The sequence below is a fragment of the Helicoverpa armigera genome, chromosome 28 (genome assembly GCF_030705265.1).
Source record: "Helicoverpa armigera isolate CAAS_96S chromosome 28, ASM3070526v1, whole genome shotgun sequence".
Classification (NCBI taxonomy): domain Eukaryota; kingdom Metazoa; phylum Arthropoda; class Insecta; order Lepidoptera; family Noctuidae; genus Helicoverpa; species Helicoverpa armigera.
Genome location: NC_087147.1, coordinates 252,616 through 316,069, shown reverse-complemented (window position 1 = coordinate 316,069; position 63,454 = coordinate 252,616). Strand labels below are relative to the sequence as shown.

The following is a 63,454-nucleotide window of genomic DNA, read 5'->3' as shown; positions in this document are numbered from 1 at the left end:
GTACGCTACTGACGTCACCAGTGTCGAGGACCTTAGGGCTCGGATATGTACAGCGTTTGATAGATTAAAAACTTTAGCTGCGAATGAAAACATCTTAAGCAAAGTACGGCAAAATATTTTACGACGCTATCAGCGTTGTATTGATGTCAACGGCGGACATGTTGAAAATCTGCCTATTTAAAATTAATTTCGATAATACGTGAGTGCTATGTTGATTAGAAACAATTTAAATCAAAGTGAATTTAAATCAAGTGATGTGTGATTAAAATAAAAGTGATGTGATGTGATTGTAAGATTATTGAGATGTTAAGTTTGCCGCCTTTGATTCGCCGCCATATGCGACGACGATGCGACGTTGCCGCTCTTACAACACAGGTCAGTGAATTATGAAATGTACTTGCTAAAATGGTGTTCTGATTCTCGCACATTCGAAACAATAATTTTTTTATTTCTGCGTTTTTTTCTTTTTTCTTTGTGTTAATATATAAACCAGTATATTAACGCATTTCATTTAATGTGATTATGAACGACACACTTTGTATACTTACTACACAATAAAATATAGGATAGCAGTATTTTTCTCTGACATTTTTTATAATATAATTGTTTGAATTACATTTCTATATAAAAGCAGTATATTATAATATTTTATGGGAAACTCGGTACGTAGTTCATAACAATGCTGATATGAGAATCTCGACTTTCAGGTAGAAAGTAAGTTCGTATTATTTTAGGCGGAAATAAGAACAAAAACTTACTATCAATTAGCAAGTAATACTTTGCTAATTGATAGTAAGTTTTGGTGACAATATTACAATATATGTATAAGGTGTGTCATACACAGTCACATTAAATTGTATAACAAATACTTTAATAAAAAAAATATATATAATCCAGTGGTTTAGCCACAGGAATTATTTTTCGTTGTCATAATTTAGAACATCATGCGTAGAGCAGAGAATATAAAGTTCGCAAGTGTCAATGACCCCGGCTAGCTAAACGGAAAAAATCAGATGAAAAGTACTAACGAGAGTTTTTGCTAATAGATGTCGTGCCGTGCGCCTGTTTCTCTCTCTCATAGAAAGCCAGTTATTTAATTTCGTGTTTAATTTCTACATACTAAATAATAAAAGGAGGAATTTCGTTCCACCCGGGAGTCCCTTGATCCCTCTCAAGTTTTTTCTTCATTTTAATCGACATGTGTACGAGTATGTTAATTAACGTATTTAATTTAATGTGATTAGGCATGACAATTGACGCACTTTGTACACCTATTTATAGAATATATCGTCAACGGATATTAATAAATCAACTTTCGATTACTATGCATAAACAATATCGTATTCATTTACAAACTAATTCAAATTACAATTCTATTACATTCTTTGAAATAATACGAAATTCATAAGTACCCATAAAAATGTACCCAGTTCTGTATTTATGAGGAAATATTTAGAAATGATATCATAACTTTTAATATTATTGATGATATAATATTTTCCTGTGGAATTAGGTTATAAATACAGCGCATTATAAAAGGGAAATAAATAAAACTACACAATACAATAAGGTAATCAATTTATTCTAACTACCATATACTTAACTAGCCAATCAAGGAATCCACTCTGTCTGTACCAAATATTACAAAAACCTACATTTTAATTAAATACTATCTGCATAATGACAAAAAAGTATATTATATACTTGTAAACAATGACGGTAAGAATATCATGCAACCAGCAATTGATAGCAGTTGTTTTTACATTGACAATCGGTTGTTCACTTTTTTAACAATCTTTCATTGACATATAATTTGTGCATCATTATCGAAAGATGGTCAATATGATACCAGTCTTACGTAGAGGTATTGAGTTTCCCGGGAAGCTGGGTTGAGGAGGTCAGATAGGCAGTCGCCCCTTGAAAAGCACTAGTACTCAGCTGCATCCGGCTAGACTGGTAGTCGATCCCGACATAGTAAGAAAAAGGCTAGGTAGATGATGAATATTGATGGCTTGCTCATCAAAACAGTTAATACATTTAGGCAGAGAAACTGTGCAATTGCTGTCTATTGCTATTTGCATGATAATGCTATGAATTATAAATAATTATTCCAAAGCTGTAAGCAGCTTGTGTATTTATATAAAAAGGGTAATTTCTACCTTTGTGTGTGTAATATAACACAGGTATATATCGACGCGTTTTAGATAATGTTTACAATCTATTCCTGTGTGTTGGGCAGAAAGAATTTGGCTTTGAATCCGTTTTATATGAATTGCATGAATTCGGGTTCGTTTTAATATAATTATGTATGCTAATTGACCTACAGTGAATAATTTTATCTCATTTTAATAATTTTCTGGATTATTGATCTATAACGAATTCAACAATAATATGTGATTTTTAATTTTATTCAATTTTAAACATTTACAGCTATACTTATAATTATACTATGAAATGATAGTCGTTTTCGAATCTTGATCTGCATTTATTTGATAAATTTCTTAATTCACAATACCATTTCTAACTTTGTACCTAACACATAGAATATTATATATCGTAAAGAAAAAATATATATTTGATACTGTAGAATATGCTTAGACCAAATGAATCCCATCCATAATATTGTATTTGTATATTTATATATGTTATGGGTATACCTACTATATACTATTACTATGTACGCTTACATATAGGCCAATTTGTATGATAACGCTTCTCTGTATCCAGTTGTATGTATATTTAATTGCAATAAACAAATGTAAGAAATCATCTTCTTTTCAATCTAAACTTTCCTATAAAACAAATCTGTCTTGTACACTCTGAATTTCATATTGCTGCACATACTAAAGAAGATAGCCTGATCTCTCTCCGGTAGTGTCGGATTGCCGTCCCATCGGGCTATGAGAGTGAAGGACTATAACATGTCCTGCGCAGCTGGCTGATCTCCTTATATGAGAACAGCCGCCGTGGTCGATGATGCGACCTGAAGTATGATATGATTAGGTAGGTATACCTACCTCATGTGTATCCATAGCAATATGTCCATATTTAGGAACAGAAACTGCTCAACAAACGTCATAAAAATTGGTACGCAGATCACTCACGTCACTATAAATGATTTTCCTCGTGTAATTAGGTATGGTTTTGTTTAAACTGTGCTCTCCCGCTCGTGGGAATAACTCATACCCCTATTTTAACTTATGTAACTACATATGTATCAGGGTTCGATTCCAGATCAGGCAAGTACCTACCAATGCTACTTTTATAAGTTTGTATGTACTTTCTAAGTATATCTTGGACACCAATGACTGTGTTTCGGAGGGCACGTCAAACTGTATCGGTCATTGGTCATCGGTCCCGGCTGTCATTGAACATCCTTGGCAGTCGTTACGGTTAGCCAGAAGTCTGACAACTCTGGGTTGCCGGGTAACTAGGCTGAGGAGGTCAGATAGGCAGTCGCTCCTTGTGGCACACTGGCATTGCTGCATCCGGTTAGGCTGGTAGCCTACCCAAACATAGTTGGGAAAAGGCTCGGGAGTTGATAATATCTAAATAAGTATCGGAAAGTCACGCTGAGACTAATATAGGTAAGTATGAACATATGTAGGTACATACCTACGTATCTATCGACCACTTTCATAATTATCAGGATTGTTAGTAAAGTTGTAAAGCCTAATTTGGATATAAAGAAAGTAAAACAAATCAACAGGTTTTTAATTTTTTTATTGTATTCTCATTATTACTATCTACTTAATAAAACAATTACCTACTACATAATCACAATCTAAATTCTTTATTCATTCTTCTTTTTTTTCAATACTAAGGTAAGTAAAAGTACATAATATGGCTATTTAAGTACATTAATATAAACTAAGTATAAAACATGAATCGTGAATTGGCAATTTTGATAGTTTTCAGTTCTCCTTAACGATTGTATTATTATTGTATTAAGGCACAATATTGTTCAGACCATGCTGACTACAATTTCTTCAATAGGTACCCAATCCATTTAATAGTCATTATAGTCGAAATACGTTTCCATAAAACTGAAACAAAAAGATTAAAACTTGTTATAGGTAAATTAATTTTTTTTAGGCAAGAATTGAATTTTCTCTGAGTCCCACGCACTGTGAATAAATCATCAGACACCTAATGACCGGTGCCTAGAGTTCTCTACTATTTTATGCATGTATTATACACATAAAACGTCCTCTTGAAACACTCTATCTGATAAAAAAAAAACCGCATGAAAATCGGTTAGAGCTACTTTGTTTTATACTCTGTAGGGATGATGAGGTATTATAAGGTAAATACTCACTATTGTTCTCGCGATACACATCTTCGCACCAGCATACTGTACGCCAAGTTGGGTGGACATTCTTGGGAACGTACCACACCAGCAGCAGGGCGATAATAACCAGTTATAATGCCTGCCCACGACACTCCCACCAACCCTAATACAATGAGTACCTTCAACATAACCACTACTTTACTGAACAACAATTAAATAGGTAATATATTAAACTCAGTGAACGAACGCACTTATATTAGAAGGGACACTGAACCAATGATATTTAACTGTGTAAATAATTAAAGCTATATAAAGGAAGGAATAATTTTAAATATTTACTCATGCTAATTGCCCTTTGATACGCGTTTTGCTATTTATAGTAAAATGAGTTGTTATTCCCATAAATATTGAAAATGGTCCTCACTTCTATATTTTGTTGGTTTATCGTCATTTAAAACCGCAATGGAATAATTATTGTAATCATACTTAGTTCGATCAGTTCAGTAAATAAGGATCTATGCCTTATGCCTTATATTATATAAGCACCTTATAAGCTGGTTTACGGGCTAAAGGTAGGTAGAAGCCAGTAAGTCTGACACCAGTCTTACCAAGGGGTATTGGGTTGCCCGGGTAACTGGGTTGAGGAGGTCAGATAGGCAGTCGCTCCTTGTAAAACTCTAGTACTCAGCTGAATCCGGCAAGACTGGAAGCCGACCCCAACATAGTGGGAAAAGGCTCGGGACATGATGATTTATTCTTATTAATCAAAATAAAAAAATAACATATGTAAGTTGCTGAAAAAGTCGTGATGGCGTTGCTTAAAAACGTCTTGTGTCTTTTGTCCCTCCAAACTTGATACAAGGTGACGAGTTTCGTCACACAATTAGGCAAAGATTGGAATACGCGCCTTTTCCCAGTAGATAATGCATTCGCGAATAGTAAGACTTACGTTTTCATTCACAATTAAATTAATTTCCCGAATATTACTACATAGGTAGTATACAACAAAGTCGCTTTTTCTGTCCCCGTGTCCCGTTGTAAGCTTACCTAATTCTTCAAAACTACGCAACCGATTTTCATGCGGTTTTCTCTAATAGATAGAGTGATTAAAGAGGAAGGTTTGACATGTATAATAACTAACATTAAATAGTGGAGAAATACTGTTATTCCGTGCGAAGCCGGAGCGGGTCGCTAGTTGTACAATGAAACTGGAAGAAATTGTCCATTAGACGGAAGTTTTGAGCCCGTCATTTGATGCTTTAGGTCCCCTAATTAAAAATATACCCTTTTTATAACTGCGTAAGTCTAGTGACATGTTGGCTGTTTGAAAAAAATGATTCGATCACTAAATAACAAGAAATCACAAGCACATCGACGCGTTAGATCGCGTTAGTCTTAGAGAGCAAGTATGACATACTTACAAATGTAAGTCGGCACGGGTTACCGTGGTCCTACCATCATAAAATTTTATTTATAATAGTTTTGGACCAAAAGGAAAAAAATAGGAGGGTATGCGTTAAAAAAAAATGATTTTGATTTTTTTGGGACACCCTAATATGGGTATATAAAGAAAAAAAAAACATTTATTATTAAATTATAGTAATAATCCACACAATAACGGTTTTTTAAAGTTCCGTTTATTTAACAGGGCAAACGGTCAAATTATGCTTATTCAGCAATGAACAGGAATAATGTTACTCACAATACTAAGTAATATGAGTGGATATTCCTCAAAATAAGCCTATTCTTAAACAGTCATAACATTAGTCATTTTAAATTGGTAGGTTACTATTTTTTTATTGACGATATGTTCCCTAAGCCCATAGCAACTAAGTTATTATTCACTAAATAAACTAAATTGAACTCTGACACAGCTTAGTCACTAAATGTACCCTTCCTAGTATTGAAATGTTATAAACTTGTTATTTGAATATGACCCTTAAATCGTGGGTATCTCATATTAAACATATAACGTCGATATAAAAAGCCAACGCCAAGGTGATCAAATAATAAGACAAATAACAGAGCGAGATTCTCAAAGAATTCTAGATGATAACCTGTTTCAGACTTTTTCTTTGGGACGCAAGTTTCTCGACTGCAAAAAAGCCACTGACTAAACTTATAAAGGCGTCCTATCCGATTGTCTAACATAGCTGCTGTCCTTATCTAAAGATATCTGCCAGCTGCGCAAGATATATTATAGTGCACAAGCATTTGCTTGGACACAAGTGCACTCACTATTCCTTCACTCTCTGCGCCCGATGGGACGGCAATCCGACACCACCGGAGAGAGATCAGGCGCAGGACCGACATTTACGTGCTCTCCGATGCAAGGGCCAACTTCCAGACTCCGGGTTGCTTTGTGAGTTCTTTTCAAGTGTGGTTTGAGTGACGACAATTTAGAACTTTGGACAAAAAAGCAGCACTGTCCCTTAACTTAGTAATGTAGCCAGCATTTGCGCATGATACCCATTAATCGCGGCAACGAGATTAATTTTATCATATTATTTCCTTTTATTATAATTATTCTGTTTGTACTATGTATCTGTAAATAATATACTTTTTTGAGGTAAAACATACTCAAATAGAATCGCTAGACGAAATGGCCAAGTGCGAGTAGAGTCATTAGAACATGGTTCCGTACATCTATGTATGTCTATGAATATTTCAGAAAAAGCTTAAACATTGCCGTTTGAAACGTTTGATTCTGATGTTCTTTCTAACTATATCCTAGATACCTATCTACCAATGACTATGTTTCAGAGGGCTCGTTAAACTGTAGGTCCCGGCTTTCACTAACATCCTTGGCAGTCGTTACGGGTACTCAGAAGCTAATAAGTCTGACACGAGTCTTATCAATGGGTGTTGCCCGGGTAACTGGGTTAAAGTCAGATAAGCAGTCGTCTCTTGTAAAACACCGGTACTTATCTGCATACGGTGAGACTGGAAGCCGACCCAACATAGTTGGGAAAAGGCTGCGAACATGATGAAGATATCCAACACGGTACAATAATTATTGCATTGATTATAATCAATACTATAAAAGGGTTACATGCTTATAGCGTTGCGAGGAAAAGGAACCCTTTTATATACTAAAACTGTACACGTCATTTACACAGTGACAATAAATGTATAAATAAAGCAACAAATTGTGGTGTTGTTTAGTGTTCAAAGTTGAAGCGTGTCGTCATGTGGTCCAAGGTTTACTTCGCGTTCCTGCTTCTCATTTTAGGAGTAGCCTTTACTGCTGCAAATTCTATCAGAGCGAATATTAAATGTCCAGGTGGGAGGGAACCAACGCTTTCGGGAAGATGTCCATTTGAACCGTGAGTACAACAAAATAATATCCAAGTAATCGTGCTAACACAACTTTGGGGTAACACAAGGTTGTTTTAGTAAATAATTTATTTCCCTATATGTAAGTATATATTTTTTTGGGAATTTGTTTTGTCACAACCATTACCTACTTTGGTTGACTAACAATTTGGTATCTGTTAGATTTTAAATTCGCAACATTGATTCTGTAACTTTATAAAGTTTTTCTAACTATGACTCGTGTTTTTATCAATATTTTTCCTAAAGGAAAATTGTTAATATCCTGTTTTGAAATATTAATGTTAGCAACCATCGTAACACTGAATATTGTTTGTAAATCTTCCTTAGTAAGTCTTACTTACCTATACAATGTATCTTGTTAGTAATAAATAACCATTGAGTTATAATGTACAAATAACCATTTAATTTATTTTCAGTGAAAGCTTTGATGATGATTACTACTAAGGGATGAAAATCACACAAGACACGTGGTACCCGCTGATAGTTATATGTCAATGGCTGAAGACAACGGCAGTGGAACTATACAATAACTTGTAAACATGTGTCATTACCAAATTGTCAATAAAAAGGCATGTCGCAGTAAAACAGCATTTTCATTTTGTTCGAAACCTGTAAGTCCTTTCACAACTATTAGTAGCTTTCACTAGTGACTTCCCATATGAGCTACTTCGCAATTTCGGATAAAAAATAGCCTATAGCTTTCCTCGATAAATACACCATTGGGTCTTCTTCTTCCAAGCCTTTTCCCAACTATGTTGGGGTCGGCTTCAAGTCTAATCGGATATGGCAGAGTACCAGTTTTCTATAAGGAGCGGCTGCCCTATCTGACCTCCTCAACACAGTTACCCGGGCAACCCAATTCCACTTGGTAAGACGGGTGTCAGACTTACTGGCTTCTGATTACCCGAAACGACTGTCAAGGATATTCAATGACAGCCGCGACCTACAGTTTAACGAGCCATCCGAAACACACACAATCATTGATGTCTAAGATATACTTAGAAAGTACATACAAACTTAGAAATGTTGCATTGGTACTTGACTTGCAATCTAACCCACACACTCATACTTGAGGATGGCTTTTTACCCACTGGGCCATCATAATATACTATTAGAAACAGATATTATCTTTGAAATCGTTCTTTAGTTCCTGAGATTATCGCGTTCGAACAAACAAAGAAACAAATTCTACAGTTTTATACTTAGTAAATATTTCAGCTATCGATGTTTCTATTTATTGTCGATATTATTCAAATTGAAATTGGAGCAAAACTAACGATCATATAACTTTACAAAATATATAGTACATATGTTATTGAATAGGAAAGAATAGGAAACAACTGAAAATGAATTTTCGATACCTTAAACTTAATCATAAAAATGTATTTAATGTAAGAGCCGGTGTAAAAAAACTCGAATAAGTGGGTACCTGAGATACATAATAATATAGAAATTGAATGCAGTTGCTTACAAGAAATATTTTTTGAGCAGATTAGAGCAGGTTTTTGAGTAGGTTCGGATAAAAATGAAAATGCACTTGTACCGCAACATAACAATTTATTGACAGATAGGCGTGACGACAGGGTTAAAAGACAGTGATTTTTATTAATCTGCATTCAAGATTGGTCAAAAATATTGGGCACGTATTTTTTACTTTAAAAAAATTCATCAAATATTTGCTAAAATGTTTTTCAACTTATTTACTTGCTTTACTGCTGTTGTCAGGATATGTATCATATATCATCATAATATTCGTCGCTGAAAAGAAAAGAAAACAGAAATAAATATTCATTGTGATAATTTTAGTTATACGATTGCTTCACACTTAATTTTATGTACTTGCATAGGTACGCAGTTCGCGCAAGATAAAGTCAGAATAATTATATTGCCTCGTGCAAAATTAACGATTGCTGTCATATAAAATGCTTATCTGCCAGCATTTTCACAAAACAGTAGTCTTGGTAACTTTAAAAATATTTTGGACAACAATTTCGAAAAAAAAGTATTTTTTCGCCATAGACGCCTGCGTCGAAAGTATAACTTTATTATAACTTATAGAAAGTTTAGCTGTACTTACGGGTCAGGCATTGGACAGCGGCCGTTACTAAGGGGTGGTTTTCCACCAGGACACACGTACGGTAGTATTACCGTATCAGCCCACGTCAGACTCACAGCAAACAACAGAAATACGAAGAATAACCTTGACCACATCCTTATGTCAAAAAAAGAAAGATGCGTACTTAATGCCTTAGCTTTGAATACTGAAGTTCAGTTAGGTGACAGCTCTTTATATATCCGAATTCAGTATGATGTAGTATGTAATATGATGATAATAACGATGCCTGAAACGCAGTAACTTTAGAGTTCCGTAGGTGTCAGAAGGAAACGCAATCGTTTCTGGGCTACTCTTGTTTTAACGGTTATGTTGTGGAAGTTAGTAAGTAAGACCATTTATCCACACGTTTTTCTGCCGTAAAAATCTACTTTAATACATAAAATACATACAGCGGAATGGCTACAGGAAAGCACATAAGTTTGATATAAGGTTTTTCTTAGTAGAATTAGAGCAGGTTTTTGAGTAGGTTCGGATAAAAATAAAAATGCACTTGCACCGCAACATGACAATTTATTGACAAATATTCGTGACGACAGGGTAAAGAAAATGTGATTCTAATTAGACAGCATTTTTAAATGGCAAAAAATAATAAACACATATTTTAAATTAATATTTACAAGATATAACAATAAAGAGGTAGTCTGTGACGTCACGTCTATGTATTGTACTTTAAATTGACGAAACGCAAAATTCAAGCTTATTGTATGTTTGTTGTTCTTTGTGAAAGAAAAGAAAAAAATACGTATCATTATTTTATTGTTATCTGTTTACTTTTTCACGATTTATGATGACGCTTTTACAACTTATTCCGTTGTTTTTCTGCTGTTGTCAGGATATTCATCATAATAATCATCGCTAAAAAGAAAGAAAAGACATGATTAAGTGAACGGTGTGATAATTTTTACACAATTGCTTATACGTAACCTGCACCATCATTTGCTAGCATTTTCCTAAAAAGGTGCTCTTCGTAGCTCTAAAATAAGTGCGGTTAAAATTTCAGAAAACATATTTTAATGGGTTAGGTTAACTTTTTATGTTTTTGGAACATATATCGGCTCATGGCTTAGTAAAAGCTCCTCCGGTAGATCAAGCACATTAAGTCCGTGGATGGGTGCCCAAAGGCTCCATCTGATTGCCTGCGTAATTGGATTGAAGAGTAAGTAAGATAGGCAGTCGCGCTGATACTCAGCTGAATTTGGTTAGACTGGAAGCCGACCCCAGCATATTTAGTTGGAAAAGCTAATCAAGATGATAACGCCTGCTTTAAAGGGTACCTTCATCTACTTATTGAAAAACTTAGAAGTACTTACGGGAAAGGTGTTGTTGGTGGACAGCGGACGCTTCTCACGGATACAACTCCATCACGACACATGGGTTTTGCTATCATATCAGCCCACGTCAGACTCACAGCAAACAATAGAAGCACGAAGAATAGCCTTAACCACATGATGTCAAAGAGAGAAAGATGCGAACTTAATGCCTTAGCTTTGAATAGGTACTGAAGTTCAGCTAATTTACTGGTCTTTATATACCCAAAATGCAGAACATTTAATTTGATGATAATAGCGATGCCTAAAACGCAGTATGTTTAGGGTTCCGTAGATATAACGGGGAAACGAAATCATTTTGGAGCCACTCGTGCTTAACTTCGTGCACAAGTTATGTTGTGTACTTGTGTAAGTTAAGTAGTGAGTAAAGCCACTTATCTAAACCCTAGTATCGTATCTCATATAAAAGATCAATATAAACTCTTATGAGAATGGAAACCGACCCCAACATAGTTGGGAAAAAGCTCGGGAGGTGATTGTGACCTATTTAAAAAAAACCGGCCAAGTGCGAGTCGGACTCGTGCACGAAGGGTTCCGTAAATTACAGTTAAATCAACCTATCTCAAAAACTATAAGAGATACTTTGATCAAACCAAAAATCGTTGAAAGAGTTAATTAGCATGCATCACCTCTATTTTTTTTTAGAATTTTATACCCCGTAGTTATAAAAATAGAGGGGGGGGGACATACTTTTTACGACTTTGAGAGCTGATATCTCAAAAACCGTTCACTTTAAGAAAAATGTTTTTAGAAAACTTTATATCATTTTAAAAGACCTTTCCATTGATACCCCACACGGGTATGTACATCGAAAAAAAAAATTTCATCCCTCAGTTACATGTATGGGGGGCCCCACCCCCAATTCTTTTTTTTACTATTTAGTGTCATATTTTTGTAGCGGTTCATACAACACATATTCCCATCAAATTTCATCACTGTAGTACTTATAGTTTCCGAGTAAATCGGCTGTGACAGACGGACAGACGGACAGACGGACAGACGGACAGACGGACAGACGGACATGACGAAACTATAAGGGTTCCGTTTTTGCCATTTTGGCTACGGAACCCTAAAAACTTGAATAAGTAGGTACCTGCGATACATATAGCAATTGAACGCAGTTGCTGACAAAAAAAATCCTTGTTTTTAGTGGAATTAGAGCAGGTTTATTCAGATAAAAATAACAACACAGTTGCACCACAACATGACAATTTATTTACAAATAGGCAGGGTTAAAAATGGTAATTCTAACTAGTCCACATAACAGATTTTTTACTTTAACAGAACATTAAATATTTACTAAAATATAACGCAACAAAGATTGAGAGTGGCAGTTTGTGACGTCTCATCAATTTGTACTTTAAAGTGATGTAACACAAAGTTCAATCCTGTTATATCTGTCATGTATGACGCTTTCACAACTTATTCTGTTGCTTTACTGCTGTTGTCAGAATATTCATCTAAATATTCATCGCTGGAAAGAAAAAAAGACATGATTTAATATAGGTATGGTGTGATAATTTTGATTATACAATTGCTTGACGTTATACGTTACTTGCATACTTGCTTTAAAGGGTACCTTTATCTACTTATTGAAAAACATAGAAGTACTTACATCAAAGGTGTTGTTGGACAATGGCCGCTCCTAGAGGGTGGTTTTCCATCAGGACACTCGAGCGTTATTACCCTACCAGCCCACGTCAGACTCACAGCAAACAATAGAAACACGAAGAATAGCCTTAACCACATCATGATGTCAAAGAAAGAAAGAAAGATACGTACTTTATGCCTTAAATTAGCTTTGAATACTGAAGTTCAGTTAGTCGACGGCTGTTTATATACCCGAAATGCAGTATGATGCATGTAATATGATGATAATAACGATGACTAAAATGCAGTAACTTCAGGGTTCCGTACATATAATAAGGAAACGGAATCATTTTTGAGCCACTGTCAGCACTGCGATCAGTTTCATCTCATTTTGAGTGCACGATAAATGCGCGGTTTAATAAAAAATACTCAACAAAAATGTGCCGTTAACAAGAGTTGCTCTTAGTGCTGAGAAATATGAGAAACCGTTTTTAAAATTGCAGGAAGAAAGACATTATAAGCACTTCTAACTACGGAACTCTGTTCTAGCGACGTCTGCGCACACTTGACCTATTTAATTAATACCTGGATCTAATTTTAGTAACCAAATGTTATTTTCCTCAAAATAATAAATTCTTAATTAAGGAAAACTTTAATCAGTTATTTACTGCGACTTGTATGTATATTTATTATTAAATAGGTTGTTATTTTAAACTTATAATAATTTCTGTGTCCTGTAGGTACACATGAACGGTAGAATATAGTCTTCAGCGTTAGTTCCTGAGATTAGCAAATTCAAACAAACTGATTTTCAGCAATATCATAGCAAAAGTTTCGATTCTCGAAGTATTTTTTTGAGAATTTAATGTGATTTTTCGGGATTAATAACTTCAGAAGTACCTGAAATATAATAATTTAAAACAGCTGTTTTCGAATAGCACTTAAAATTTTATAGAATCTTTGTTTTGGATAGAATCAGAGCAGGTGTTTGGGCAGGTTCGAATAAAAATGAAAATGCACTTGTACCGCAACATGACAATTTATTGACAAGTTGAGATGACACGTTTTTACAAGTTATTGAGTTATTCTTCGTGGCTGTCAGGATATCGGTTGTTGTCAGCGTTTATTTATCATCTTCGTCAAAATAGTCGTCATAAATTTTGCTGAAAATAAGAAAATAACATAATTATTATTACAAGTTACTTTACTTGTACACAAAGTTTTCTAGCACAACAGTTACGATACTCAATAATATTTTCGTGTGTGAACGATGCTGTCATACATATTAACTTTTAAAATAGGGGCAGCTGTAGTTTAGAAAAGGTATTTGAATGGGTTAGATTGTGGGACGAGATCCGACACCACCGGAGAGAGATCAGGCGTAGGACATGCTCTCATCATGTGTGTCAATCAACCAACTTCCAGATTACGGGCTACTTTGTGACAGAACCCGAGACCTCGTGCCAAACAGCAGTAGCGACTGCTAGACAAACGAGGCAGAAAAATTAATTTACGTTTTTTTTTATTTATTATAAAACAACCAGACTGGCCACGAGGTTGCCCGGGTAACTCGGGTCAGAAGGTCGGATAGGCAGTCACTCCTTATAAAACACTGATACCCAGCTGCATATGGTTAGACTGGAAGCCGAGCCTAACATTGGGACAAGGCTAGACAGATGGCGCCTGAGTCGAAAAGGTATCTTAAAGCCCCGGTGGTAAACATCTCTTTAGCAATGTTGATGCTTTTCGAGCGAGAGCTTGTCAACATACTGTTATCAACTCTGTAACACACAATGTTGACAGCAACTCCACAACACGTTGATTCAACTTTGTTGCGGAGATAGAAAGACTCAGAACAGAGAACCTCAAGCGGCGCAAATAAAGTACCCTGGTGGGTAACTATACCTTTGAGGTGTTTGGGGTTCAAAAGTGCTCATCTGCTTTATGAAAATCTGGCTAAGTGACTTCAAATGACCCAAAGGCTGGTTTTTGTTTTGGTAAAATATATTTCTTAAACTTATTGCTGCTAAACAAATGTTTACTATCGGGGCTTTAAGATGACATTCAAAATCTTAGCAGTACTTACGGGAAAGGTGTTGTCGGTGGACAAACGCCTGCTGCAGTTGGAGGTTTTCCACCAGGGCACAATTTGTCATCTGATATTTGTCCCGGAGCCGCCCAAGTCAGACCCACAGCCAACATCAGAAATACAAAGAATAGTCTCGACCACAGCATGGTGTCAAAGATAGAAAGAAAGAAAGATGCGTACTTAATGCCTTAGCTTTGAATACTGAAGTTAAGCTAAGTTACTGGTCTTTATATACCCGGAATAAAGTACTTACATATAATGTGATAACGATAATGTAGCTTAAAACGCAATAGCTTTAGGGTTTCGTGGGTATAATAAGAAAACGGAATCATTTAAGTACAAGCGATGAGACACCCTATTACTAACCTATTGTAGCTGTTTGGTTTAATTTAGTTTTACGGTCAAAAATATAAAAATCGCCTAGAAGCCAATCTTTGGTTCCAAAAAGATCTATAAGAGCTCTTTCGAAACGTCAAGGTAGGTGCACGGTTCCAGGGTGTGGGTCACATGTAGAAGAACCGCCAAGAAACTCCCTTAGACACTTTTTTTTTTTTAGAGAGGTAAAAAGTGAGTTACAGTTAATTTTGAGGATTTACTTAAATAAACATTTTAAGAAATTGTATAAAGATGGGAATAATAAATACCTACTCCTAAGTGGTACAGAACTCTGTTTAAGAGACGGTTGCACACACTTAACCAATTCAATTAATATTATTGTAAGACCTGGATCTAATTTTAGGCAAATGTTATTTCCTCAAAATATTGAAGTCTTAATTAACGAATATTTTTATCAGTTGTTTACTACAAATTGCATGTTCGATATTAAATAGATTGTTATTCTAAACTTTGCCTAATCGAGGTTACTAATAATGTTTTTAAATCTTAAGTTTGTATAGTAAGTTCAACTCAGTTGTGCGCGCGGCCTTTTGTGTGGGTAATCCTTGTACATATACAGTGACTTTGTGTGCGTGACAAGAGGTACAGTCAGGTACAAATACAGTTATTTCGGGGTTGTATACAGGTGTTTAAGAAAAATAGTTATAACCTAATTTAGTGTTAATCTTTTTATAACGATTCTGAATCGCTACTTGAAAAATCAAATGATGAATTTTTGGATTCGCTACTTTCCAAGGTGAATTATAAATTCTGACTCCATGTCAAAATGTCTATAGTATTCTTCTTTATTCTTTTGTACATGTCGACAAGTATTACCCCACATCCCTTAATCTATTTGATTTAAACGTTCATTTATGCATTTCATTATTTCCGTCTTATTTTGGTCGACATTATGCGAAGCAATATAATTTTTTAAAATTCCCCACACATTTTGTTTACATTATTATACACGTTTACGTTTTTTTTTACATTCTTAGTCCACACTTTTATTTATTGTCCGCGTACCTCGAGCTAGAAAATATGTAAGGAGTATTTAATTCATCTTAGATATTTCACGTCATTTATTTCTCAGACACTGTCAATGTCAATTTGAAAAGACGTATGAGAAAATAATGAAAAACTGTAAAATGTTATAATAAAAAGCTTTGAATGTTTCATTTTTTGAAACGCTACCCTTAAACAATATTTTCTCCGTGAAGAACTAGACATTTTCGTAAACGACTGTACCCATAACAAAAAGCGATAAGAACACGTCATCCTCAGACGACGTCACTGTCACACGAATGAAAGTTGTATATTTACAAGCCGACGCACACATAGGGCCGCGCGCAAATCTAAGTTGAACTATCTATATGTTTGTGTATACCTACTAATCTTAGGAACGATCTACTCAGATTGGAAAACTTAATTTACCTCTCAGAGTCCCACTCGGAATGTCATACAAATCCTTCACTAAGGAATGGCTTAAGTAACCATTAAATGTCTCTGAGTGAGGAGGTTAGTGTTAGATAACCTATTTATTGAAGAAAGCTTGTTTTATCTAGGTGCACGAAGTAGGTCCCACGGTACGCTGTCGACCGCATAAGTAAGGCCAACGAGTTTGTTTTGTTATACACATTAATCCTTGGAACATATATTATGAAGAAAAAAAAACATATTTTGTAGTATTTTAGTAGAGAAAAACTTCCGGTAGTATCAATACTAATGCTGCAAGTTGCCCATTTTCATTTGTTTAAATACGTACGTAATTAGACGAAAACCCTTAGATCTGTAAGGAATTATTACGTCTTGTGATCTAAAGGAGCTACCTCAAAAGTAGTTCCATGATGACCAAGATCTAACTAATAGGATTTTTACATAACTTACGAACGTGGACGAATATAGTGGGAGAGGAAGACCAAAGAAACGATGGATGGACTGTGTGAAAGTAGATATGGTAAGAAAGAATGTTACTTGTGAGATGACCGTAGATAGAAGAGTATGGAAGGAGAAAACATGCTGCGCCGACCCCAAATAAAATTGCGATAAGCAAAAATTATGCAGTTGATTTCTGTACTAAGATAAAAAAATAACGTGTGCCACCAGGGCATAATGTAGCTTGGAACAAAGAAAGATTTTTAAAATTGGTTCAGCATTTTCCGTGCCTAAGGTCCGTACAAAAACATTTTTTTTTGTTTAGATATTTAGACGATTGTACTACGAAGTTTTATCTCAAGGTATATTATAAAAAAAGCTATGGACAAAATGTCTGAAATAAAGATAATTTAATTTTATATTTATTTTCGACTAACTTATAATTCCACGTGCCACTATATTTTTCTTTGTTTTTTACCTGATCAGTACGAAACCGTTGGTCGAAACATAATCTTATTAGCCAAGTCTTAATTAACACTAACTGATATTAATGTTGTTTTGCTCAAAAGCCAAATATGTATTTAATTAACTCCATTAAAATAGATAGAAGATAAATGGTAGAACGCACATTACAAAGATCAGGTCTTAGCCGATATCAGACCGACTGAAAACATTTTGGCAACCATGGGGTCAACTGTCGGCCAACTGTTTAATCTGTAATGTGTGGGTATTCTAAGGAGAAGGTTTTAGGAATATTATTGAAGACGGTTGAATTTCCTTGTAAAAAGATTTTTATTTAAAAAAAAGTTTACCGTGAATACAGGGTTAATTTTTCAGACATATTATTATATGTAAGAAAACATTATTATATATAATATTGTTAACATTTAACTTCTTTAAAAAAGAAGTGAAAAAAAAAGTTTATCAATAAAAGGAAAAAAAACATTTTCCTTTAATTTAAGTTAGATTATAATTAGTTAAAGTATTGTTTTAAAGTTCTAGTAAGACACGATTTTTCGCCCAAAAAGCTCTAATTTTTCTTCCGTAGCCGTCTCTACGATACCGCTCCATAGTTTTTCAAATTTCAAAGATTTCACGATATTGGTGTTCCCTGAAAAAATAACAAAATTATTATCTATGTATAGACTATCTTCTGCCAGCGGATTCACCCGCATCCCGTTGGGACCTCTGCATGAACCCCGATAAAAAGTAGCCTATAGCCTTTCTCAATAAATGTGATATCTAACACTGGCATATTTTTTTCAAACCCGGCCAGTAGTTCCTGAGATTAGCGCGTCCAAGCAAACAAATAAACAAACTTTAGCTTTATAATGTTAGTATAGAGATGAAAGTAAAAGACTTACGGAATACACATTCCAAGAACATAGAATAATCCATTTGGACAACCACTGTTCTTTATATATAGTGCTAGGCAATCTTGGCCCACTGTACAGATCAACAACAAAAATAATACAATTTTCCACATTTTGAAAACCTTTCACAGTTCAAGTATCTTGTATGAATAATAAGCTGGACTTTAAGCGCACCTTTATATATTAACAATAACTGAGTCACATAAAATGTATTGTATCAATAATTACTAACTATCACTAAAGTAATGACGTACTTTGTCTGACCTGTTACGAGAGCCCTGTTTACGCTTTACTTTTCAATTTAATTAACATACCTTTACTCGATATTTACCTGGATGCTAATTAACAGCAATCATTTTGGGAGTAATTTCCGTAAAAATTGTTTTCAAATCCCACATAGGGAAAAACTTAATAGAAAGGTTAATAAGAAAATATTTTAAGTACCTATGTACTCGTATGTGTATGTATATGTAGCAGCTAATTTCCTGTACTAAGGAATGTAGGTATGTATCTGTCATTATTAAAATGCGTCATATTGCTAGAAATAACTCTGTTGGCAGCCTGTAGCATCGACACTGCTACCAAATACGGATACTTTCTGACGTGACTATAATAGGTTTAGGATCTCACTACCGTTTCTTACATATGACCTACATTATTACCACATTTCATGAAAATCCTTTCACTAGTTTTTGCGTAAAGTAATGACAATCATAGCCCAACTTTTACGTCATTAATATTACTGGGATGTGGCAATACAGTAACTCTTAAATAAAGATAATAATTCATCATCAGCATTTTACCTACATTATGCACATACTATAGGTATTTACTGCAGAGAGAGAGAGAGATTCGATTCTCATTTTTATTAACATTCAGAAGGAACAATGAAAAACAGAACCATATAAAAAAATACTATTTATTTATTTCAATCACCAATTTCTCACTAAAGCCACCGCAGCAGTAAGTAGGAGCGCCAAGTTGGCTCCGATATCGGTGGCCGATGAGATCGGACGGTCTACCGGTCCGATAGCGAACTCGTACATATGGTCCAACACAGCCTTCTTAACAGTTTCTAGCTCGGCGGTGTCGCTGCTACCTGTTGACCTGAAATTTTAGCAGAATATGTAAGTTTTTGAAAGTGGACGTAGCATCCAGGAGAAGGGTAATACACTTTATTTTCAAAACAGGCTTATAAGATAAATACAGTTCGTGCCAAACGCCAAACTTAACGGTATTTTGAAACGAATTTTGAGTAGGTAGGTACATGGTACATAGGGAGGTACATAGGTACATGCAAGTTCCTTTCGTGCACCTGGTTTCTACTCATCGATTTCCGTCATTAAGTTGGGTTCGCAGTATTTTAAAGTCAACATAATTCTACTGTTTTCATGATCTCATCTTTTTCCAATTTAATTTCAATTAACTCAGCCGTTAACCGTAAAATTGCAACAAACCAACGAAAAATTGCCAATAATATTGATTAATGCCATATTGAAAACCATGTTAAAATCGGTTCAGGCAAACAAGATGAGATAATCTTGAACAAACATACATACAAGCCAAACTGCAAACTCAGAACCTCCTTTTTTAAATCGGCTAAAAATATAAAAAAATTCATACTAACTGCATAGCCCTACAATGTGATACTCCAGGCACGACATAGACGGGGGCCTTTTGGTGAGCATGTGTCGAGTTGGGGCCCATCGGGGACCAGGGATCGTGGCCCCCGGCTACCGACACCACGCGGTCAGGTAAATGTGTTAGGCCCCCGAAGAATATGTTCGTTCGCTTGATGCCTGAACGAAGTCTTGCTTCGTCGAAACTGGAAAGAAAATCAATTGTTTAAAATAACTAAAAAAAAGCGCTAGTCATGTATTGTTATCAGAACTCAGTGTGTGCAAAAGTTCATCCTATTCGAAGACCGGGAATTGGAAATAAGGTTCCAAGATTTTCTTACATACAGGGGAAGCTAGTAAGTGTGTTACTCTTCCTATGTAATATTTATCCTATGAAGCTTATATGTCAAAAAACTATCGTTCATTATGAAAACGAATGATATAGGAACCAAAAATATGTAAAACATAGTATGAAAGCATTTCAGTCACCACGAAAGAATGTAAAACGGTAAATTGATTCAAGAACTATTTGAGGAAAATTGCCATTGTAATTAAGTAGACCAATCATTTTAACGTAAACAAATTAATAATTCGTGGCCGAAGAAAGTCCATTCGGAAATCCGTTACTAACTGGTAATATGCGTAATTTTCCACATAAACGCTAATCAGACTTGTTAAATAGGAAAAATGTAATAAAATTACGTAGATACATTTTTAATGCGTCAGACCGTGCGGTTAGGATCTGTCATCAATCAAATCAATAACGTCCAATAATATGGCGTTTCCCATATTCGATTCATACGTGGTTTTGGTTACTAGAGATAAGCATTTGACGTATCTGGTATGGGGAATTAAATATTATGTGAAATCCTTATCCCTTCTTTTTTCGAGCCTTCTTCCCAACTGTTGGGGTCGGCTTCCAGTCTAACCGGATGCAGCTGGGTACCAGTGCTTTACAAGAAGCGACTGCCCAGTGCCCTATCTGACCCCCTCATCCCCAATATCCCTTAGTTAGACTGGTGTCAGACTCACGGGTTCTGACTACCCGTAACGACTGTCAAGGATATTCAATGACAGCCGGGACCTACAGTTTAACGTGCCATCCGAAACACCGTTTTTGGTGTCCAAGATAAAGATACAAACTTAGAAAAGTTGCAATGATACAGTCAACTTCAGGTCAGTGGTAAAAGTTTTATAGGAAAATCGTACTTATTACTATTGAGTTAAGGTGCATGACAGTTACCACTGATGTGTAACTTGTCTACCGTACTTGCCTGACCTGGAATCGAACCCACGATCTCATACTTGAGAGGTTGGTTCTTTACCCACTAGGCCACCAAGACATTTTTTTTTTTCAAAATTCCTATCTCTAGTACGCGAGTCGACATTCGATAGATAGATTATCGGGACCGGCGGCAAATCAATAAACAAATAAGTGAAAACATGATTGGTATTTATGATTTGGTTCTGCGCATTTGTGGTTAACGCTTTGTAATTATGGTTTTACAATCATACCAGGATATTTACGTCGATATAAAATAGGCCAGAATGCTGAGTTGATTATTTTAATTTTAGGTAAATACACATAAATATTATATACTGTAAAAGCTATTTTTACTACACGTGAATATTGTCGTAAGTGCGACTGCCAGGCACGAGTATCGGGTTTGATTCTCGGATCGGACAAAATAGCTTTGTTACTTTTAAGAAACTTTCACTAAACAACCCGGAGTTTGGAAGTCGGTGATTATTGCACCCATGCATACCTGTCAGGCGGATCTGAGAAAATTTACCATGGCTTGCTAGGTAATTGAAAACCTGCAGCTTACTCGAAGGTAGCTCCTCAGTCTCATTATCGGAGCCTTTTTTCCCTACTATGATAGGGTCGGCTTCCAGTCTAACCGGATGTAGCTGAGTACCAGTGCTTTACAAGGAGCGACTGCCCTATCTGACCCCCTCAACCCAGTTACCCGGGCAACCCAATACCCCTGGGTTAGACTGGTGTCACACTTACTGGAAGAAGTTCATCAGTCTGTAGGACATCAATTTCCATGACTGAGGATCGTACTAAGATTATTAGAATTAAACCAAACTACTTACTAGCTAGAGTAGAAGTCTCTACAGATTTGGTGGAAGTATTCCAACGGTACGGTGGAGAGGAACGGCTGCTTCGAGCTGGTGGTGGTCTGGTACCAGCCGAATTCAGCACAGGTCTGGTACAGCCAAAGACGCACTGGAAATTTACAAAAATGTTACAGAATAGTTATGATATGGGTAGCTTTTTCCCTAATGTGTTGGGGTCGGCTTCCAGTCTAACGGGTACCTACGAGTACCAGAATTTTACATGGAGCGACTGCCGATTTAACCTTTTTAACCTAGTTACCCGGACGATCCGATATTTATCCTTTGGTAAGACTGTTGGTTGTCAGACTTTCTTCAATTGAACATCTTTGGCAGTCGTCACAAATAGATGCCAGAAAGTCTGACAGCCAGTTTTGCCAAGGGGAATTGGTTACCCAGGTTACTAGGTTGAGGAGGTCCAATAGGCAATCGAATTGGGTCTGACTAGGAAACGACCTCAACGTACATATTTAGAAAAAGGCTAGGCAGATGATTGCATAGATATTCCGTTTGCGAAATAGATACATAAAAAAAAAAAACAAGAAAATCTACAGCTAAAAATGTTCTCCTCTTTTCATAAAATCCTTGTAAAAACAATTTAAAAAATCAGCAGAAGTAAGGTTAGCAAAAAACTCTACCGTGGGACTGCAGTTAGCACAAGTTTAAATGTTACCCGTAGGTTCAATTCCCGGGAGAGGCAAACTTTTAACAGTTCTCAAACATTCGCAGTTATAGGAATTTAAAAGGATTTTTTTGCGATTACTCTGAAAATCTAACATTTACGACTAAAGGATTTTAACCTGAAAAGATGTGAGCTTTTATTTTACGCTCGTTTTAGGGATCCATACTTCTTCCTGCTTCTAGAAAAAAAGTAGTAGTAGATAAATATATATTATTCTGTTCAAGATGTAAGCTTTATTTTACACTTTTCATTGATTCTACTTAACGCACATGGATAAAAGGTAGCCTATATATCTTAATCTTATGTATAAGCTATACTATTTCCAAGTAGACGTATTGTATGCGTCTTCAATTACGCAATTAAACTTATTTTCTTTCCTTCCTTCTAAATATCCATACATACAAAGTTTCACGTTTAGTTATAATATTAGTAGTATTGTAGATATTCGTGGTAGAGTTATGAGTTGCAAAGTAATGCAGGCGGCGCCGCGGCGCGAGGTAACATCTGCAAATCAAACGCGGCGACGACACGACATGCCGACGACTGACGGAATACACACGGACGTAGAGAGTGACCAACAGACAATGAAATGATTTTGACTTTTTGATAAAAGCGTTTAGGGTAAAGGCGGGATAGATGCCGCAGTGGGATAGATGCCCCATTTTCAAAAAACCTAACTTCCCGTGCTCGCGATTAAGAAACAACCGTTTAACTAGAAGCCACAAGCACCCCGCACCTAAATTAGCCACGCGCCATAGAGGGGTGAGGTCGCGTTTCGCTCGTGTGTGAATTCATCTCCGCGGCGAACTTACAGCGAGCGTAAAATTTTTAAAGGTGAGTATTTGCTGTTGTATAACTTTATAAGTAGATATTAATTCCATCAATTTTTTTATTACGTATGTATATTGTTTCATGAAGTATACATTTTGATGTAAATAGTTGCTCTATTGTATTTATTTATTTAAAAAAATACTAGGGCATCTAACCCTGTCAAAAAGGATAGTTGCCCTGATTTTTTACGGTATAGGTGCCCCTAAGGGCATCTATCCCTCCATATACCACGTGTACCCTGAATGTATTATAAGTGCTTTGAATATATATTTATCATGTGTTTATGTATAGGTATTTACACTTTTTATTGATTACGAATGATTTTACAGTTCAAACAGTAAAGATGAAGACAATTCACCTAAGAACAAAGTTAAGGAATAGAAATCTAAAGGTTTGCCGGTGAAGAAGACTAAAAGAGATGGACAGGATGAGCCTAAAGACACAAATAAAAATAACTGCATAAAATGCTTTGAAAACTATGAACAAACAAAGTCTAAATCCGACTGGATTCAATGTGTAATGTGTCAGTGCTGGTTACATTTAACCTGTACACTTTTCAGAAATTTTTGCTCGAGATGTAGAAAACGAAAACAAAGCACTGTCCGGTTAAATATTATGATGCTAAGTATATTGTGTTATTTTAGTTTTTAAGAAAGAATGATTTTTATGAGTTTGCATGTTGAAACTAAATAATTAATATTTTATAATAAGGGTTTAAAATATAAAATACATTATTTTTGTTGAACAAATATTTTTAAAATTTTATTGTGTTAATTTTAATTAATCTGATAATGAATATAAAAATATTTAAAAAACTGCAAAATACTTTTCATTCCAAATAAATTAAAGTCAAAAAGTATATAAATATTAGTAATATAATATACTTAAACAGTATGAAGGGCATCTATCCCGCACCGTAGGCATCTATCCTCGCTAGTATTTTCACGGTGGGGCAACTATCCATAGGGGTAGGCATCTATCCCCAAAAATTGAGGTCTACAAAAAGCTAAAATCTGCAAAACGTGTAGTATATAGGTCCAAAAAGACAAATCACAAATAAACATAAAGGATTAAACTAGTTACATTCATAAGTGTTATTAATGTAGAACCAATATTTATTAAATTATAAGCATATTTCAAAAAGTGGGGCATCTATCCCGCCTTTACCCTACTGTTTTCGTGAAATAACTTTGCAATTACGTGATGTGACATCAGTCATTTGATGATTGATTGATTTGATGATTTTTGTCGACTACTTTCGCATAGTTTTGTACGTATATTGCCGAGAAGCGTTGCTTGTCCGAAGTTTGCTACGTCTAACTTCACATAATCACTTTTTTTACAAGATCATACGCCGTATGTACTTCAATATTTTTAGTTTTTAAACATGACGACTATTCCAAATATTTTCTAGGGACCCAATGGACAATTTATTTGCCTCAATGCAGATTAAAAACAAAACTGATTGTACCTACCTAATATTTCTTAAGTACATGGTAAACGAACGGTCAAAAGGATAATTCATAAAAAAATAACAATCAGGAAAAAATAACATAATTTGCTTTCTAACCACTTTTAACGTAACATTTTCTACCAACACTCAAATTCAAAATCTGTAAAAAAGTAGGTACTTTTTGAACGTCAAAAATTTACAAAATACAGTCGCCTAAACGTCCACCCTTTGCCAAATTCCTGTGTACTCACGAATAAGTCGACCATTCTTGACGACAGTATGTGTCTCGTCTGGCGCATAATCTACGTGAGCGACAATTAGCATCGCATCTACATTGCAGATGCACGTCTTACAACAATAACCTATTCATGGAGGCTACGAAAACTACGGTGTTCCTTGTGTTCTACGATAATTATACTGATAGGTTTGTGACTATAGAGGAAACGTGAAATTAGTGTTTACTTGTGTTTTTTTTTTTAATTTGTGAGTAGGTATGTGCCCTTAAGGACATTAAAATTGGGTCAGTCGCTTTTTTTATCGTCTGGCAGTAGTTACAGGATAATTATTTTGTTTTGAGCTTTAGTATCAATTTGCATGTTTTGTATTTTTTCCTTGAAATAATATTGTTACTATTCAAATATTAAAACTTACTATTCGAAGATGTCAGTGTTGTGCTAAAGAAAATGGGCATTTGGAGAATTTTAAATATCACTTTTGAATATTATTTTAATTTTTAATAATTGCCTTAAAACTGACCAGGCAAAATTATCTAATGTTACTTTAAATAACATCCACATCACCTACATATGTTAATAATAACATACCAGCAAAAGCCCTACCATTTTAGTTGCAAAACCTTTTATGACCCAAACACAGGTGACGCCATAAACCGTGACTAGTATACAGGAAGCTTTCATGGCTCCAACAAATCTATTTATTATGTAAATCTGAAAACTCTCGGAGCTAGATAATGACCATTTCCTACAAACTGATTAGAGATTTTACTTTTTCTACTTATTTTGCATTTCTGCGGATTAACTGCTTAATCGAGTAATTGTAAGTGAAGCCTGTAGGAAGATGATAAGGAGATAGTTAGTGAGTGAGAAATTAGGTTTAAATGCAAGTCTATTTTTTTGTAATGAAGTTATTTAGATGTATTTAATGAAGATTCAAAGTTAGTTAATTCAAAGTAAGTATAAGCAAGTGTTCGTTAAATGTAAGTCCTGAAACAGGTTTGTTTGTTAAAAATATGAACTAAATATCTGTAAACTTGTGAAAGCTTGTCATTAGCAATTATTTTAAATACTTTGTTAAATAATTGGTGTAATTAGTCTGTAATCTTTTTTTAAAACAAAATAAATAAATATTGTTGAACATGGAATTAGGGAATATCAGGAAAAACTAAAAAAAAAAACACCGACTTCAATAATAAATACTTACCTAAAACCTTCTCCTTAGTCTGACTAGTGATAAGTAGTATTGAAAACCGCATCAAATTCAGAAAACATGTGATAATCGCGCACAAACAAACAGATCAATCCTAAAACCTCTTATTTATGAAGTCGATTAAAAACAAATCACAATTTAAATATTTTCCCACTGCCCCAATATTTTTGCCGACAAGTGTAATGTTCCAAAAGTGCACTCACTTTGAGACTCAGGCGCATCGAAGCTTGTGTTCCTTGAGTTGGCGACCACCTGTGTGTAGCGGGTTTCAAGGCAGGGCTCCCACAGGGGCTCCGAAGTCACGTAGTTTGCTAGACGTTGGACTGGGTCAGCTGGAAGAGAGAATATAATTGTAGAACTGTGATTTACTTGTAAATAGGCATCGGCCTAGGTTTGACGAAAGTTTGGCTTTAGTTGTTTGATGTTTTGATGAAGTCCGTTCGGAAATTATCAAATGACCTCTGCCGCTGTGGGTACAGGGGGAGAGTGTGTCAGACTTCGCGGAGGACCACCAGGATATATCTCAAGATATGTAACAATGTGCAAATATCTTATAGCTCCTAACAGTTGTTCTTGTCTTTCTTCATTAATATTGTTGTTATAAATTCTGCATGGTCTTCCTTTCTGTTACTATTTGTTAAAGGCTTATTATATTCCTGGTGACTAATAACTTAAAAGTCGACAAATGTTGGCAACAAATAAAATAACTTGCCAGCGATTAAATATTTTCGCGACTATTATAATATGTAAGGTTCAAAATTAAGGGTGTTATAAAAACTAAAAACTAGCAGCTGCGTTTGGGTAGCAAATAAACTATACCAGTCAATTGAAATATTAGGTGAGGAGCTATTTATAATCACTTGGCGACTAATAATGTTAGTTGGGTGGCAAAGACAATATGTTACCAACTATTTCGTGCCGACTAAACACCCAGTTTCAGGCTTCGCTTTGTGGATAGCTCTAAATATTAAAAGGAGTACAGTAAAAAGGAATAAGAGTTAATTATTAATATTGTGTATCATAATTTCATGAAAACGGCGGAAGGTGCGGTGGTATTATCTCACTTGGCGCACTCTGAAGATGGTAGAATTTAATTTGGATTCATTTTATTTAGCATATTGCCATTTATAACCTTCAATTAAAAAAACATTGTATTAAAAATTGAAGTTAGTGACGAAAACGAATCGCTACAAAACCGACTCCACGTAGTCTTGTCTGCCCTACCCCTAGAGTGCAATTCAAAACCGCGTAGGCGCGGAGGGGCGAGGCGGCCTGCGAGCTGAGGCGCAGAGGCCAGCAAGCCGAAGCTGCGGTGGTGAGCGTGAAAACCATCTGCAACTATAAGCTCGCATGGGACCGCCGGAGCCCGCAGCGCCGGAGCCGTGACAGAAGTCATGCTTGCTGCATGTTGCATGCTTACTTCCATGCTATTCACCTATAATTTTGAAAATAACAGCCGCAAAATATTTTTTCTTCATGCCATTTTAGACTTTATTTAAAGCTATTAAAAAGTCGCACAATATATTTATAATATGAGCTAGTTTATATTTATTCTTCATCCAAACAATTTTAAATAGAACCTGATTTGTATTATTTATGAATGCCCATTTTCTATTTTATTGTCATCATTAAGTTTTCGCTTAGATATTAATTCAGTCGCCAAAAGAAAAACTTGATGCTAGTTTAAATTAAAACGGACCTCATAAGTGATATATTAATATGCTACCTTTGACTTATTACGATACTCGTTTTTAGCTGCCAACCCATTATAAATGGTACCCACTCTATTATTTTTTAAAACCTATATTCGTTTTACTTAGTCGCCGCGTTAAATACATGCCTTTGTTAAAATTAAAAAGCACTGTTTCTTGCAGTCTCCACTGCGTCTCGTGGAAACTATGAGCCTATGTGACTCAGGGATAGTGTATCTTACTAACTGTGATAGCATTTTTCTTATAGTTCTGTAGATTTTTGATGCCTTTATATCACAATCAGAGAAAGTTTTCTCTTTATAACGTAAAAAATACTTACAAACATTAGCAGCAGTAAGCACAGCACATGCTTGGGTGATGTCTCCCGGCGTGGCGTACTGCACCAGGACTGCGAGCGACGAGATGATGCCGAACATGAAGAACGTCGCCACGTCCAATGGAGTGGTTGCCTGGATCACTGTGCACGTGCTGTAATGGAGTCAGTTAGACAGGTGTTTGGAGATGGTTCTGATTTAGATGGTGGTTGAGAACTGATATGTGTAAGGGGAGGGATGTTTTTATAGTTAGATACGCGTTGTTTGTTGACAAGGGATGGCGCAAGAACAAGAAATGTCTCAGGGAAGATCAGTTCTACTTATAAGAAAACTTAGGTAATTGACATAGACGTTATAAACAGGTTTCTTTAGATCAATGGCAAAGAGAGAGAGATTCATTAAATATGAGGATCAAAAATCCAAGATCGTGTTACAAAATAAAAATTAAAGTGATCCAGGCATGATAACCCTGAGATCTTTGTCCTTTTGAATGGGACCTCATTTACATCTTTAAAAAAAAACTAACAGTTGATTTGAGAACCCCCTCCTTCTTTTGGAAGTCTGTTAAAAAGAGTCTGTTGGGTCCGAAAGGACCTATAAGCTTACCCGAACATCTCAGACACCAGCGTAGGTCCAGCGGGTGTGGCCAGCAAGTTCACCAGTGCCTGCACAGACTCCTCGACGCTGTTCAGGCAGTTGGAACCTCCTTGTTCCTTAATTGCTTCAGCTACCACTTCTAGGTACTCTGGAAAATTTATTTAAGGAAAGTTTTGATAATGGCTCAATATTTATTGTAGGTTACTGGCTTTTTCCTTTATGATAATTTGTTCTTATATCCGGATAAAAAAATCCAAGTAGGTACAATCGTTTCTATACCCATATTAAAAGTCACTTTTTAATCGTATCAGATTTTAGAAACATTCTCTTGCTAATATCAAAAAGACAGTGTTTTTAAATTTGAACTAACGTAGGTACTTTTATGTTTCCGAATAACATCGAATTTTTTCGGGTTAAATTGGCCTTTTTTAAGCAGTGAAGGCCATACCTAAGTATACCCCGGAAAGGAATATATCTAAATAGCTTTACATCGATTTTCTAACACACATTCTTTTTAATCTATTAACTGGTTTATGGTATTATTTAACTGGTTGGACTGGTGTCCAACCTGGGAAGTTTTCCTGGGCATGCAGAGGTCCACTGTCGGAGAAGGCAGCGTCCACCAGGTGAGGGTATGCCAGTCGCATCCAGGTCGCCATGGTGCCCGCATACGAACAGCCCACCAGGGCTACCGTCGCGTTCCTGAGGATAAGGATACATTGTTGTCATGCGAATTCATTAAACTTGACATTATTTGGCAAAAAGAAAAGTTATGTCAATTGCCTTGCAAGTTTACTGATTTGAATTTGGGTACCTACTGGTTGGCTCACCTCATGATAGTCAAAATAAACGAAAAAAAGTTGCAGCTTTCGTCAAATTACTTTGCTGTTACATCTGGTTAACAAAACAGGTTATAACTATCTACTTTCAGCAAAAATTGAGCTACAAAATTACAAAGGGTACAGAGGGTACATTGTACAATTCCTGGATTAGACAGTTTGGACAACACAATAGGTAGATTCGTTAAAACAAGACTATCAGTGAGTTGCATCATTTGACTATAACGGCAACCGCACCATTTTCTGTTTCGCCGATTTTACCAATGGGGATATTCACAGCTGGTTATGGTTTAGTTAAATGTTGCAACTCATCTTTAATGTGATCAACAATAGTCACTCTTGGCCCTATATTTGATAGCCAACTTCGGACAGCTCTAAAAAGCTGGCAGTACAAAGAGGGCAAAAATTAAAAAAAAAGAAGCTCAAAATTTGTTGCTAATTAGTTGCCAAATAATCGATTTTTTTGCTTTTGCCGATTTCGAGAAATCGTCAACAATGCTAGCTTCACCATAAGCTGGCATGGATTTATAAGATAAAAGTAAAGGTAAAATAAACAAAATCACTACAAATTTGTTGCTAATTTGTTGCTGTATAACCAAAATAAATTTGAGGTGCAAAAATATTTTTTTTTTTCAAATAGAAAATTTTTATTTGCTTTGCGCGCTTGAATGTCAATTGTTTCATGAAAAAAATATGAAATAAATTTGTTGCTCGTCACAGAACTGTTCCTTGTCACTTAGAGAACCAGCAACTAAATAGACACCCGACGATCGGGTGTCTTGAACTTCGGTGACTAACAAACCGGCCATGCTAGCTTGAATGTCGATTTTTCCGGTGAAAATCGTTGAAATGGAATTGTTGCTCGTCACAGAGGTGATTAATGTCTCTCAGAGAACCAGCAACTAAAAAGACACCCGATCGTCGGGTGTCTATTTAGTTGCTGGTTCTCTAAGTGACAAGAAACAGTTCTGTGACGAGCAACAAATTTATTTCATATTTTTTCATGAAACAATTGACATTCAAGCGCGCAAATTTTCTATTTGAAAAAATATATTTTGCACCTCAAATTTATTTTGTTATACAGCAACAAATTAGCAACAAATTTGTAGTGATTTTGTTTATTTTACCTTTACTTTTATCTTATAATCCATGCCAGCTTATGGTGAATAGCAACTCATCGGCAAAACAAAAATGAATTATTTGGCAACTAATTAGCAACAAATTTTGAGCTTTTTTTTTTTAATTTTTGCCCTCTTTGTACTGCCAGCTTTTTAGAGCTACTTCGGACAAGCAAAGCTTCTCGACATACGTCATCATCCTCCTCCGAGCCTTTTCCCAATCATGTTGGGGTCGGCTTCCAGTCTAACCGGATTCAGCTGAGTACCAGTGCTTTACAAGAAGCGACTGCCTATCTGACCTCCTCAACCCAGTTACCCGGGCAATCCGATACCCCTTGGTTAGACTGGTGTCAGACTTACTGGCTTCTGACTACCCGTAACGACTGCCAAGGATGTTCAATGACAGCTGGAACCTACAGTTTAAGGTGCCATCCGAAACACAGTCACAATGGTATCTAAGATATACTTCGAAAGTACATACAAACTTAGAAAAGTTGCATACGACATACTTCTCGACATACGTATGAACAAATTAATATGAATTACCTACACAGTGATTTGCCGCGAACTGTATATTGGAGTCCTGAAAACATCATCGCAATGACGAGGATAGTAAAATACGTATTAAAATTGATGTCACCAGGAAAACTAAAAATAATGATTACGGATGATAGTACATATGTTCTAACAATAGGTAAACCATAATAATAGTTTAATGCGCAAATTGTCATGTTAGGTAGGTACTAGCTGTTCCCAGCAGTTCTAGGGAGGTAACTACTTGCTGCACGTGGATAAAAAGTTACCTATGTCGATTCTTAGGTTTATGGTTATCAGTGTAGGCGTGTACTTTTCAATTAACCGGTGGAGCATTTTAGCGCGACAAACAAAATTCAGTTAATTAAAAGTGCTCAGACTTGAAAATCGTCATTTATCAATAATAATACCTATTACTTATCTACAGAAGTTAATAAAGTGGTGGTTCTTTGTATTATTAATTCTAGATTAAGTTTGACGTGCTGCTTGACTTAATTAAAGCTATTTTCGTAACTAAGTAGAATACCTGCTTATTATATTCTAAATATTAAATTGATTAACAGAAATCACATCACCTGGGTATGAATAATAATTGTGAGCAATATTGTTTAGTATGAATCTTAGCTATGAGAATTTGATCAGGCGCTTTTATATACCTATATTTTCTCGAAATATTTTATAAAATGGTTATGTCTTTATTTCCTTTAACGGCACTGATAAGAGTACTTATCTAAGGATTGATAACACACAAGCTTCCTTCCTTTAGCGGTTTCCGCTTCCTGAGATAATACCCTAAATTGTACATAGTAGTTACTATAAAGTAATCTGTGCCTAAATGCTATTCTGATAGATAAGAAAAGTATATTACCTACAGGCAAGTTCCATCAAAATACGTATAGCTGTTTGAGCTTGAAGAAGTGACAAACATACAGTACATATAGTGTATATGACTATACACAAATTTTGATATCTAAATAGGGTCTCATTTTTCCCTTTGAGTACGAGACCCTGAAAATCTGTTCTTTCACAGTTTAAAATAAACCTTTATATTTACCTAATAGGAAGTTTGTATCTGTCATTTGCGTCAAAGCATTTCGTCATTCGTCTCATCATAATATTATTATCAGCAATGACTTTGTTAATAATATTCCATTTAATTAACAAAGCGTTTAATTACGTTTTTTCAAAGAAACAACGATTATCACGTTTGTTGTTACAAATGAACTTTAGATCTTCATTCATTCATGTTTTTGTGGGATTTTCCTGAAACTTGCAGTATTCAGTTTAAAATGATATTTCGAGGAATTGTAGGTATCTAGGAATCACAGTTTATAATATTCTGAATTGAAATAGCTTTAAGCGAGGAGTGAATGAAGTCTGTATTGAATTTATCTTGCTTGTTCTGAAAGTATTAAATATCTGAAATCTTAGAAACTAACTCAAAGTAGATACAATATTTTCGGTAGTACTTAACGATCAGTATGTACCTAAGTATAACATCTGAAACTACACTCCAGGACATAAAAAACGACGCATCTTTACCTTCAATTTTTTTTTTTTTAATAACACGTATTCTTACTTGTGATAGGGAAAGAAAAGAAAAGATTGCCCAGCAGTGGGACAGTACAGACTTAAATAATAAAAAAAGATCTTACTTGTATCGTCCGTCTTCAAAGAGATCGCTCTTGACATGTTGTATGAACTGCGCCAGATCTGCCAGCGCCTGGTCTATCGACAGGAATGATAGGTTCTCCAAACTTGAGTCACTGGAACAAATAGATATAACATTAATATACATAGAAATAATTCATAGTAGTTTAGTCGTGAAATGCCATTGAGTTTGGTGAGAATTTCTCTACAAACTGTGTCTAACTAAAGTTAACATAGTAGATCACTGCTGTCGTTTTTTATGACACATTTTAAAACCTAGTTTACAGATTAAGACGATATGTTTAGCTCACACTCATTACTATTTATAACCTGGAAAAATAAGAAGGATGTTTTCTTTCACCGGTTTTTGATTCGAAAAATAGAAGAAGATAAAGTATTTGTTCTTATGTGCTAGTAAAAATATTACAATAAGCATAATTCGTTTGATCTAACTAAGTTATTTATGATATCACATAAGAAAAAAGATAGATCCCTAAAATTTATTTTCAAACTAAAGATAGGTACTTAAGATGTTAAACGAAAAACATCCTTTTGCAAACAGTCCCCATAATTGGTGGTTTTCTTACCCTCTAATTGGCGGTAATTACTAATTGTATGTATTACAGTGTCGTGCAATCATAGCGACAGGTGTTTGTAAGCTCATCGGCCACAATATCCTGCTTCCGTCAGCTGTTCCCTGTAATTTGCTCGGCAGTGTAATATGTGATGTTGAGGAGCTCCTTGACTGTATTAACTAAGATTGCTTTGAGTGTATGAATTATTTTGGTGTACTGTGTTGCAAGGAAAACTTATAATATTAGCGAGGCCCAAGACATCGACAGCATAAAAGTTAGTTGTCTTACGAAATATGAATGTACTCGGTTAATTTAAAAAAATACAAACACATTTGATTATTTTACATGGTTACGGTAAAGAACACAAAATATCAAGATTACAAAATATAACGATGAAGTTCTCACAGGGTGATTTTTGTCACCTAATATCCAATCCAATTGGATTAAAAATGACACCAAGCAATAACCTAGTCGATTGTTTTACAAATATTTTTTTTTAAATTGAGATGAAAACATCAAGAATTACACACATTTATGTACATGTTAAATGTTGTCTGACACGAAAATAACTACTTACATAAAAAAGGATTCTAATTAGAATGCATTGAAATGCTCTTCTTGTAATGGCCGACTGTAAATCTCTGGGTCTCCGGAGTACTCACGTACAATTTATCTTTTCTAGATAACTTTAAAAAAATATCTAGCTAAGAGTAAAAATCCATTGCATACAAATAACATAATTTATTATTTACGAAATAAGAGAACAAAAAAGTAGCCAGCCCTTTTAAATTATGAAAATAGTTAAATATTTGTTTGGATTTTATTTTTGTACTAGTTTTTTCCCTCGCTTTTACTCGTATCTCTATTTCAAATGTCATTCAGGTATATAAGCTACATATATCTATTACTGTCAAGTTTCATCAAGACCTGAGTAATTTAAGAAAGAAAGACTCACAATCTTTCACATTGTTAAGGTTTTGGAAACTGCGGAACCCTACACTGAATGTGGCCCAACACGCTCTTGGCCGATTTTTAATATTTTAGTTATGTTTTTTTGATATTAAATAATCCTGAAGTAATTTATAATACCTACACCCAATTATAACTTATAAAAAAAAAATTTTGCAAATATTTTTGACTTTGTTCTAGATAATCTAGGCAAATTCTAGCCTACTCCTATCCCTGGATATTACACTCAAAGCCAAATTAACAGACCCCAGCATATCTCACAAATCTGTGAAGTGACTTCACGAGCCAGCTCATGTTTGACCCCAGAGCGGGGGTCATTAGGGCAATGGCCAATTGACCCCCGTATATTCGTCACCCCGGGTACTAAAGGGATTTACTTTTATATGCCCAATTGGATTCATTGCTCGTGTGAACTTTGAGTATTTGGTTAAAGAAAGGATCAGATCTTATAGGTGCCTAGTTTTTTTGCCTTTGTTTGTAACTAGAGGTATGTTAGTGATTGGCGTGTTAAGCTGTTTTGAACTTAATGATGTTGGTGGTAAGGTTGAAAAGTTGTTGAAACTTTTGTGTATATGAAAAGTAAATTAAAATTCCTGTAAAAGAATGAGTGCTGGGTTTTGTTAATCATGTAAATTAATGAGAGTGATCCTGTCATGTTTGAAAACTAATACTTTGGATATTATTGTCTACCGTGGGGTGACCATACAATACCTATGTATTAATTGTATGTAGGTAAGCATTCATCTCCCAATGTTGAATGTTTGGATATGATATCCTAATTCCAATCATTAAATCAGGCAAAATGTTTACATGAATTTCGCTCAATTCTCGGTAGTAACATAAATTGCGTAACCCGAGTCATAATATACGTTATGTCTATGTAAATTACGTCCAATTTTCACAAAATTTTCCACCAAAATAATAGGCTTTCCACACAAACCAATATCTTTCGTTATTAAAACCAGTCTCTGAGGAACAAACCGTTTTCTTTTCACGCAAAACTGACTTTAATTCGCGGAAAATATTACTATAGAGTCCCTCTCTATGCATACTAAGTGCTTTATTACCAACTTAACTTTACATGTTACTTGAACCTTAAGTACTAAAACATAAGGGTGATTTTTGATTGTGTTGTGACGTTGATAAGTTGGTACAGACTTAAAAAGGTGATTAGTAAGGATAGATATTAGGCACTTTTTAGCATATTTTCTTGTTAGTAGGTTTGTAATCATTACATTTACAGTATTAATAGGAATGTGATTAACATGTTAATTAGATGTAAGTTGGGCTTTTTAACGAAGTTTTGAATAGAATAATTAAGTTGATGTTAGGTAAGAAACTTTAAAGAGTCTTGCACATGGGAAATTCTTATTTGTTTGCCACTTAAAACTGATCTTTGATCTTGATATGGCTATAAGAAAAATGTACATGAAACTACGTGATTTAATGTAACGTTATTTCGATTCACAGTTATGAATCATTGGAATTTCTTTGCGAAAACCCCGAACTACTTTCAAACTAGTTATCCAGAAAACCTAAATATTTCGGTTTTGACAGCAAAATAAATACGAGGAAAACGAAAAGTTTATGAGCTTACTATGTTATCTTAGAGTCACTTCTTTAAGTTAATATAAAGAAAGATATGTAGGTATTTATCTATCTTTTCATTCATTTATGACTAGCTTCCTGCTGGCAGTTTCACCCGCAACCCTTAGGAACTATTCTGCGCACCCAGAAATCTTTCTACCTTCTTTCTTCCTTGATAATCAGGCTATCTAACACTACAAGAATATTTCAAATTGCTCCAGCAGTTCCTTGGATTAGCCAGACCAAACCAACTTTTCAGCTTTATGATACGATATGAGTATAGTTAGTATTAGTTAGTTAGTTCCCATAATAACACTTTCATAGCTAACCTTCAATACAGGCTGTCAGTACCACGGATTTATGGGGCTGCACGTAATGCAGTGGCCTGGCTGCGAGCCAAGCCACGTGGCCCGTCGCTCATATATCATGCACCATTGTGAACGGCTGTGTTCCGATAACTCTTAGCTGGGTATGGGCGCCTAGTACTTTTTGCCAGGGGGGCTGTTAGAATTATTTTAGGTTTTCTTCGGACTATATTAGAAAATTGGTTAGTAAAGGATAATATTTAAAAGGTTTTTGTATTGTAGTAGCTACCAGTCTTACCAGTCTTACCCGGCTAACTGAGTTGAGGAGGTCAGATAGACAGTCGCTCCTTGTAAAACACAGATACTTAGCTGCATCCGATTAGACTGAAAGTCGTACCCTCAACATACTCGTAGATCGGAAAAGGCTCGGGAGATGATGATGTGTGACAATAGCTATGGTTTGCTAGAATACGCATAGTATTAGTTAACTTCTTCAATCTGTGTACTTTTAACCTTATACAAGGAAGGTGTAAAGTTAAGATCAGCTTGCAACCGACTTCAAATAAAGGAGACTGAGGAAACTTCAAACATAATTAGCTGAAAATTAGCAGAGCTACCAAATTGTTTTAATAGATGCAGGGTAACAATAGATTACTGATTAATTACTCAAGGTTCAAAAGAAGTCAAGAGTCAGAAATGGATTTAACTTAACATTCCAGCATTTGACAGACTCTCTATTATTTCGATACCCCCACATACAATAATCCCACCTACAGTTTACTGCAGTTAACTATACTAACCAAACGGTTAGTTTAACTAAATCCTTTAATATCGATTTAGCTGTCGGCAAGCGCACGGTGCAGCGATTACACCGACAGTATCGCTCCAGCTACTGGGCTTAGCTGCATTTGCACCGAATTGTAAGATTATAGTTTAGTGGTGTTACATTTTTATAGTTAAGTGCGTTACTCATACATGAGACTATTTGTTACTGAGATCATTTGAAAGTATCGTATCTATACTAATAATTATTATGAAGCTGAATATTTTGTTTGTTTCTAAACTCAGGAACTACAGTTTTGAAAAAAATATTAAGCTGATTTATTGAGGAAGGCAGGAAGGAAGGGTATTATTTAACCTGATGTGCGAAGGAGCTGCTTGTGAGTTTCTTTCTATGTTTGTAGCGCTCTTTAACGGCTAAGCCGCTGGACGAATCAAAGTAATATTTTGGTGATCAAATGTACGAATTCCAAGCACAGATACATACTATTATTATGACACTTATTCTGGTCCGGTAAAACAGTCCTTAATACATGTATGCGTATAGAAACTGCGGCAACAACAACTTATTGTGCTAAATCAAAAATGTACATTTTCTTTGCTCAATAATTCATCATTATTACATAGGACACCCAGAAAAAAATCCACAACCACATCCCTCATACAAAAACGCCAAAAATAACCACAGCATTAGGTTTCCATTTAGATTCGCAGAATCTACATAAAATGCTAATTATGACCGAGCGTGGCGTGTTATCTCGGAAATACACGCGCTATGATAATATCTGACGCCGGCTGTCAACTCGACTGTGGTATATTGTTAGAATTGATATAAAGGGACTTGCCAATAGTATAGGGAAATTATTTGTTAGAGACTAGTGTCTGCCCGCGGTTTTATTATCTAGTGTCACGACGGAAACCAATATTCACGCGTTGATATAAAGTAAGTGAACGGGCTTATAGATATTATGGTATGCAAATAAATAAATATTATGCTGAATACCTAGTCGCCTAGTTGTTTTGCGTGAAACGAATCCAGTGTATATTGATGTATAAACTTAAAACTCAAACGATCAGCGAAACAAACAAATAAACCCAAGTCTGAAAGAATCTATCGGAGAGTAAGAGGTTAAAAAGCAAAGTAAAATTGGCATAGCAATAACGCATCTATGTATGCATCATTTCCTTATTCATTCCTGCAACAACAGGAGAACGTGCACAAAAAATTGCAGTTTCTTTACTAAATTCATTCATAATTTAAAAAAAAATGTTGTATTAATAATTTAGGGGAACTTTTGAGTATACATTTTTTAAGTACAATTGTGACGCGACTGTGTAAAAGACATCCAAGTTGGCAGACGCATGGTTCCATGCAGTTTCGCTACGGGTAGTTGGCGAGGGTATGGAGTTCAAAGCTCGCATGTTACATACGCTTGTAGTACATGCGTATGTCAGTACGTAGGCAATGTAGCTACTATTTTAGATAATAAAGCTTATAAGGTTGAATGAGATCCAAAAGTAAATAAGTTTATGCTGTTTAACCTATTGTATGCCGGATGCGCGGATCTACGCGATACACAATTCATTTTCTATAGTTCTCTTATTAGCAGCATACAATCAGTTAATCACAATATTCAAAAATCTAAATTTCTTTTTTTTTTGACTTGCAGGTACGCTTCATCATCGTATCAGCTATTTACCGTCCAAGTAAGTTTGTCGTACGTAAAATTCATTTTACTTTAGGAAAGCCGCTTATTAATATTTATTCTGTATTTAACTGTCAAAACAAAGTGTGAACGATATTTGGTATCTCCATTCTAGGTGTTAGTTACTAAGTCGAAATTATCTGTTTTGAACAATGGTTAATCTCTATACCTATATGTATTTGTAGTCTCGTAGAAACTCGAGTGAATTTTTGATGTTACATCAATCCATAACAACACATACTACTCTACGAAATACTTATCGTTTAACAAACAGAAGTGTAGCTAAGAAGTTTGTTTCGATAATTCCCAGTAAAAACGCACATAGTCTGTTTGGTCTTTTATCAATTTTCAAGTTCATAAAGTGCTGTTTTGCACCTAATCTCACATAAAAATTAATTGCTGTTCTATAGTCTTTAGTCTTATCTACAAAATCTCGAGATGGCTGGACTGATTTGCATTATTTTGGTTTTGGATGGTTTAAACGATACGAAGGTCGGGGGGTCAGCTTGTTTTGAATAAATTATTTTGACTATACATAACCAGATATTCCACGTACCTAAACGGCCTGGTCTTGCCATAAAACCGGTGCTCAGTATAGAACAGTCCCGCGTTCATCTGCTCGGCCATCTCATGGGCCAGGCCGCCCTGCAGCCAGTCGGGAGAGATCGCCCATTCTCCTCCCACTAGGATGACGAGGTTCTCACCGGCGAACTCGCTGTTGTAGTAGTAACGCTGGAAGATGGGGTTTTATAATTACTATGTGAAAGTACTTTGGATGGGTCTGAGGAGAAATGGCTGAGCTCATTAAGATGAGCTACGGGGGTAGGTAGTACGCTGGGAGCGGAGATAGTCTTACTTTTTACCCTAGTGCGAAGTTTTGATTTAATGTAGGTAATTATTATTTGACACAGTAAATTTGATTTGCAAATCATTCGTTTACTTATCGCAAGACACAGGCCTCTTCTCATACAAACTGAATAAGCGCTAATAACTAGGTGCCCTCAATGCTAGTTGACGTTTTCAGACTCCATAGTAATCAAGATGTATTTGTTCACCTTTTACTCAGTCATTGGTGCCTAAGATTGGTAACTAAGATAATATCATAAAAAAAATGACCAAATTAATATCACCGCTGAATAAAAAAAATATATCATACAACACACAAAATTTATCTGCAAATAAATTATTTCTATTTCTATTTCTAACTGCACATACCATGGGAAAAGTCCTAGTATCATACGCCATGAAGTGATTCAGCCTGACTTGCACGAACCCCTCGACGGGGGTGGTTCGTGTTCTGCGCATGCTCAGCACGGGCTCCCGATCTACCAGCGCTAAGCATGGTGAGACGAGGAAGATCAGCCACCCTGGAATTTAAAGATTTTAAAAGATTAATGGGATTTGTGAAGTTGGTAGAAGGGACTTCAGTAATGGGTGTCTTTTCATGTTGCTTGCGTAATATTATGTGCGTTGTTCTCAGCTATATTGGGATCGAGTTTTAGTCTAATCGGCCGCAGCTGAGCACAAGTGTTTTACACGGGGCGACTGCCTATCTTACCCCCTCAACCCATGGAGTTACCTGGGCAACAAAATACCTCTTGGTAGTAGACTGGTTTTTAGACTTACTGGCTTCTGACTACCCGTAACGACTGTCAAAGATGTTTCAAATGACAGTTGGGACTCATCAATTTAATAATAAACAAGTTGTGCACTATAACAAAGGTTAAAATTAAGTCTAAGCAATTCACAGTAAGGTTAACACATTTGACACAAAAACCTAATAAGTATTAAAAATTCCTGATCCTGAAGCCTTGAAGAGTCACTATAAATGCACAAAAACAAAATGGAACTTACACATTTCAAAAACTATGTTCTATATGTAAAATAATAAACGTTTGTCCGTCGCGTGGCCGATGATGATTATGATAATTGTCCCATTTACTTACATATCTATAGATAACAGAATAATCTCAAATACTCAGATAATAGCAGATATTATAATATTCTACGTGTACTGATAAGGAACTGGTAAGTGGATTAAAATATTTTTCCCACTAAAAGTGAAATAGTTATATATTTAAACATCACGAGCCTTTTCCCAACTATGCAGGGGTTGGCTTCCAGTTTATTTGGTGAAAAGACTTTGTACATGAAAATACTATGTGTTAGCTTACTTTACGATTTCATCTCAATAAAAACATAAACATTCGAAACATTAACATTCTCATGACTTTTTTTTTATACCGGAAAAGGAACTGTCTTCTATTTCTGGAAATAAGTTTCTGACAGATAATTACTCGTAATAAGGAAGACCTTACCTTAAGACCGGAGGGCCAGCTTTGACCAGAGTCTTCTTACAGCTATCACTTAGCCACGAGCTGCTCTACTTATCATCATCCGCCTAGGCATTTCTTTACTTTGTCGGGATGGGTTTTCAGTCTGACTGGACTGGACTGGACTTTTTCTTGAAGCGGCTGTTTTTCTAACTCTTCAATCCCTTTTCCTGTTTTATTCGGCAAACGGATGAAACTGCGGTAAAGAGCTTGTTTATCACAAACCTTCGTCAATTTAATATGATGGCTTATTTATTCATATAAATAAGTTTTAGGTAGGTATTATCGGAAACTCATACAGTTAGAACCCGTCTCCGTAATATTTTACTTTTCTTATTACAAATGACATTTTATTTGTATTGAAGTAGGAAAATATCAAAAGTTATGTTATTATTCGGTCTCCGTAACTTGACCGATGATTATTATCTTAGTAAAGTATGGTAGGCGACTAAACCCGGTGTCTTTAGTTACTGATAAAATGTCAGTTAGTTATCTGATTCTTATCTAAAAATCTACCTGGTAAAGGTATTTTATAAATCTAAGAGCTGTGAAACCAAATGTTACAATTTAACTGTCAGATTATCTGTTCCTGATAGTCTATCAGAGACTTTATCAGTAACCGGTGAAATTAGCCGTAAGATTTCTGACACAATTTAGCTTTTGTTATTCAGAAATTGAAGTAATTATTGTTTTATTTAAATTTGAATGATTGCTAGTTACCACGTTTTATTCTTATTGAACAGAATAATCGCGTAATCGCGGCTCAACAAGATAAACAAAACATTAATTTGATAAATATTTCTAATTTATAATTATGATAGTCAAAGAAATATTCAAATTACGATAAAGGGATGGATCGAAACTAGTAGGTACATACAACATTATTTTAATTGATAATAATTGGTGGATAATAATTCTCTTTAATAAGTTACAATAGTCAAAGGAAATTAGATTTTGAAATATAGTCGATAAGTGATTTCCGAATTGATACAATTCACTCTGAACATGTTTGAAAACCACACTCACATCGGCGTCTATAGTTTTATATTTAACACTGTCTGTTTCTCATGATTTCACTCACGACCCAGAGAAACTTCTTACCCTACTCGGATAAAATATAGCCAGTGCCATCCGAGGATAGTAGGTATAGCTTCCGAACAGTCAAACTTTTTTTCAAATCGATTGAATAGTTTCGTAGCCTTTAATGTAAACAAACAAACTTGATTTTTTCTCTTTATAATAAAATAGTTTAGATAACAAATTAACTACACTAAACGCTAAACTGAAAATTAATTTAACTTTGATATCACTAAACTGTAGTAGGATTTATGTTAGTTTTTCACCGTCGAGTTAAACCAGTAAAGCCGGCTAATCTCCTCTTTATTTTAGCAGCAATTTATTTTTAACTGCTCGGATTATGTTAAACTGGAGTCTATTAATATTTTTTAGCGATGCTGAAACTAGACAGATTAGTGCTTGTAGAGATTTTTAATGTTAAATGTTGCTTGGTTGAGGTAGATTAAATATTGTCGAAGGAAAGTTTGTTGAAACATACTAAGGTAATTACTTTTTAGGGTTCCGTACCCAAAGGGTAGAACGGGACCCTATTGTTTTCGCTCCTCTGTCCATCCGTCCGTCTGTCACCAGGCTGTATCTCATGAACCGTGATAGTCAGAGAGTTGAAATTTTCACAGATGATGTATTTCTGTTGCCGCTATAACAACAAATACTGTAAAATAGAAAAAAAAAATAGTTTGGGGGGCTCCCATACAACAAACGTGGTTTTTTGTCCGTTTTATAAATAATGGTACGGAACCCTTTTTTCTGTTCCTTATTATATTTGTAGTTTTGCGGTAAAGGTGAAAGCACTTTATATGCATTAGTAGCACGTTTTGACTTTGACATATACAGCTTCTTATAATAATAATGACGCTTCTCGTGACCAAAAGGCTGGCTATTACCTCGGACAAAGGATCAGCATGGCCATCCAACGAGGTAATGCTGCCAGCCTCCTGGGTACCTGGGATGGGGATGAATTTTTTGACGCCTTTTAATTATAGTGCTTTTTTTACTAGGATAGTTTTTTATACGTATTGTAAATATCTATGTGAATAAAAATTGAATGCATTCTGAACAAAAAAAAATACGTAGAAAAATATTTTGCCTACCCATCCAATACCAGCCTTGGAATTCACAACTTAACCCCTCCCGCCACAAACCTTACATAACTAACTTACCTAAAGAAAGTCGTACATTCCTTACTACACTTGGTATACTTGCCCGCACCTGTCAAGTAAGTAAGCTGATGTTAAGTATTGTTTGTCGCGCATGCGTCGTCACGTGCGCGTGAGTCACTCTGCAGTGGTGGGTCACGGAGTTAGAGGTGCTAGATGTGGTTGGGTGTAGTTGTGGGGTATTTAGATCAGAGTTGGAAATATATGTTACCTATACACTTTGTTGTATTCTAGGGGTATTTTAATACTTTATTTATAGAGGCTGACGCGCTGATGCTGAACTGAATATGAAAAAAAATTACACAGCAAAACGATTATGATAAAATAATACTACCTACCTATAAACTAACCATCATCGGAGGATGATGACCTATAAACTAACCAGAATAATTTGCCGAACTTTAGGGTTTACTGATTTTAATTCTGTTTTCTAAAATACTTTATAAAATACCATATCCACGGAGGATAAGTAAATAGGGTAAACACAGACATAAACACTATAGATTGTTTGTGATTTGTCAGCAATAACTATCAATACAGGTTACAGGGTTTCACGGCAGTATCTTCAGTGTTTCTTACTTTGAAAGTCAGAATGTAAATACTTATCACGTATTTTCTCAAATATACAACATCTACAATCTACATAAAGAGTTTCTAAGTACTTATCACATCAAGTATTTTCTCAAAAAGACAACATCTACATAAAGATTTTCTTTAGATTAGCACATCTAGTACCTACCTACCTAATCTTATATCTCAATGTAAATATAATTTTATGCAACATAGTGCGCCCTGTACTACCGTACAGGCGCACAAATCATTAACTGTTGACTCACATGTTATGATTCATTCACTATTATATACTTCGCAAAGGTTGCAGACACGTGCCTATGTTTTGGGAATTTATTTAAGGCTTTAAATTACCTACACATTTAAATAATTTAATCTTACTAGGCTTTGATATGCATATTTTAATGTAGCTCTTTAACTTACCCCTTACATATGTCTTTATGACTGTTTGCAAATTAAAAATGTACAAAATAATAGCAATATATTAATTCGTTCAATAATATTTTCTTTTTGTACTGAAATGTGTTTTATATGTTATATTTTTTCGAAATTCTGTTGTGTTTCTGCGAACTCAGTTGAATATTATTTAAAGTTTATATGAGCTTTATATCGTTTAGTATAATTCTCCGTTATTTCTGCATTTTCCAGTGAATTTACTTTACCTACCTTAGGTCTCACGTTCTAAGTCATAAATAATGACTCACTCAGCGATATAATTAAAACCGCAATTGTATTGTTTCTTTGTATATCTGCAAGCTATGACTATACAGTTTCATTCATGTCATACTTCATAAAGAAATAAAAACTTTAATAAAACTCGCCTTCAATAATAAACCTAACACCTTCTCACTAACCTTCTATCTAGAGGTAAAATCGGCCCAGCCAAACATGAGATAATCGCGCACCAACATACATACAGGTAATACTGATACCTTATTTTTTGGAGTGGATTAAAAAATGAAATAAATTAAATTTAAGCTTGGTATCATAATAAAAAAATGTAGTTACCCTGTCTAAACTAACCTACAAATATTTTACCTAAAGATACGATAAGATAAGAAAAATCAAAATCAAAAGTCATTTATTCAAAGTAGGCTGAAAATCAGCAATTTTCGAACGTCAAAACAAAAGACAGCCCCCAAACCTTCATATACAATCTGCATAGACGCAAGTTCCAGTCGCGTGTTACCAATAAAATCATTAAACTGACTCACTCATACATGAGTCACACATTACTATGTATATCTCGTATTGTACCCTAATATACATGCCATGACATTGATGACACAGATTATACCTTTGCATATACTTAAATATTCAAGCGATTTTTCCCTTTGGTGGTCAGGTAAAAAAAAAAAATAAGTGGCACTGTTTTTCCCCGGCAAGAAAAAGCATTATTGTTCTGATGAAATCAGTTTCAAAAGCTTGAGAGTCACATACCTACATTTAAGAGTACCCGCACACTGAATGTTCAAGTATTTCAGTCTAACTGGACGCAGCTGAGTACCAATGTTTTACATAGAGCGACTGTCTATCTAATCTCCACAACCCAGGCCCAGTGACCCGATACCGATACTCCATGGTCTGGACTCATGTCTGGAAGTTGGTGATTGATTCACCCGTGCATCGGAGAGTACGTAAATGTCGGTCCTGCGCCTGATCTCTTTCCGGTCGTGTCGGATTGCCGTCCGTGGGTTATGAGAGTGAAGGAATAGGGAGTGCACCTGTGTCTGTGCAATTGCTCGTGCACTATAATATGTCCAGCTGGCTGATCGCCTGATGTGAGAACAGCCACCGTGGCTGAAATCGGACGCCATTACATTATTATATACTCCATGGTACTGTTTGTCAGACTTTCTAGCTCCTGACAATTCGTAATGACTGCCCGGTTTATCGTGCCTTCTGAAACACGGTAGAACTCGTCATGACAAGATGGTTACTCTTCGGTTTGAAACCAGCTCTATAATCATCCATGTTTTTCCCCGGTAAGAACACGTAGGAAGAAGCATGTACCAAAGTAATTCAAAATTCTTCACGTGAGTGTAAAATTAGTCATGTAGAAGGGACGTCTTTGGTTTATACACACTCAGACACATAACTGCTTGAAAGAAATTCCATTCGGAAAACCCGTACAGCTTTTTCTTATTCGGACCTAACGTTTCGTACCTGTAGGTGTATTTTGGAGGATTTTATAAGTTTTCGTTTTGTCTTATACTTACTGGATTAATCTTGCTAGCATAGAAAAGTGGCATAGACGGATAACTACCCTGAATTAGACAACTAACTGTGAGACGCATATTTATCTGCGTAAGAACATTTAAATTCGTTTCAGAGTTAAGCACTTCCGTGTTATTTAACTAGCTGCTTTTCCGCGGTGTACCCACATCCCGTGGAAACTACTGTCCGTACTGGGATAAAATACAGCTATGTTACTCGGGAACAGTGTAGCTTTCCAACAGTGTAAGAATCTTTCAAACCAATCCAGTAGTTTTTGAGTTTATCCATTACAAACTTACTAAGTATAAAATGCCTAGTAAATGCCTTATGTAGAACATACCTACATAAAACTTGCGTAGGGGTACACTACATACGTCGATTCGTATGACACACTCGGCTAACTTTACGTCATGGCATATACGTGCCATGGTCATCTCAACATGACGTGCAAGGACGGGAGGTTTTCCTCGAAAACACCATAGTAGGTACCTATCTGCCTACCTACCTATGTATGTATGTGAGCTGTTTATGAATTAAGGGCTCTGAGTTTAGTATAACCACGAAATGAACCAATAGTAGGTAATCTGGACTACTAATATAAAGATGAGGAGTTTGTTAGCTTATTTTCTTGAACGTACGATTCTCAGAAATATAGGTACAGATACGTTCAAAGGAGTATTTTTTTGAGTTAAAGATTCTTGGCTGCAAATAAAATAAATCTGGCCAGTAGCTTTTAATTTCACTGTCTACGTCAAAATTGTAGAATTTCGCTAAGGAAAATCTATTAGGTACGCAAATCGCTTATTTTGCCTAGGACACACGCTTGGGAAAACTACATATGATTTACATGTCTCTACGTCAGTTCATTGTTTTGCTTGTCTATTATTATTGCTTTTATTTTACAGTAAACAAGGAAATATTCCCTTTTCAGGGAATTCCTATTTGCGAAATAATAATTTATATTTTGTAAAAGGAAACGAACTGTGATATATTTTTACAATGGGTCATGGTAGTGGTGTTTTTGATGAAGGAACAAGTACTATAATTACCTATTTAGGTAACTTTAATTTAAACCACATAAGTCAACATAACGTTATTTAAGTAGTTACTTGGTGACCCAGGCTTACCAAGGGTTGCCCGGGTAACCGGGTTGAGGAGGTCAGATAGGCAGTCGCTCCTTGTGGCACACTGGTACTCAGCTGCATCCTGTTAAACTGGAAGCTGACCCCAACATATTTGGAAAAAGGCTCGACAGATGACTATTCTACCTCTGGTATGGACGTACCAGTAGTTATCACGTGGCATGATTGTCGTGGCGTTTCCAGGAATTCTTAATGTACGTAACTCTGGTAGGTTTATGTACAATAGTAGTTAAAAGGTTTTATGACACATCAACTTGTGGTCATTCATTCATGGAGGTCTGGTTGTTACGTAAAATATCTGTAAAGTTATAATTCTTTTGTGCCAACCTACTAGGTATTTTATACCATCTGTCTTTGTATACTCATCATCAGCCTTTGATACTTGCTTGATCTGGAATCATACCCGCACAGTCATGCAGGAGAGGTTAGAGTTTTAACCACTCTACACTTTTTTCTCATGTTCAGATCATGTTCCTTCTTAAGCCCTTTATGTACCAGCGCCGAGGTAACTCGCGCGAACAATCCTGCGTTTTTAATGAAATAGTAACTGATTAATTTATTATCACATAACTTTAACATACTTTTAATTTCTACACTAATTAACCACGCCCTAGGAAAAAATATCAACAATACTACACATATTACTCATATTATCTAATAAGTACATTTCTCACAGTGGCGGGTGATTCACGGTAATGTCAGGTGTCAAGCCTTAAGGTAATTATAACAAAAGACAATAATATGTGGAGTGTAGGCACTCGTGTCACGGTCGAAGTGGTTAGTCGGTCATTGTGGTAATTGACTGGGGTATTTTAGTAATTGGGTCTGCTGTTTTTCTTGGTTTATTTTTGGGTTTTGATTAGTTGGCTTTTGGGTTATTGTGAAGGTTTAGAGGGGGAAGGAATATTAATTGATGTAGTAAATTATTTTTAATTATGATTCAACTTGATAAGCAATTATTTTCTTAGCATTAAGAATGTGGTTAAAATACTTGGCGTAAATTATAAGAAAACGTAGAAACCATTTCTTTGAGAATAAGTATGTTAACAAAATAATATTTTTATAAAGTCTCAATGCATTTCACCATATTACATGAAAGTACTTAGTGATTGTTAAGTGAAATAAATAATTTCAAGGCAGAGAAAAATAACAATTTGTTTTGTTTTGTTTATACAATGATCACCCATCCATAAACTGACCTACACAAGACTTTACCTTGAATATGAAATCGATTCAAATTACTCAATTAACTAAAGTTTTTACCAAATTGTCTAGTAAGTTTTACAGTAACATACGTGCAAATATTCACAAATAATATGAGGAAGTGCTCCAGCCGTGTGTTCTCACGCACCAAGTAGTAACACCTCCTTTGTGAAGGTCGGTTAAACTGTACATAGCTTTAATTATTGTTATTTTGAGCAATTATTTATACGGTCATTTTATTTGTATGCGTTTGTGATGTTATTTTTTTCTCATTCAAGTCATGTTTTTATGCAAATGTAATATGATTTATTTTTACAATGCCTACATATGTATTCTACACTAATTTTGCATCCACATAGGTATACAAAATACAAGCGCTTGCAATTTTTCTATGCTGACCCATTTCAAATGTGAAAATATACAGATTTTTGGTAGGTCTTTACAAATATTTAAACTTTAAATATAATGGAAGGTGTGTTCATATTATGTGTAAGTGTTTTTGAGGAAAACTTTTACGTAGAATTTATTTGTGGTTTTAAAAAATGATGGGAGTGTACCTGTGTATATTCACGTAGCCTATGTATGTGATTAAACAATGGATTACATTTGCTAATAAGTTTTCATGAATGGTTTTGGTTTCATTTTTACGTAGATGATCTAGGTATTCTTACCGTATCGTGTCGAAATAAGAGTGAAAGAATAGTGAATGCACTTGTGTCTGCGCAAATGCTTGTACACTATATATGTATGTCTCCTTGGAGAACAGAATCTGTGGCCGACAATCAGCCCAGATGTTTTTTACTGTTCATATTATTTCTATATGACATAGGTTAGATAATAGACAGCTGTGTTGCTGACAAGTTTGTTCTTCACCACTTCTTCTTCCCAGCCATAACACTAGGAAGTGGTGAAAGGGGGGCGTTTTGGGGTGTTGTCTTTTTGTAGACGTGAAAAAGTGATAAAGACTAGCATAGTTTCAATAAACGTTTTTGACTTGGACTTTGACAAAAAATAACGCAAACAAACACGAGCCCCCGTTTATAACCCAGTAACATACATATAAGCGATTTCAAATTGGTATATAGGTATACTTCTATAACAAAGACATACAAAACACCTCATAGTTAGCATTTTCCTTGTTCAAGTTTATGAATGAATGAGGAAGATACAAGTATAAAGTAATTAACTATTAACACGTCACGCTATAGTTTGCGCCATGTCGAGGAAAACTGACATAATTACATCTTTGTCACCGCAGTTAAGTTGCGTGAACTTACGAACTTGTTTGCGCAAGTAAATTATAAAATAGGTAAAATAATTTTATGTTTTTTAATGATATTTAATGTTTGATACTTGCAGAGTAAGCCTGGAGTTTTTTGTCTAATAAAGTAAGCTAAACTAAAAAAAATGCAGTTCTATAGCCCACTTTTTGAAGTATAAATTAAGACTTTTTGCTATATTACAAAAAAACTGTAAATATTTCATTTAGGTACTTACTTTCTCCATAATCAACATCTGCCTAGCCGTTTCCAACTATGTTGTGGTCTCCAGTCTTACCAGATGCAGCTGATGAGCTGAGTACCATGCAGTGTGCCACATGAAGTAACTGTCTATTCGACTCTTTATCTCAGTTATCTCGAGAACCCGATACCCCTTAGTTATACTGATTATCAGATTTCAGTAACGACTACCAAAACCAATTGGGCATGCCTTCCCATCATAAAAAAACCGGCCAAGTGCGAGTCGTACTCGCGCACGAGGTACCTACCGATTTATAAAACGGACAAAGAAATCAAGTTTGTTGTATGGGAGCCCCCCAAAATATTTATTAAATTCTAGTTTTCAGTATTTGTTGTTATAGCGGCAACAATAATACATCATCTACTTTCTAACTAAATAAAATTTCAGCTCTATATCTATCACAGTTCATGAGATACAACCTGGTGACAGACGGACGGACGGAGGGACGGACTCAATAGGGCCCCGTTGTACCATCTGGGTACGGAACCCTAAAAAAAAAAACAGCAAAAGTCTACCATGAAAAACAAAACACTAACTCCACTGTAATAAGGCCATACATTATAATCCAGAGGTCAAAAAACATAAGTCCCTACCTACGAGTCGTAACTCATAACGAACATCTGATGGTAGCCCGTAATATACACTTAATTACATATAACTGAGCCCCAGGCCTCCGCATTGTTCCAAAATGTTTACTTTAAAAAGTAAATCGAATTTATTTAAATATGGCGGGGAAAATACACATTTTGAAATATTAAAGATTCATTTCAATAAAGGTTTGAATAAACCTTTTATTTTATGAATAATATTTATTTTGCCATGAAGTGTAATGGTAGTACAATTTCTTTTGTACTTATTGGCTTAATAATTTTTCACTTTTTTTCATAAATTACGTAATTAAGTGCTATAGTTTCCACCAGTATATTCTAATTCCATTGAGGTTTAAATGCAACCGGGATTGCATCACAAACTTCGATAATAACGGTCGACTGTTCCCAAAATACGTGTCCCACCACTAGCATACAAATCATCGTAAATCCCGCGATTAAAGGGTGGATACAACATGCAGTGACCCCCCGTGACCTCCTCGTGACTCCCTGACACCCCATACCCCTTTGTTAGATGGGCTGTGTTAATTTTGGGACTAAAGTATTCAAAAGTGTAACAATTTTATGCTTTGTTTAGTTTAAATGTGCAACTGGCTGGGTGTGTTGTTTTACGGGTCACGTGGTAAGACGTATTTACCTCATATATTGAGTTGGTTTTCAAGCGAAGTGTAAGCATTTTAGACACCGTTTTGTTCCTTTGATATACATGTTTCAGACTGTAGAAGTAGAAAAATTTGACAAGAATCTAAATGAACTCGCAATTCCTTAATAATCGCTCGACCTCATCAAACCTACAAACACATACAAACAGACAACATCAAAACAAAAACAAAAGCATTCGCCCAAGAAAACAAATCATGACGAGACTTTCAAGCAATAAGAAAGAAATCCCCTCAAAATATTTCCTAATCCCGGGAAAAAATCCCGGCGTTCGACAGCGCTAGCCCCCGGCTTAAGCTAAGCCGTCCGAGACTTAATTGTGCTGGCTTTAATAAAGTCTTTCAGAAATGAAAGAATTGTTCAAATATTTTTGCAAGGGTTGGTACTCAGCGCTCCAAATAAAAAACTTAGTAAAAATTAATTTGATATCTTTAGAGCTGTGAAAAAAAATATGTATCTTGATTATTTTTACTGTTTTGTAGATTATAATTTTAGGGGTTATTTTTAAGGGGTTGAAGATATTACTTTGTTTTGTTAAAGCTTTATTAGATTAACTGTCTCGTTGGTTTAGGGCTCGCTAATGGGATTTGGTTTTATGGTTATTCCTAGAATTAGGAAGTGTCGAGTTTTGTATATTTTTTTGAACAGCTTACCTTTTTTGGCCGAATAAATAATACTTTACCTTAAATTTATATCAAGGTTTTGACTTAAAGCTGATTTACTGTTTACACCTAACATTATAATTGGTTTGAAATCAATATCGATTAAGATATGATTGAGATGTAACTAAAAGCTTTGATATACTCGTATATGTATACTTGTAGTTTACATTTCAAGATGTGATATTGTATACTTTCTAAATTAGGCAAATGTAAGATGAGGTTGCCATTACGCATGCATTTTGAAGGTTTTACCTGTAATGACAGACATGCAGTCTACGCTTACAAACTTTTTAACCACAATTAGGTAAAACGTAAGTCATTACAATCCAAAACATAGTTGGTAAAACCCAAAATTTATTTTGCGTTTTATTTATTTGGCATATACCAATTCCACATACCACGTTCCTAACTAAAATATTGGTTTTACCTTTGACTTTGACCGTATATCTTGCATTTTTAAAGGATGGAGGAAGGAAATATTTTGGAGCTGATGATCTGGGCTAATTCTGAGTAACCTGAAACCAAAACGTCCACCCTTCACCACTTCCTATCTGTTATTGCGGGGAAGAAGAAGTGGCGCAACATACTCCCCAGCAACAATGTATAGAAAATTGCAAGTTTTCACTATGCTAAACTACATTTTAAAATCTTTTGATATCGGAAAAACCATTTGTCTAACATGACGTTAAGCCAATATTATGTAAGAGGTCAAAAATAATTCACAAACAGTTCTGTACTAAAACTTATTTTCGGTAGGCAAGTAAAATTACTTAAACCACAACGGGAATTTGATTCTCATGACTCCGTTTATTTTGTCGCCTAAATAAATAAATTGGGAATTTAGAAACGCGTCATAGAACGCGTGTCATATATTTTACGTACCTAAAAAACATGAACTGATTTATTACATAAGTACATACGTGCAAATCGTCATGTGCCTACTCATTTACGTATGAAAGAATTGTTAGTAAATAGGTACCAAATACCTATAATTATGAATTAAGAACAATGGGAAAAATATTTTCCTTACATGATTTTGTAGGTATGATACTGTGTCCTTGGTGCAATCTATACCTACTAATGTTATTTAAAGCTTAGTAGCCACTCTGGCTCAATTTTTTTTTTAATCTGTGTTAGATTATTTTTATCCCTGAGTCTCCTTTATATCCAGGTGCGCGAAGTAGTTAAAACCGATGCCTATATTAATTTTTTGCAAAAAAAAGTGGATGGTTATAAAATTATTAGCAATCAATTTACAGAGACATTCATAGGTTAGCCTTGACCCCTGAAACAATTTAAAAAACACAGCTTATGTACTTATACAATAATTCCTTTTGTTAATAACTTGAAGCAATAAAGTGTAGCACCTAGGTGAGCGGTGTTTAACGGCACAATGCCACATTTGAATATGAATGCCGGCCGCTTGAGCACAAGCTATTGTTTCAGGCTTTCAGTTCACCTGGCTTAAGCGCTAAATGATTGATGAAGTTAATTCATTTTCGAATAACTGGTTCGATAATTTAGAAAATACCTAGTGAGTATAAATTTTTATTTAGGTAGTTGTATGTTTGATAAATTGACAGTTTATATGTTTTTAGTAAAATAGTGCCATCATCATAGCTTAGACTTGTAGGTAAATATGTATTTCTAAATAAATATACTTCCCTGCCGATTTCGGCTATGGTGACTGCTTTCAGTTATCATTGAGAGAAGAACTAGGATGATCAGCTCTTCTATGCGCCCTTTGATGGCTGCAGTACCCTATTTTATGTGTAAACGTGCGCGAGCATTGGCTGCACGTTAGGATACCGTCCACGTAGTTATAATAATGGCTACTGGTGTTTTAGCCTTAAGAGCATCACGCTTCGCATCCAGTGCGGATTTACTTTGCTCTTCGAAATCTTTGATCGCATTTTTAAGTAGGCCTCTCCATTCAGGGCGGCAAATGGCTTTTGTCTCCCAGTTCTGAGGATCAATGTTGCACCTTTTCATGTGTCTTTTCTGAACATCCTTGAAGCGTAAGAACTGGCCACCTTGTTTCCGTCTGCCGTCCTGGAGTTCAGAAAAGAAGATGCGTTTGGCCACCCTATCATCATCCATGCGTAAAACATGATCGCACCATCTGAGCTGTCGCCGCATCAGATACGCTTCTATGCCGCAGACATTTGCGCGTCGTAGCACATCGGTATTTCTAATCCGATCCGACCATTTGATCTTCAGAATGTCTCTTATGCACTTTAGATGAAATCGGTCCAGCGCTTTCCGATAGAGGACCCATGTTTCAGCCGAGTATAAAAGATTTGGGAGGACTATGGCCTTGTAAACGAAGATTTTTGTCTATAGAATAAAATATAATATGTATGGTTGTGTACCTAACCAATCTATGATGGGTCCACGGTATTTTGTATGTTTGTTAGTTGCGTTTTCTAGGTAAAACGGCTAAACCGATTTGGCGTAGCGATAGATAGTACTTTGGAGACGGGTATACCCGTCTGTAGACTATAGTCTATCTATACTACTTGTTATTTGGGTATTGGAGCTAGCATCTTACAATTTCATACCAATAATAATAAGCTCTTGTTAACTTAAGTTTTATACAAACATTTTTAGGGAAATAAACAATTGAAATTATAAGGTAAAACCAAACTGCGGTTAAGAACAATAAACCATTGCATGTTATCGTTCAAGTTACTTATTACCACAAGTTAGTAACTTATTTGTTATACCTTTTTGTATAATACCGTTTTAATTATCAGTTTATTGATTGCAGTATGAGTAACCTTCGTGGTTAAGTAGAAAAAAAGAAAAAATATTTTCATTTCACTAACAATGTAAAGTCGTGAAAAATCTAAGCAACTAAATACTAAATTCCCGTGGATGGAGTCAATTGCGCCTTACGTAATTAATGGCTGAAGGAATTCTCGATGAAACTTGGTCGGAATGTAACTTTCACATCAGAATAACATACTTATTGGCAACTTTTTAGTAGTTGTTCTATTGAGACTTTTTTAACGACGTCTAAAATCATCAAAATAATGACCCCTCCCGCTGTGGGTTAGCAGCGGTGAGGGAATGTCAGACTCTTACTGACTAAAAACCGTCGTGTTCCGTCGTAGGCCTTTTATGTACCAGGGCCGCGGTATTTTTTTCGAATAATCCCACAGCCCTTGAGACTCGAGTGAAACCGAAGTTAATAAGAATATAGTTTTAACTCTTATACGTAAATGAAACATCTGCGTATAGTTTTTACTGAATATCCTTATTTTTGTCATCCAACCTGCGTAAATCACTCCCACGCATAGATAAATAAACATTATTATTAACAATAGTTTGCCAATTAAACAAATAAAACTAAAATATGACTAGCTACTGTATGTCGCATGAACTTGCGGTTATGTAGAACTTAACTGTGATTCAAGTGTTATCTACCATTTATAATTGTACCTATGTATTATGTCTGTTTTATGGTACAATGTTTGATGGATGACTGTTTTAAGTATGGTCTACTAAAAACTAAGTTAAAATATACCTAATTGGTGAGTCAAGTTCTGTTGCATATTTTTTTTTAATTAGCTGTTGACCCGCGTACCGAGAGAACTTAGTAATATAGTAGACCCTACCCATACTAAAATAAAATATAGCCCAATATTCAGAAAAACGTGACTTCCTAGAAGAAAATGAATTTTCTTTATTACCTATAGGTATTTCGCCTCACAAGCTGTGCCTCTGTTTTATATAAGATGAACTGAGGTCGATGTAGTTCACAGTGCACTGTACACTCTCCAATAAAATGCCTAAAACCATCTCTGATCAATATATTCAAGATTGGTTAAGTATAAACTGTGAAACACACAAACCAAACATATTTTCATACAACTTTGTAGGTACTCTAGTACATCCGTTGCAAATAAAATGACCCGAAGGATTTATCAATGAAAATGTTCACAAAAAATGAAGTATTTTCGGTAGAAGTATTTCTATTTTTGTCACCAAGTGTCGGAAGGGACTTGGCCCGTGACCCGGTAAATAAGATAAATTGCCGGCCTAACTGAGAGTAGCCTACAGCTATAAATATATAAAAGAAGTTAGTGGTAATGTGAAAAATGGATATGTCACTTTGCATATAGTAAATCACATCTTTATGAGACCTGGATTTAGTTCGAAACGCTACGCCACTGCATTAAGTCCGCCTTTGTAATTGTTTGATTGCATAAAGTAATATAAATAAATAAATGGTCATCATCCTCCGAGCCTTTTCCCAACTATGTTGGGGTCGGCTTCCAGTCTAACCGGATTCAGCTGAATACCAGTGCTTTACAAGAAGCGACTGCCTATCTGACCTCCTCAACACAGTTACCCGATACCCTTTGGTTAGACTGGTGTCAGACTTACTGGCTTCTGACTACCCGTAACGACTGCCAAGGATGTTCAATGACAGCCGGTACCTACAGTTTAACGTGCCATCCGAAAACCAGTCATGCAAACAAAAAGTCAAAGTACATACAAACTTAGAAAAGTTGCATTGGTAGGTACTTGCCTGACCTGGAATCCAACCCGCGCCCTCATACTCGAGAGGTTCATTCTTTGCTCTCTAGGCCACCACAACCTCTTAAATAAATAAATGGTGCTCCTAAATTCCAGAATATTGCCAAAAGGCACATAGGTACTCAGCTATACCCAGCTAACTGCAAGCCAACCCCCACATAGTTTGTTACGACAAAAGTTCCACATTATAGATTACCACATCGCCCCCTTCTTCCATCTCAACGTTTACTTGATCTCAGTATTTTCTCGTGTATCAATGGCTGCGGAAGCTGTAACTGCAAGGTCATATTGATCGTCGCCGTCTCAATTAACTGCCAGTTAGAGGCATTAGCCGTTCAGTCTAACTAATAAATGTTCTGTTACTGTGTTCATGGTTAATTGGTAAGTATTGAAAGATCGGGGTTTTTTGAAATAGTTGTTTGATTGAAAAGTTTTGTTGTATGTTGACCATTAATTTCACATGATTTCACGATGTTTTTAACTGGCTTTCCGAAAGGATGTTTTTAATATTGTCAACTACTAGCTCTTAATTTGCGCCTATCATTTGTTTATTTTGATCCGTCTTTATCCGAATAATTAGTAGTCAAAGTTAATTACTGTATTGACCAATAATAAAAGATTGCATTCAGTAACATCACGTTTAAATAAATACTTAGGTACTTCTATAATCTGCTCTCTAAATCAAAATTAGTTCAGAACTGTACGTGTTAAAAATACACTAAATACCAAACAGACACCAGGTGGCAACAAAAACAATAGTCATAAAATACCTAACTCAAACAAAAATGACAAATACTGAAATCTGCACAAACAAGGCCAAACCGCGATAGTTTATATTTTAATACAATAAACCACGAAATCATGCGTCAACTTCACCTGAAGTGTATTATCGTGCGCACGCGCAGGTGCCGTTGCACCTGAACAGATGTTGCTAAATATGTATTTTTGCTTATTCTAGTTATGAATAAGTTTTGCCGCGTGATTTAATCGCTGGTAAACTATTTTGAAAGAATAGGTCAAAGCTTATCTACTTATGTCATATTTTAACAAATATTGCTATCTACAAAGCGGATCGTTGTTAGATCTCTATTTAATTACCCTTTTAGTCTTATATCAATCTTTTTCAGTATGCGCTATAAAAATGACTTTTAGCTGATTTCTAGCAAGAGAAGATAGCCTCTAGTCGTAGTGGCCCAGTGGTTAAAACACCAGCTTTTCAATTATAAGTTTATGGGTTCGATTCAGTATTCTATAAGTTTATTTTGGACACCAATTGGCCACGAAAAGCTTAAGAATAACATCTGGAGAAAACTTTGACTTTAAAAAGCTGCCTTGAGTAAACGTGGCAATTGACACTCATTAATTCATTCTGTATGAGAAGAGACCCGTACCCTACAGTATCTGAAACTTCAGGAAATATACAATGTGGAAGAAACCGCAAGAAACATCTCAGTAGCTTCTGTTAATGCCATGTCATGGAAATAAATAAATCGATACCTCAAATGTAGGTGGAATAGGTAACTATTGATGACAAGGCGATGTGGTTGATCCCAGTGAAAAACACGTGCTAAGGGCAGATGTACTTACTAAAGCTATTAGTCAAAGTTCTGTGCTGTGAAGGGAAAATACCTTCAAAGATGCAGAGGCTAAGCATATTTTTAATCGACTTCAAAAAGGATACTTTGACGGTTCCGTACCCAAAGGGTAAAACGGGACAATATTGTTTTCGCTCCTCTGTCCGTCCGTCCGTCATCAGGCTGTATCTCATGAACCGTGATAGTTAGAGAACTGAAATTTTCACAGATGATGTATTTTTGTTGCCGCTATATCAACAAATACTGAAATCTAGAATGAAATAAATGTTTTGGGAGGCTCCCATTTTATAAATCGGTACGGAACCCTACGTGCGCCGGCCAAATGCGACTCCGTCTCGCACTTGGCCGGTTTTTTTTTAATATTTTACTGTGTTTTTGGTTTTTTTGTGTCAATTTCTTGAAGTCAATAGCTTTTTGCTAAGATCAAAACTAAGTCTCTCGAATTCAATATATTCTGAGGAAACTATGTATTTCTTCTTCATGAATTACGATGAAATTAATCTTATAAGTCGCGTCTGAAGTTGTAGTCCGTTTCCTTGCCAAATTATATCAGAATCATATCAGCTTTTTAGCCTACTACCTACTAAACTACCTACTTACAGCCTTTAGCATATGAATCGACCACTACCAAGGTCAGTTTAAATAAAAAAATATAACCGTATTATGCGTCACACAATGACCATTTTAGCAATTAACAATTCAATCAGAATTAGGATTCCACATAAATTCGATGACCAAATACCAGCTTGACATTGGCAAAATAATTCTTCCGTACTCACAGTAATATTATTTCATTATTTGATGTGTCACTGTGAAGAGCTTGTGGCTAAGTCAAAGCTTGCCGCGGTCAGTACGTGGATGGGTGACCATCTTGAACCAGTTCTTCCGTTTCGGAAAGCACGATAAACTTTAGGTTCCACCTATCATTTGAAAATCTATGGCAGTCGTTACCGGTAGTCGGAAGCCAATACGTCTGACAGCCAGTCTTACCAAGGGGTACTGGGTTGCCCGGGTAACTGGGTTGAGGAGGTCAGATAGGCAGTCGCTCCTTGTAGTACACTGGTATTGAGTGGCATTCGGTTAGACTGGAAGCCGACCCCAACATAGTTGAAAAAAGGCTAGACAGATGCTGAAAAGCAAAAATAATATAACCGTATTATGCGTCATACAATGATCATTTTAGCATGATTTCTTATAAATTCGATGACCAAATACCGGCTTGATATTAGCTAAACAACGTCTTCCGTAGCCATAATACTATTATTTCATTAATGGATGTGTCATTGTAGGTACTTTATAAGTTCTCGCGAGCGCGCGGTCACTTCTAGGAAGATAGATGTGTGAGTCACCGTGCGTATGCGCATAGTAAACAGATGGGGGGTACCGAGTGGGGGGTTTTAGGTTATAATGTGAGATTTTAGTAGTATTTTTTATGATAGGTTTGATTAGAGTTTAGTGCTGTTTTGATTTGTATAGTAGTGAGGAAGTAGTAAACATTGCCTTTTATGTTTACATATGTCTATCTGTTGGATATCGTTTCGACAATTTTAGAGATGACATAAATAAAAGAAAAATATGATTACATACAAATCGTGGCTTAAGTTTAGGAAAGTATGATTTTGTATTAGTCTCGAGGTAGGTAACTACTTCCCATACCCGAAAAAATTTTGCCTACCTAAGTCACCTGGGAATACTGTAGGTTATTAACTGTATAATTCGTTCTCAAATCGGGTCTGTAGCTTCGGACAGAGTACAAAAAAATAACATACAGAAAAAAAATGTATTTGGTTTAAAAGTATTTCATACAGAGGCAGAAAACTACTGGATTTACTGTGTTTTTCATATTTACCTTTACATCTTATACTTATTAAATGACTCACATAACCAAAAGCCCACAGCATCCGTTCAACCAAGTACCACAAAATGACTCAGATATCATCTTACTATTTTTTATAAGGTAAACATTTAGTATGTAGTAGTACGCGGAAGTAGGGCATGAATGAACGCCTGCGCATGACTCACCCGGGAACCGAACCCAAGGTCACAGGCTTCTTGCAACCGCTACAGATAGAGATAAGGATGCTGTGGGTGAATGAACTTGTGTAGCGGGTGAAATGATGACGTACCTACGAGATTTTTTGTATGAGTCATGCTGTTATCATTTTTAAGATGAATTATTTGGCCTGATTGTTTTCTACGAAGATGTTGAGCAGGAATGTATTTATAGAATTGATAAGGTTCTCTATGTATGTATATAAGTATTTCTGGAGAAATAACGAAAAAAATGATTAATTAGATATAGTTAATAAGAGCGAAATGAAAATATAAAGTAAGATTGACTCGTAAGGAAGGAAAAATAATACTTTTATTCTTTTATACTTACTTAGTAAAAACGATGTTTGGGTGTGTCAATAAAAAGGTTTGGGTAAAACCGGAGCCTAACGGTTTAGGTAAGTATAATAACAAAGTAATTTGGTTGAATATTTGTGAAATATATTATTAATTATTTTAATGTAAAACATATTACCTATACCTAGTTAGGACAATGTACCGTATACATAGGTACACATACCGTACTACATACGGTTTATAAAAATGTTTAGTCAATACAAATAAAAGAAAGTTTTCAGTTATTACTTAACATAAAGTAAATGTTTATACAGTTGTGTTTGCTCAGTGCATTATGTTAATGATGTAAGTACCAACTAGGACTAGGTGCTCCATGCTGCTCTCCTCATCGCTGCCACTGCGGGGAAGCTGTCAACAGCCTCGGTCACCACGGCCTGTCGTGCAGCCGGAGTGCCGGCCGCATACCACGACATGCCAACATAAACGACGTGATCCGTCGCGCTCTTGTTGCCGTCGGCGTGCCAGCCGTACTCGAACCAAATGGCTTGGCACGCGACGATGGCAAGAGACCAGACGGCATGTCGCTATTTCCGTGGAAGGTGGGTAGGACTTTAGTGTGGGACGCGACATGCGTCGACACTCTTGCGCCATCTCACCTTCCCGGAACTGCATGTCGTGCTGGCTCCGCCGCTGCACAAGCAGAGAACCTCAAGCGGCGCAAATATAGTAACCTTATAGGCAATTACATGTTTGAGCCGTTTGGGGTTGAAACTCTAGGGCCGTGGGGTCCGAGCGCCCACCTTCTTGCCAGGGATATTTCCCAGCGCCTGGTTGACACTTCCCGGGACCCAAAGGCTGGCTTTTATTTCGCACAGAGGTTGAGCATTGCCATCCAACGTGGCAATGCTGCCAGTCTTTTGGGTACATTACCCAGTGACAGCGATGAGGAGCAATTTTTTGATGCCCTATATTAGTTTTAAGTTGTATATATATAAGTTTATTTTATTTTCAATTAATGTAAATATTTTGTGAATAGATAAATAAACTTTAAATTAGCTTGTAACGAAGTAGATCTTATTTTTTACTGTTCTAATAGACGTAACCTATTTCTATGTTAAATACTTTTACTTTCTTTAAACCTCATTAACCTTATTTAAACCTGATTGATGTCGTGGTGGCCTAGTGGGTAAAGAACCTACCTCTCGAGTATGAGGGTGTGGGTTCGATTCTAGTTCAGGCAAGTACCAATGCAACTTTTCTAAGTTTGTATGTACTTTCTAAGCATATCTTGGACACCAATGGCTGATAAAAAGGTGAAGGAAAACATCTTGAGGAAACCTGGACTATATTATTATAGTCTGAAGTCAGCAACCAGCATTGGGCAAGCGTGGTGATTAATGTTCAATCCTTCTCCGTGTGAGAGGAGGCCGCAGCCCAGCAGTGGCATGATAAAAAGGCTGTAACTACTGTTAAATAAGTACCTAATATCTATACATCGAAATCGGGTTTACTGTCGTAACAGTAAACCAGATGTGTCGATGTATCTAGCCGAAGGCTTATTGTTTCTTTGATAATCAGTTTCAGCACGTTAGAATAAAACGTTCCTAATAAAGCAAAGTTTTCAGTCGGCTAATTCCGGCCATATACCGAATCGTTTGTGAGGTACGCTACGCTACACCACCCACAACATGGGATTGAAGACCGCTCGCGCCGAACGCGTTATATTTACGTTAGTGCTATCTCGCTCGCGCGCGCATCTGTCTCGTTTCTTTTAGGTACTCACAGAGTCTTATCAGAGCGTTCTTATTGGACAATCGCGCTACGCTCTCGCCTGAGCGTTAGCACTACTTCGGCCCCTGTGATTTTACACTTAAGCTCGTTCTGTATTTACATTTAATATATACTTTATACTTTACACCATCATCGCTGTTTCATTTGAACACTACCTGCATTGCTGCTACATTTTGGTGACCCCGAGAGAAAAATGATGGAACACAAGCAAGAAGTTAGCGAGCCTACAGACCTCGCTGTCATCTCCGTGCAGTCGCGTCTCCTTCCCTTCTGGCGTGAATATCCTCGCATGTGGTTTATCCAGTTTGAAGCCGTCGTCGAGCCGCAGAAGACCAGTGACGAAAACAAATACCGTTACGTCCTGGGCCAACTACAACCGACCGATCTTCAACATGTCACAGACATCGTTATCAAGCCGCCAGAAACTAAGAAGTACGAGGCCATCAAACAACGCCTTCTCTCCGTGTACGAGCAGTCCGAGGTGAAGAACTTCAAGAACCTCATCAGCGGATTGGAGCTTGGCAACCAAAAACCGTCTCAGTTGCTACGACGTATGCGCGAACTCGGCGGCAACATGATCACCGAAGATGGCATCAAGATAGAGTGGATGAACCACCTTCCGCTGCAAATGCGAGTTGTGCTATCAGTGAACACTGATTCATCACTCGATATGCTCGCGGCAATGGCAGACAAGATGATGGAATATTCCGAGTCGGGCAACATCGCGGCTGTCTCTTCGCCACAACCAGATTCTGCGGCAGTAAACCAGCAAATCATGTCTGCGCAGATACAAGTGCTCTCTAAACAACTAGA

The 63,454-nt window shown here is 35.8% G+C and overlaps 1 protein-coding gene and 5 long non-coding RNA genes across 6 annotated transcripts; 1 reads left to right on the top strand and 5 right to left on the bottom strand.

The window, feature by feature from the left end:
- Positions 1-3,774: 3,774 nt before the first annotated feature.
- Positions 3,775-4,756, bottom strand: LOC110379764 (uncharacterized). The gene is made up of 2 exons (XR_002429765.3): positions 4,319-4,756; positions 3,775-4,046 (listed from the first exon to the last, which is right to left on the bottom strand). It is a non-coding gene; the product is annotated as an uncharacterized LOC110379764 (long non-coding RNA).
- A 2,515-nt stretch (positions 4,757-7,271) lies between these two features.
- On the top strand, positions 7,272-8,212 carry LOC110379763 (uncharacterized). Its single transcript, XR_002429764.3, has 2 exons — positions 7,272-7,617; positions 8,044-8,212. It is a non-coding gene; the product is annotated as an uncharacterized LOC110379763 (long non-coding RNA).
- A 1,006-nt stretch (positions 8,213-9,218) lies between these two features.
- Positions 9,219-11,251, bottom strand: LOC126056933 (uncharacterized). The gene is made up of 3 exons (XR_010277937.1): positions 11,054-11,251; positions 9,705-10,598; positions 9,219-9,385 (listed from the first exon to the last, which is right to left on the bottom strand). It is a non-coding gene; the product is annotated as an uncharacterized LOC126056933 (long non-coding RNA).
- Positions 11,252-12,263: 1,012 nt separating this feature from the next.
- Positions 12,264-12,981, bottom strand: LOC126056932 (uncharacterized). The gene is made up of 2 exons (XR_007512342.2): positions 12,687-12,981; positions 12,264-12,545 (listed from the first exon to the last, which is right to left on the bottom strand). It is a non-coding gene; the product is annotated as an uncharacterized LOC126056932 (long non-coding RNA).
- A 695-nt stretch (positions 12,982-13,676) lies between these two features.
- LOC126056931 (uncharacterized) lies at positions 13,677-14,924 on the bottom strand. The gene is made up of 2 exons (XR_007512341.2): positions 14,748-14,924; positions 13,677-13,824 (listed from the first exon to the last, which is right to left on the bottom strand). It is a non-coding gene; the product is annotated as an uncharacterized LOC126056931 (long non-coding RNA).
- A 4,350-nt stretch (positions 14,925-19,274) lies between these two features.
- On the bottom strand, positions 19,275-41,177 carry LOC110379762 (putative serine protease K12H4.7). The gene is made up of 11 exons (XM_064042479.1): positions 41,066-41,177; positions 40,427-40,578; positions 39,768-39,943; positions 33,295-33,405; positions 29,717-29,850; positions 29,158-29,296; positions 28,557-28,705; positions 26,729-26,857; positions 22,093-22,225; positions 20,001-20,198; positions 19,275-19,480 (listed from the first exon to the last, which is right to left on the bottom strand). The coding sequence occupies exons 1-11, from the start codon at positions 41,067-41,069 to the stop codon at positions 19,306-19,308; spliced, it is 1,500 nt and encodes a 499-aa protein (XP_063898549.1). The 5' UTR covers positions 41,070-41,177; the 3' UTR covers positions 19,275-19,305.
- Positions 41,178-63,454: the final 22,277 nt, after the last annotated feature.

Coding starts and splice junctions, on each gene's coding strand:
- LOC110379762 (XM_064042479.1), bottom strand. Junction 26,858..28,556: donor GCTTACTGCTGCTAATGTTT/GTAAGTATTTTT, acceptor TCTCTCTTCCAG/CTGACCCAGTCCAACGTCTA. Junction 19,481..20,000: donor TCACATTGTAGGGCTATGCA/GTTAGTATGAAT, acceptor CTAAAATTTCAG/GTCAACAGGTAGCAGCGACA.